Source organism: Megalops cyprinoides, chromosome 3 (genome assembly GCF_013368585.1).
Source record: "Megalops cyprinoides isolate fMegCyp1 chromosome 3, fMegCyp1.pri, whole genome shotgun sequence".
Taxonomy (NCBI): domain Eukaryota; kingdom Metazoa; phylum Chordata; class Actinopteri; order Elopiformes; family Megalopidae; genus Megalops; species Megalops cyprinoides.
This window is the reverse complement of record NC_050585.1, coordinates 23,842,924-23,903,871: the sequence shown is the minus strand read 5'-3', so window position 1 is coordinate 23,903,871 and position 60,948 is coordinate 23,842,924. Positions and strand designations below refer to the sequence as shown.

Sequence of the window (60,948 nt, the reverse complement as noted above, 5' to 3'; positions counted from 1 at the left end):
AACTACAGATAAAATGACAATGAGTTGGCAAATCTCCAATGAAAGTGTACGAATGTAGCTGGGTCTCTGTTCCAAACCATGGCTTGAATAATATTATGCCCACACGCACTGGTTGGGGAATTTGTTAACCTGGTCTGACACTGTTGCCCATTCATGAGCTCAGAAAATGACCAATGTTTGTGTTGTGCTGCTAATTTACATGCTAGAAGAAAATGACATATACTGCATTGCTTGCTGATGAAGCAGCTGCATCTTTACTCTGACTTTGAGCTTAAACCGCCCCAGCCACCCTCAGTGTACTCATGGTATTGTTTGGATACTACAGGATGAAGAGAGCAGTTTCAATGGGAATACCACGTAATTTCCTCTCTGTCTCCCCATTTGCCCTTGACCCTCACCAGCCATAATAAAGACACTGAGTTTTGTGTGCATGTTCACCTGTTCGCCTGACCACCACATTTTCATACGCCTGTTGGTGTCTGAGGAGACAGGCACCAGACACAATGAAACACAGGGTTCAGGCGCAGGAGTTGTTTGTGTGGTACCACAGTCTTCCAATCAGAGTTCAAGAGAGTTCTCTTTGCTCTCGCCGAATTCGGGACATACCATGTGTAATCTGATTTTCTAAATTCACTTAGTGAGTGAAAAGAGTCTCAAAGTAGAGCCTGCCTTGTTCTCAATTTTAGCCACATTCTCAACATTAAGCAGGTTTATTGGTATATTACTCTAAAAATGTGAACGTAGACGGTGTTCTCATACACCCTCTTCCTTCTTGTGAAATGACTACATTTACTGTTGTGGCATTAGGGATCAGCATTAGAGAGGCGTTGACCTTAATCACTTTTAACTTGTCCTCCTACCCAAGTCATACGGGTCCAAATTAAAACTTTTTATCCAATTAGTGCCACCAGCCCTACAGCTTAGGCCCTGCACTGTCTGTACATACTCGACTGGGCATCCATTGCACCAGGGAATAATTGCTTTTTGCTTCCTTCTTCCACTCATACACTGAGTACTAACAGCAGCAGCCCTCCCAGACACAGTGGAATTTTTCATGAGGACAGGAGAGGGTGGGGGAATTCAGATATATCCCAGTCAAGTGTGGTTTATTGAAGAGAGTAAAGGCTGATCATGATGTAGAAGTGCATTACGTGCTGTAAGGCAGGGTAAGTACCAAGAAATGTTACAGAGTAACTGTATTTATGCTTCACAGGACCCACCATGATGGACCAACCACAAAGAAAAAGGCAGATAAACCTAACATCAAACCTAACAAGTGTGGTGATAACCATGTTAATACATGGACCAACTGGCCGCCTTTAGACTGAACCTGCAGGCAGGTATATCAGCCTTCCTGAGACAGCAGGCTCCATTGTCTACCAAATTGTAAACCAATTTAAACCTACAAGAACATTTAAGGAGACTCTGCAAATCATATGGATAATATCTGTTACAACACAAATACACCCCTCCCTACAGCGACCACGCGTGCGCCCACACACGCACATGTACATGCGCGCGCACACACACACTTAATCAAAATGACCATACCATATCCAGCTGACAAACTGAAACCAAAAGTCCAGAGACCCTGTCCAGTTTTTGAATGTTGAGTTACAGCGACACCTGCAGTGTGTGACAGGAACTTTTTTTTATTATGGCTCTCAAATGAGGTAATGTGTAAAGAAATATAATTTTATGTGATATACTGACAGGAGATATTGCACAGTATGTGATCAAATTTCGCATTGGGTAAAACTTAGCCTTTTTGGTTAATTGCTTGTTATTTCAGACACCAGATTCATGCTGAATATTAGAATTATTTTGAAATCCTTTTGAAGACTGCTACCTTTGAAAAAGTCTTTCAAGTAGTATCATTAAAATTTCATCTACATAACTCCTAGATTAAGATCAGGGGTCTCTAACTACTTTTTTATGATTGACTTTTAAATGTAAGTGTAATTAAGTATATAAAATAATGAAGTATATACAAGCAAAATATTTCATTCCTATTGATAAAACAATGTATGAATAGGGAGTATGTAAATATATTTCAACAATGTAGACATTTAAAAAATATGTACAGATAGTATTGTGTTCAGAGTAAAGCATCATCTCACTTTATATTTTTTCTACTTTGTACTAAATACTGAAAAAAAATATATATTTCAGCTTCACAATAAATAACTAAAATGAACAGGAGCACATATTTACAAGACAAGAATGGGTGATGGCATTACTTGTGGCAAAGTCTTGGAGATGTAGAATAACATTATGTTAGAATTATAACTAATCACAATTTTTGATGCATATTAATACATTATTTTTTGTTTGTTTTCCATGATTGAAAGCCATTTTTGGCCTCTGGTATGTTAATTATATTGTCTTTATGTAGAACAACATGTGGAAAAACTATTCACTCTGTTGCTTGTTGCAGTTCATTCCACCACTCTGGAGCAAGAGAAGAATAGGACCATATTTTAGCAAAGAAATAATGATGTGATGAAAAGTAGTCTACTACCAGTAAATGATGATCCCTGGGGGCTAGGGATGTACGAAGCAAGAATGATATAATTCACAGTAAATTGAATAAATGGCTTTTCAGGAAAATGAAGTAGTTATACAGAAGCAGTGGAGGGATCCTTGCAATGCTGGTGCATGAAGAGGTGATGTGGAGGGAATACAGCCCATGCAGCAAAGCAGAAGAGCAGCCCAGAGACAAACTGAAACCTAGGTGAGAAAATAAAAAATCCTGTATGTGGAATGTGTTATTACAAATTAACAGCAATCTGAGAGGTAGTATCTTGAAAGAACATCTGTGGGTTTCCAGCAGCATTGGTCAGTTTTGGAAATGTCAATTTTAAAATGACGGGAATGTACTGATATTACAAAAATCTGAAAGGACACTTACGAATCAGGTGGGAATAACATTGTCAATTTAGAAGTAAGAATTTGCACAATCAGAAGAAATTAAATCATGTCCCATCTCCTTTGCCACAAAGACTGTACATGAATTCTCACCTCAGACGTGCAGAAAAGCTGATATCTGTGTTGTGATCCCATGGTCTGTGTTGCGTGCTATGGCTGTCTTCCCTGCTGTGACGGCATCTGTCAATGCAGCAGAGATTGGTGCTTTCTTAGCCAAAGCCCCTTCAATCCCACTTTGACACTCACCCAATTAACAGTTGATCAGATGACCTGAAGGTCAATCCATCCAACTTCTCCAGCCCCTAATGAGAACAGTGAGGCTCAGGCTTTTTGAGGCTCAGTTAACAAGCAGACAGGTTGTTATGCCATCATGTCTATGATGTAACCTCTGAGGGACAGAGACTTTGAGCCATCATTCCTGCTGGACAGCCACAAGAGCAGTAACATGTCCCCTCTCCCTAATGCCATGGGGAATAGCCTGGAGGGACACAGGCAATGTGGCAGGCATCTGGTTTAGGTTTTTCCCTACATAAATAGATCAGAGGGGTCCCATGGCCCACTCCCGGGGAGTTCTATACAGGACAGACAGGCACTGGAGGTGATTGGTGAGGGGAATATAGGGGTGGACTAGTCAACTCTGCATTAAATAGAAGCACTGGACCTGCAGGAGTGCCATGTGACAGAAGATGAGAACAGCTTGTAGGTGCTTGCAAGATATTGTGCACTCAGAACAGAACATAAAGAAACATATATTAACAACAAAAAAACAAAATGAATAATAATAGGCTAATAATATTCAGGAACAGTTGACTAGTATAAAACACTGCAAATCAAGTGTTTTCTATTATTCTGTTGTTCAGTAATCTGTGCAGTGAGGTGATCACATTTGGTTTGGGCCACTTCACTGCCTTCACTGCATAGCTGCCTGGACTATATCTCACAAATTACACAATAATACTATGAATGGGACTGTTCACTTTTGTAAAGCTCTGAACTACTGCAAGGATTGTTGAGTTCCTCCCTCTTTTTTCACAGGATTGGCAGTATGTAAAGTACTTCAGTCTGGCCCCGGTGCAGATTATCCCATTTAATTCTGGACAGGGTAATTCTCTCATTTACATTCACTGCATAATTTACAGTTCAGTAGAATGGTAGATGGTCTGTTCTTCGTGTTGAGTAGTAAGAAGTTGGTGCATTGTATTCTAGTCACATTTCTGAACTGTTCTGTTGGTGTTCTTGCAGGATTGTCAGAACATAGGAAAATATTAGGTGCCCACTGAAGTTTCCCCGATGCTGGATAACCCAAGCGACAGAGGCAGAGGTGGCCTGTCACATGCTTCTCAGCCACCTGGACCAGAGTGCATATACACACACACATATATATATATATATATATATATATATATATATATATATATATATACCTACGCTACTATAACAGGCCTCTCAGCTGGGCTGAGTGCCAGAGCACTTCCCTACCTCCTTCTGTTTAAGTGCATACAGACAAAAAGAATCATGGTTTTGAGCTGATGACAAATGGGAAAGTTGGATTCAAAGTCTGGGCAGCACAGTGCTGCAGTACTTTCCCGATGATTATTCCTTGAAAATAGTAAAAGGCTATTTTGCAACTGTCTTAGTTTAAGAGAAATATTCTCTTGAGATATTTTTGTAAATTCTGGCTTGAATGAGACCAGTGACTAACTGATAAGATATTGCTCTAGCTATGACAACTAGGGTGGAAAAGATTCCTTCATATGGGATCATAATTAAACCCGCTTTCAAAATTAGTTTTAATAAAAAGTAAGCATCTAATCATAGATGAATTGTATAAGCCAATCAGAGGTTTGCCACAGCATCTGCTGATATGATATGGAGTAAACTGTGATACTAGGGCAGCTATGTGGCATGGTACTATGGTGCAGAAGTCATACCCCAAAACTTGCTGGTTCCATTCCCAGGTGGGCCACTGCTGTTGTGCTTACACTGAATTGCTTGAATAAAATTTCAGTTGTAGAAGTGTAAATTATGTAAATTTCTCTGAATTAGACTGTCTTCAAAGTAAATGTGACTAGTTATGGAATTAAAGATCAGATTTTGGCAAATAATGTTAGGATGGCACTGATCATACTGTTATGATCTCTTTTGTATTGGCCAGCATACACAAACCCCTATGTGTATTGACCAAAGTAGCTTAAGACATGCAAACAGTGAAGTCCTGAAAAACTCTGGATACACAAATCCTTTGGTATGTAAGCACTAGAATAAACTGCATTTTTTCTTAAAATATTTTACATGACAGTTACTATGGTAATTAATACCAGACAGTAGCATTCACATTCCAGATTCTTAATATCTCTTCACTTGGTTTTTATTAAAGTTTTAAGTTGCTTTAGTATAGGAATGATTCTTTTCCAGTGTTTTAGATTACAATATACAATTATTATATCAGTAATTTGTAAACATGAAATACATTGTACCCTAAACCTAACATCTGGCCATGTCAAGCAGGTAGAGAAGGTATTCTTGATCGTAAAATTCAAGGTAGTGGGTTATTTTCATACATGTCATCAGATGAAACACCAAGATTTTTTTTTTGTCTCCACCATGGCATTAAAACCAAGGATTTGTGTGCACATGCTAAATGATCTGTTTAATGTCTGATGCATTCTTATTCACTGTTCAAAGTGCCTTTGTGAAGCACTGGAGTGTGTACTATGTGTCTCAGATACCTCTCCAACTGTTTTACACTGTCCCACAGCCACCAGTCAGACATATTACATATTACATATTACATGCTTGTTTAAAAATGCAATTTGGCTGGTCCACTTTTTCAAGAGGAACATTTGCACAGATGAACGCATCTCTCAAAACATGCACGTCATCCCGCCCACGGTCTAGGCTTTTTTCCCCCTATTTTGACTAGGGATTCCCTGTTGTCAATCTCAGACTTTTGTTTTGTGATTTTAAATACTGGTCTATTGCTATCGTTTGTATGCGGTATAATGAAGTTATACAAGGCAATTCGTATCTGTCAAAATGTGCCCTGTCAGGCAGACATTACAGCGCTCTCTCAGTCAGTGAAACGCTCCTTGATGTTGTTTATGTGTCCATCTTTCATGTCCTGCTGCTTTACCTGTAAACGAGTCCATTTTATTTCCTTTTGTCACTAAAATTTGACTGATGTATGTGATATGACATTTTATCGATACTATGGTATACATTTCTTATTTAAAAATATTACAATATCTACTTCTAACATAAAAAACTTAAAAATTCACTTTTCAAAAATAATCCAGTTGGCACACCTCTCAAAAACATACAGTCCTTACCAGAAGTTCCATTATTATTAATATATGTTAAAAGTCTCAAAAATTACAAATTGAGTTTGACAGAGTTAGTAATTTTATGTTTTGAGTGTTTTTGCCTGAATATCTTTCTTTTTCTGGAGGATGGCTGCATTGCTGTGGTCAAGAGAAAAAATTCCGTAGGAGTTCAACAGGTTACGGTATAGTACAGATGTCTGGGTAGTCCATGCCATTCCTCCGAGTGTGACTTGGTCCTGTGTTTATGTTTGGTTCCAGCAGAATTGAGGTGCAGCATACCAAGCCTTGTCTCATGTTCCAGCCTTTGTCATATTTCACTATAGGTCTTATATCCCTCTGCTAAGCTGCTCTCGATCCTATCCCATCTGCATCTTTGTTGCTGTTCTTGTCCCATACTCATCATACTCTTACTGTCAAAAAGTATACCTGTAAAGCATGTGGTCTAGAATGAAATTGCTCAAGATGTAAGGAGATGGAAACTTGCCTTAGTGAAGTTCTTCCTCCTCTTTTTTGTGTTATAACACCCTCTAGTGGAAGCTGTAAAAACTGTCAGTACAGGCAGTCTCTCCTTTAACATGCCTAAAGCAGTTGTTGTGAATGGAATCATTTTGCCCTAAGACAGACTGGAAATTGAATCTTTTCCAAAAAATATTTAGATGTATATGACATTATGTAAAAAATAACACTGTATTTTAACACTGTATAAAATTTCAAATGTAAATATACTTCCACACATACAGTTCAGTACAGTATATATATTCAGAATTATGACACACACTGAGTGAGGCCCGGGGGAATAGAAAGGACACAGAGGACAGCAGGACACAATCATGCAACATATAATTCCAACTACAAATTTCAGATTGTGACAGCCAGTCTAGAAAGTTGATTTTGTCACTTAACTATTTCTTTGCATCTTTGGGCTGGAAAGTTCATTTTTGATAATTGTTGAACTTCTTGGCAAATAAAACCCAGCATTTCACCAACATATCCATGTTTGGGGGTGAATCTTTCCTTGACTCTAACAAGGGCATTTCGTCTATATTTCAGAGATGGTGACATTCTGCTTAACACAAGCATGTTTTTGGTGCCTAGCATGCTACTAATAAGCATGTCTGTAAATAACATACATTTAATGATGAGAATGGGTGATTCAGCACAGCAAGGCTGTCTACAGTGTAACAGTTCTCAAACTGGGGTCCCCAGTCTGTGGAAAATTTTAGAAATGTCTATCTGTTCAAGTGGATAACACCCATTTAGAGTATGTAATTCACCATTTGGTACATACATATGTGCATACGGGCACACAAGGCCTCTCCTGGCTTGTGCCTTCCATGTCAATCAATAAAATTTAGTCAATCATAAATGTGAATGTTTTGTTCTGCAAACACCATGCAAAGAACAACTAATCACTGCTTCAAAACTGTTGTGGTAGTCTGACACAAATGTTCAAGATTTACAACAAAACATGGAAACTTTTACACAGGTTAAGAGGTCTGCAGCTAAAAACTAATGATCTTGTGTACCTAGGATGGTGTCAAACCTGGTTGTGAACACCATAAGAGTCTCTGCTTCCACTTTGTATTCCGGTATGTTATTCCATGAATTTGTAACAATAAATACATCTTACTATCAGTGACATTTACCTTTAATCCACTTCTATATCCTCTTGTTCTGCTGACAGAATTTATCTGAAAATAGCATCTGTAGTCCATTGTGTCTTTTAAATATTTAAATGCCTCTGTCAGACTGCTTTTTGTTGGCACTAAAAAGATTATTTTGACATAACATTTTATAAAATACAGTATTTGTGTTTAATCTTTTCGTACACAAGTTAATCAGTTCATCAAGGGCATGGATTGAAATGGAAAATGTACTTCAAAAGAAACAGAAAGCAAGACCTAGAGCAGTTTTAACAGCTCAGTTGATGATAAACCACTGACTGTACAAGCCATTTTGAGTGCTTGAAGGAACTGTAAATACCTTTATTCCATTAACTATAAATTCAAAGTGGATATTTTGTTATTATGCTAGATGTTATTATGTTAGAGGAAGACAATGTTTTCATTCTTGAGAGTAGGTATAGGCACCTCAGCAAATTATCACGTTCGTTTTAAGGTGCATGGACTGTATGTATGTGAATCACATCCGATGGAGTGTGAATTGAATACTACCGAGTACTTTTTATTACTGCAAGGATTATTATTTTTTTTTAAGCTAACAACAGTTAACATAAAAACCCATGAAAGACCTCATGAGTATCTGCGATTTTGATTGTGTCTGTGTCTTCCTAAACGTCAAATGTAGACGCTACGTCACAAAAAGTAAATTTAACCCGCAAATGCATTGTGTAAAACGCTTTCGCCGAAGACGAAACCAAAGTGCCAAGGAGCGAGCGATCTCGAGTCTACGTAATACCCTTGCTTGATTGTAGGATGCCATGCAATTCCGTTACAAAAAAAAAAAATCTACTGTGCAGCTAGCAAGAGAACGAAAGTTGTAGCGAATTTTATAATAGGCGCACATTCACGACTGATGTACAACAGTGTCAGCCCGCGATTAATATTGCGCAACATTAGAACTATTTAATCTATTGTGTATTATCTGATTCAGAAGCCTGCGTTGATCTGTCTCGACATACGACCAACCAATTATCCTACCGGCTTGGTACATCTGGAAAGCAAACTGAGAGAAACAGTTAAGGAAAATCATATTCGTGCCATTCCTTTTACTCCGTCCATAGTATGTGCGCTTACATCTTCAAGTTCATCACACGATCTAACGAGAGCAAATGTGTAGTTTGAAAAACTGACGGCGTCACCTGGGTTTCAACTAAAATACCTATTGAGCGTGCCTTAAAGTACAATATTATAGCTACAAATAATCTGCAATTGTATAAACTTAAATTACACCTACGCGTCAGTGTCTGGGCTCGGGGTGGCATGCTCCCAATTTGAAGTCTAGGGTATGCGAATATCAAGCTAGCTAGATTAATTTATTTTGACATGTAAAACCTGTCCGGAAATCAGTTATACGAGTCAATACGACCATCTAGTACTAAACGGATGCCTTGCTTGCACAGATCAAACGCGACACTCCAAGCATCGATATCGCGCACTCCCCGATCTACTACCATCTTGGCGCACCTAGCTAGCTGAAGAGGGTCCTGCGGCTTGAGTCTATTGAGATACCTTGCTAACATTGAAATCTGCTGGAGCCTTTCACTCGAGTGACGTAGGACAGACAGAGTTCTGCGGCGGAGGAGGCCGCGCGCTCTGTCTCCCCCACTCCCCCCCTCCCCCCCCCGCGCCCTCAACGAGCCGCCTGATTGGTCCGGGCCTGGAAAAGAGTTCAGAATCCAGAATGTGCAGGCCTTGGTGTCTGCACCGTGGGAAAAATATCAAAACAGCGCAACTCAAATCGAATACGATTATTTAAAAATCCTTCGCCAGACAGAAAACGGGGATCCGGAAAGCAGGTAAAACGATTCGTTTCGGTGGGATACGTTTATCGATATGCAGTTTGCCGAAGTACGGCCCTGTTTTAGAGGCCTGGGCCTGATTAAGCCTGCGAGAAAAACAACACGACAAAGAGAATACTGGCCTCAGTGTGAAAGCGTATTTTTAAATATTTCAACGCTAATTGCTGTTCCCATTTGGGTTGTGCCGGTTGCATACTGCATATTTGAAATGCCGAGTACGATGTGTTAAATTAAATGACGACAAATTAATAATAATTAAAACGTGTTTTTAAAAAAGCTCGTAAAATGGCGGAAAACAAGATGTCGGCCCGTTGTCGCAGAGCGTTGTAAAGTCTGTTTCAAGGCTACGTACCCGAGCTGTTGAAACATCGCAAAGCGTTACGGCATTCTGTGTGCATAAAGGTGTTTGCAAATGACTTGGTTGAGCGTCCGGAGCGGTGCGCCGTGTAGTTGACGCGCTCTGTCGTTGCACGTGATGTATACAGTGTTAACTTGCGAGTCTGTCTGCAGACATAGTTAAAAGGAAAGCGGCCATGTTTATACAGTCTGCAGCTGGGAGCTTTGGGTAGGAGATTGACAGGAGAGAGTAGAGAGGGCAGAGTGGAAGCGATGGAAGTAAATATTGCAGCTGTTGTAGCGTCATTAATATGGATGTCATTCACAGCGTTGAAATTATTGGATTTTTAAATTAGATATGAGCGACGAAATAAAAAATACACCCCTTGCACGAAACACCCCACTGATATAAAGTAGTTAACGCTATTACAGTAAGAAGGTTGGCAGATGGGTAGGAACAATTACATTGAGTATCTGCGACACTGAAAATTGGACATTTTTCTTTCTTTTCCTGTATTCAGGCTAGTGTCATAACATAATGAACCAAACAATTTGTATGTGCGTTTACCTTCTAAGATGAGGTCATTAATGTTATATATTGGCGTAATTGCTGGCTAACTAGCTACAGTTAACGAACATTTCTCGAGGTTATTTGGGTGTTGCCAGTTTTGCATTGCATTGCGGATATTTCTTTGGAATAGCTAGTTAGTCGATGCATCAACTTGATCATAGCCAGCAATTGAGTGGAGCTACTTCCTTGTCGTTCCGCTTCATGTTTTGGCGGCAGACAGATGTCTCTAACATGCAGCACATCTCACGCAAGCTGCAGGTATATGGCAAAACCGACATTGAACTTACAAGTTCATGTTGTACGGTGCAGCTAGATTACTGACTCTTTTTTTAATAGTGAAAAGTAATGACAGAGCTTGCTGTCGTGGTGCAGACAATTTCAAGGGCTGAAATACACACGCAATTCGCAATCCCAACCGAATATCGTAATGCGGGCTAGTAAAGCAGCAATGATCACTTTCACAGATTTGTAACTTCTGTAACTAATGGTTGTTTTTTTTTTCCATTACAGTACCTGAAAACATTTGTTTTCAGCAGTCCCTCATGCTGATCATATCCTAAGCCTCAGAATGTATTGTGTATTTTGACCCACCTCAGCTTTCTTTGGCAAAATACTGTATATCAATTATGGCGTATTCTTTGTAGTGGTTAGACCAATACACTTGAAACTATATTGACACCGTTAATAAGACACGAAGGTGTATAGTTCCATCCAGGTTGTTGAAGGCAAACACATCAAGCACAGCAGTTATTTTTTTACTATCAAGAGAATGATGTTCATGAAGTTTTGTGGTTTTATTCTTTAAAAACATCTATTTATATTATAACCAGTTTTGCCTAAGTGAGGGGTAGGACCCCTCTTGTCACTTTCCGGTTGTGAAATCTTGTGTTGGTCATCTCTGTACAGTGTCTTGTTGTCCAGTCACAAACTATGTATGACAGTGCAATGCAAAATCCTCTGCCATGACAACTAGTCCGTTTTAGTCTGAGAGGTAGCTAGCTACCCTTTACCGTGCCTGTCACATGGCATATTTTGATAGCTCTGCTATCAGTTTAAAAATATGGAAACACATTTGGGACACCATCCTCTTCATAAGCATAAACGAGAGGAGGAGCAACATGATAAGAATGGCAAACAAACTTTATCAGGTTCAGAAATTTTTGCATAAATAAAAAAATGATCATGTCATACTGTATTAGTCAAACAATCCTTTAAAGCACAAGATGCTCAGATATGCACCCCTTTCAGTCTGGTTCCTATAGGTGTTTTTTTTTTTACTGTAAGCTAACTCGGTGGCAGGACCCCTCTGTCATTTCCTAGTTGTGAACTCACATTGGTTATCTCTGTACAGTCCCTGGTTGTCCAATCACAAGCTATATATGACAACATGATGCAGATTCTTCCACCATGGGAAAATGTGGCTCAGTCTTGCAACTAACCTCTTAGTTTTAGTCTGAGAGGTGATTAATTACTCCTTACTGTGAGGCGCTGTATGGTACATAATTCAAACTTCACCTTGCACACACCTGTATAAAATGCTCATGTACATACATGACAGTCTTGCACACTGACATGAAACACTCACACATTCATAAGAAATGTGTTTCACGGGTGTGTGTTTGCGAACCTTTCAGATGAGTGTGTGTGAGCCTTTCACATGAGTGTGTACAAGCTTTTCATGTTATGAGTGAATAAAATTGTCCCTAATTCTCTTCTGTGCCACCACGCCCTAATCCCACCCCTACTTTCTTACTGGTGCAAGAAGATGTGAAGATTTCATAACAGTATGCAGGAGTTTTGAATGTGTGTGTGTGCAAGGTTTCATTTGGGTATGTGCAAGTTGTGTGCAAGGTAAAGTTTGAATTTCGCACCACATGCCACCATATACTTGACCATGTCTCTCACACTGCATATTTGATAGCTGGCTCTCCTGTCAATTTAAAATACACAGACTCATTCTGGGCATCAAGTGAGTGTAAACCTGACGAGGAGCAAAATGACAAAGACAGCAAATGAAGAGAGCAGCGTAGGTTTCTTGAGAAGTGTACTTAGTGCCTGAGAAGTACACAGATGTCTTGTCTGGCTAGCTAACCAATTAACCAAGCTAATAGTAGTAAACATTGCTATGGTTTACTGTGCTGACAATAAGGAGATAGCTATTAAATTAACTAGGCGAATTGTTACATCTATCTTCAGTCTCAAAAGTGAGTCCTGTGACGCAATACTAAACTTTACTGCTGTTCGTTCTCTTGATGAAAACTTTTAATCGCAGCAGTATTTTCTCATGACTCAGCAGAGAAACTGCTGCGGTCTACTTTGGGCTGAGACCCACTGGTTGAGGAGCATAGGGGATCTTGTGGCTAGGAGGAAGAGGGAAGTTAGCCCTGTGGTGAAAGCTGTGCAGGGCAGTCTGACTCTTGGCAGTCTAGTTTGTCCGCTGCCACTGTCACAGGTAGCTAATTATTGATCAAGAGCTAATGCATGAGTGGCCACAAGACCCAACATAGCCTGCTTGCTTCCTTTTATATGACCAAAGGTATGTATTGTATTTGTCAAATGCATGGTGGCACTGAGTAGTATTTGTCCTGGTTTGTGAATTAACGTAGTGGTGTCTTTTCAGGTAACTTCCCTTTTGGACAGAAGAAAAGAAATTCATTTACCTGATTTGTAAGAGAACACTGCAGCAAATGTGAAGGTAGGCGTGCCATAAATTACACGTGTGTGATTGTCTGCTCCCTCCATCTCATACAAAAAAAAATTATGTATCATCACAAAATTTCTAAAATACAACTCAGCCTCCCATGAACCCTTTGAACTCGTTTTTGCTGAAATGAAATAACTGTCCACATAGGCCATAGATCATTTTGTTCAGAGCCAATTTAGCTAATGGATAATGCAATCCAAAGCCCTGACTGTGACATGAGGAATTTTATATATCCTTTTATATGAGGTAAAGTAAATTACTCTTCTTGAGAAAATGTGTTTACTTTAATGCCCTTCCAAAAGCAAATGTGTCAGCTCAGTTTTCTCTCTCAGGTTGTCTGGACTGTATTTTTATAAAAATCTTGCCAAAGAGACATACCATTCCTTTGAAAAAAAATATTAGTTAAGTGTCAGTTGGTGATATTCTCAGAAATTTGGAAGCTGGGTAAAAGAGTTGTCTTTTATATATTTATTATGACACTGCAAATGAAAAACTGCTGTTTACATAAATGGTGATATAAAATAAATTCATAACTGTAGATCACAACAATAAAAAATGATGGAATGGAATGGAATAAAAAGTATTTGCATAAACAGAAAAATTCCATATAAAACAACAGTACATAAATATAAACATTTTAAGTCATTTGCAGTCAAATAGATGTAACAAACATGGAGTGATTTATTATTATATTACCGATTAAAAAGGAAAGCAGCCATCGGTAGTCATTGAATTTGATCTTGTCTGTGTGGTCCGCTGAACTGAGAGAGGAGCTTATCTAAATGCACTGCAGCTACACCATATGGACAAAAGTATTCGGACGCCTGACCATTACATTGTAATGACATTGTATTCAAATACATATACTTTAATATGGAGTTGGTCCCATATTGGAAGGCTTTCCACAAGATTTTGGAGTGTTTCTCTGGAAATTTGTGCCCATTCATTCTATAGAGCATTTATGAGGTCAGGCACTGATGTTGGACGAGAAGGCCTGGCTCGCAATCTCTGTTCCAGTTCATCCCAAAGGTGCTTGATGGGGTTGAGGTCAGGGCTCTGTGCGAGCCAGTCAAGTTCTTCCACACCGAACTCATCAAACCATGTCTTTATAGTCCTTGCTTTGTACACTGGGGCACAGTCATGTTGGAATAGAAAAGGGCCTTCCCCAAACTGTTGCCACAAAGTTGGAAGCATAGCATTGTCCAAAATGTCTTGGTATGCTGAAGCATTAAGATTGCCCTTCACTGGAGATAAGGGGCCTAGCCCAAACCCTGAAAAACAGGTGTGGCCAAATACTTTTGTCCATATAGTGTATCAAAAGGCAGAGATTGCATCTTCATTGTATGTTTTGTTCACTGACATCTGATTGAAGACCCAGTCTAGCACGTATGGAAAAAATAAAATGTTTCTACATTTTAAAATAGAAATTGAACTGGAATTCTCCATGATGTAAAAAGAGTGATGCAAAAACATAGCACTGCTCTTGCGGAGCCAGTTTTATGTTTTGTATGTATTGGCAGACCTTGCATTGCTACTGCAGAGCCGATTTTACATTTTCTGATTAGATATTCATCACATTGAAAGTGACAAGCCTTCTGTACACAGCATAACACACAGGAGAAATGACTAAGTTATTCAGCAGAGAATGAGGATCTTTTGGCCACAGTTTGCGGCTTTCAGGTTCAAGGGAGAAGTTAGGCAGTTTAACATGGACAGAAAATAGGATTGACAATAGAAAGTCATATGAAGTCCTCCTCTTTAAATTCTTTACTTTTGTGTATTTTTTGTTATGGGGATTTTGAATGTTTATGAATACAACTGTATGATCTCAAGTAACTGTGTTTCACATTTCGTTGTGATGTTGATAATGCAGTGCAGTTAAACATGGGTACAGTACGCAAATATGTATGTTGGTTATTTCTTATTAGCTTTTTGGAAGAAACGGATAATGGACCAAGGTGGAGGGGTCTTGGAGCTTCAGCTGCAGGACTCAAAAATGCCCCACACGATGATAATGCAAGACTTTGGTAGGTACATGTGGCAACTGAAATGAGTCTGTCCATTTTTTCCACCTGTGTACCAGGATCAGCTGTAAGGATGGCTGTGAGGCCGCCAGATTGTACTGTGTGTCTAGCTCTGTGACACTCATCGCTTATTTTTTGGCAATAAAACAAAAGAATATTAAGTTACATCAATTAAATGGCCATTATGAGTCAATTCAACACTGTTCTTGTGTTATTTAGTTTATTTTCCTGCATCAGCTGTTACCTTCTTTGTTAATTATCCACAGTTGCCTGTGCTATGCTGTAATTTGTGTAATTATAGTACCATCATATGAATTGTTCCTTTAGACCAATATATAGGTATATATACAAGTACCTACACCAGTTCACTTTTGTTTTATTGTTGTTATTATTATGCATTCCATCATCACTGTTATTCAGGCTCATAATCATTTTTATTATATAAACAATATAATATGGTAAGAAGACAGTTACAGTTAATTATGTTCGGCAAGATAATATCCAGCTGCTGCAGCCCCTCAGTCAGGGTTGACCAAGGGTATGTCCAGACTTCTAGTGTCTGGGCTGTAGGGATCACTCTGCTCCGTACAAATGTGTTCACTGACTGAGCCACTTGAGAGCCCTATTTATTCACATTTTAACACTATTCCAAGCCTATTTATTGTTTCTTCTTAATTTCTGTTACAAACTAACAGTGGCGTTGTTTCCACAGTGGCGGGCATGGGGGGCATGGCCCACATTGACGGCGATCACATCGTGGTGTCGGTACCGGAGGCGGTGCTGGTGTCGGACGTGGTTACCGACGAGGGTATCACGCTGGAGCACGGCCTGGAGGAGGAGGTGGTGGAAGGGCCAGACATCGGCTCCGACGACATGGTGACGGCGGAGGGCATGATCGTGTCGGAGTCCGTGCTCGGGACGGAGGTCGCCATCGAGGAGGCGCTGGACTCCAATCACCATGTCCTGACCACTGACCTCATCGAAGAGTCAGTGCGTGTCCCTGACCAGGTCTTTGAGATGGTGTCTGAGGAGGTCATGGTCTCTAACTGTGACGCGGAGGCAGTCATCCAGGCGCATGAGGGCATGCCAGCTTCCACTGTCACCATCAAGACGGAGGATGATGAGGATGGTAAAAGCACCTCAGAGGACTACCTGATGATATCTTGTAAGTTAAATATAGATTACCCAGACAAATTCCATACAGTATGTAATATATTCTTAGATTACATTGTGCTAATAAAGTGACAAAATGTTGATTTACAGAACGTCTTATTCATATGCAGATTTTCTGCTCATTCATTATTTTGATGTACACCATGCACTCCACTTCTAAGCATTATTTGCATAAGAATCAGTGCAGGGCTCGTAACCAGAAGGTTGCCAGTTTGATTCCCTGTGGAGGCACTGCTGTTGTACCCTTGGGCAATGTACTTAACCAACAGTTACCTTATTAAATATCTAGCTGTATAAATGGATAAAATCTGTTTAATTCGCTTTGAATAAGAGCATCTGCTAAATGACAGTAATGTAAATGAGTCAACTGTATGTAGTTAACAAAAACACTGGGACAGAATCATTCTTATACAGATGCTGTTTAAATACCCCACTTGTAAAAATCTAATGCTCTACTTACAAGAATCATTTTGGGCTCATTCAGTATGATACTGAATCGAGTAACTGACGGACACTGCTATTTCAAGAGTTGCTCAGCTGTAACCGAAAATACAATTGAACTGTGTCCTGGTTGGGGGTAGGTATTTACAGAGCAGGAATGGATGTTTTGTCTTGTGCTGTATTCCCACAGTGGATGAGGTTGGGGAGAAGCTGGACATCGGGAACACTCCCCTGAAGATAAGTACCGAGGTTACACAGGATGACTGTTCCAAGGAGGGTGGTTATGGCTCTGAGGTCATTAAGGTCTACATATTCAAGGCAGAAGCAGACGAAGATGTAGAAATAGGTAAGATATTCCTTTCATGCTGAAGGAGACTTGAAAGTATTTTTCTCTCTCCTCTTATCCCTGTTCATTCACCTACCATAGTTTATTAATTTATTTAACCCCCAAAACTGCCTACAGTTACCTTAAAGCTTGCTGTGGCATATTGAGAGGCACAGCATTGCATGTCAGTACTTCTTTCTACTCTAGGTTGTTACTGTAGTTACAGGCTTGCTTAAATACCTGATATTTTTATTCTCATTTTTTATGATAGGTTGTTGAAATCCTCTGACTCACTGGTTGGTGTGGCAGAAGGCTGGGTTTCTGTATGACCTCTGTTTTTTTTTTTTCTCTCTCAGGTGGGACAGAGGTTGTGACAGAGAGTGACTTCCACAATGGCCACGCTGTGCTAGAGCCAGGTGGCATTGGCAGGTCATCCCGGGAGAAGATGGTCTACATGGCAGTGAAGGACTCCTCTCAGGAAGACGAGGACATCAGTGAGTCCTCCCCCCTCCCGCTACATCCAGTCACCCCATTGATGTGGTGTTTTTCTCAGCAAAAACTCACAGCTTTCGCTGGTGTCCAACACAGGTTGAAGTGAGTAGAGAAGTAACATGCTCAGCTCCTGTAATGCTTTAAAACCTGCAGTTTTTTTTTTAGTCTGAACGCCTTTTTACAGTTACTGCATATTTATGGATTCTTGTAGAAGAGGGCTTGCAGCCAGAGGTCTGCAGAACAGTCAGAAAAATAGGCAAAATCGATTCAAATGTTTTTGCCTGGTCCACCTGTAAATTAGGCCTATTGTTGTATGATACCAAAGATTTTTTTGCTGGTCTGTGTTGTGCTTGCGCATAAGCTTAGACACATTTTGAGATTGCATCAACCTCTCTGTTAATGCAAAATTTGACAATTAAAACATAGTATAGATCCACAGTTGTGTAGTAAGCTTTGTTTCATCCCAAAATTGGCAAGAATATCCAACAAATCCTCTAATTTCTTCAGTAATTTATATTTCTGGTAGGAGTTTTATGCAACTGCCAGTAATATTCTTACAGATTGAGAGATTTTGGGCATACATAACCTGTGAGGATGTGCAAAACAATAACAAAATGGCAAGCTTTGTGTGATATGTTGCTCATACTTTCTTTTTGTAAGTCGAGCTGTGTTGTGTGTCTGGAAGGAGGTCCCTGTTCTCACTGTCATGTCTTGAGTTTCCACAGTGATAGTTTGCTAAAAGCCTGTGTTATTTCTTGAGTATTTGTCCCCTCTGAGACGTCTTTGTGTGTGTCTGTGCCAGACTGCTCAGAGATTGCGGATGAGGTTTACATGGAGGTGATCGTGGGTGAGGAAGAGGCCCCTGCCATCCAGGAATCTCTGGCTGACTCCCCTGTCAACAAAACCTTTGTCCCAGTGGCCTGGGCTGCTGCCTATGGTAAATTCTGTCACAGGCAACAATATGCTTAACACAGGCAGTCCACAAGCATTCCAATAACTGTGTCCTGGCTTTGAAGGTGAAATGCAGTCATGAATAGGTGAATAGGTGGTACTCCAAATGCTCACACCCAAATTAATTACCTGCTTACCGTTGACTAACTTGTCCACCAAACTTAAACTGGTGAACAGGAAATTGAGCAGGTAATTCCCTAATATTCTTGGTACTCATAACATGAAAAAGCATTTTTATTGTTTGTTCTTTTTGTGCTCACCTTACTCAGAAGCATTTCTGAGGGATGCGTAATGTTGTCTGATGTTCAGTGGAGACTCTGGTTCCCATGCAGGTAACAGTCTGGACAGCAGAATGGAAAACAAGAACGGTGCAGCCACCCAGTACTTGCAAATCAGTGACAGCCTCAACACCAGCAGGGTCCTCAAACAGAAGGCCAAGAAGAAGAAGAAGGGGGAGACGCGGCAGTGCCAGACTGGTATATTGGCTTCACTTCATTTGATGTTTGAATGTTGTCTGAGGCATTTCGACTGTCACCAGTGTTAAAATAGAGGAGGGCATTTCTCTTTGAATTAGGGTTGTGGGATCATTTCTTCCATTGTCAAGCCAAAGGAAGATCTGCCAGTGCCAGTTTGCAAGCAACGTTGTAATTTCAGGCCTAGAATCATGAACATAAGAGTAACAAGGGTTTCTGTCCCCCCTCTATTTGCCCTCTCAGCTGTGATCATTGGTCCGGATGGGCAGCCTTTAACGGTGTACCCCTGTCACATTTGTGGTAAGAAGTTCAAGTCCCGGGGCTTTCTGAAAAGGCACATGAAGAATCACCCAGACCACATGTTCAAAAAGAAATACCAGTGCACAGACTGTGACTTCACTACCAACAAGAAGGCCAGCTTCCACAACCACCTGGAGGGCCACAAGCTCATCATCAAGAGCGAGAAGGTGCCCGAGTTCACGGAGTACACGCGGCGCTACCGCGAGGCCAGCCCGCTCAGCTCCAACAAGCTCATCCTGCGCGACAAGGAGCCCAAGCTGCACAAGTGCAAGTACTGCGACTACGAGACGGCCGAGCAGGGCCTGCTCAACCGCCACCTGCTGGCCGTGCACAGCAAGAACTTTGCCCACGTGTGCGTGGAGTGCGCCAAGGGCTTCCGGCACCCGTCGGAGCTCAAGAAGCACATGCGCACGCACACCGGCGAGAAGCCCTACCAGTGCCAGCACTGCGAGTTCCGCTGCGCCGACCAGTCCAACCTAAAGACTCACATTAAGAGCAAGCACGGCACCGAGCTGCCCTACAAGTGCGGACACTGCCCGCAGGCCTTCGCCGACGACAAGGAGCTGCAGAAGCACATGGAGATCTTCCAGGGCCACAAGGCGCACCAGTGCCCGCACTGCGACCACAAGAGCACCAACTCCAGCGACCTCAAGCGTCACATCATCTCCGTGCACACCAAGGACTTCCCGCACAAGTGCGAGGTGTGCGAGAAGGGGTTCCACCGGCCCTCCGAGCTCAAGAAGCACTCAGAGACTCACAAGGGCAACAAAGTGCACCAGTGCCGGCACTGTGACTTCAAGATCTCCGACCCCTTCACGCTCAGCCGCCACATCCTGTCTGTCCACACCAAGGACCTGCCCTTCAAGTGCAAGCGCTGCAAGCGGGGCTTCCGGCAGCAGAATGAACTGAAGAAGCACATGAAGACGCACAGCGGCCGGAAAGTGTATCAGTGCCAATACTGCGAGTACAACACTACGGACGCCTCAGGTTTCAAGCGGCACGTCATTTCCATTCACACCAAGGACTACCCCCACCGCTGTGATTACTGTAAGAAGGGCTTCCGCAGGCCCTCGGAAAAGAACCAGCATATAATGCGGCACCACAAAGATGTGTTAATGTAATGTTATGCACCCCCTTCCTAATCCTAAAGGGTCCTTTTTAAAGCCTAGGCAAACTATGGGTGGAGGGGGATTTATATAGTAAATATCTATAACAAAATGAACTGTTCTTTCAGTACTGACTCGCACCTTTTCCAGGAATGATAAATTAGGTCTTAAAAAACCCCACAAACCAGTATTAGGAGTCAGTGAAGGGATAGGAGTATAAAAGGTAGAGAGATGGAAATGAGCAGGGATGTGGTTCACTGTTCAATGTTTTTACTCTCTTTTACTTGATTTGATGCAAAATAATCACTTGTAAAACATTCAGGGGCTCAAATGTCATTTTGTTTACTGATTTTGGTAGGATGATACATACCAGTAATATGTTGTCTCTGTTGGGAGTGGTGCTTTAATGTCTCTTTGTATCAGCTGATGAAAAAGTATTGCTTGTTGTCCTCACATTGTTTTAGGGTGTGCTGCTTTTTCATCTTCTGTTCATATACTGGAAGGCATTAAAATGCAACACTATTTTTTTTAGAATACTTGCATAACATCTTTGGATAATTTTATTTGCCTTGGCTGTACATGTGTGCAATATTTCAAGGTGGTTTCATGGGGTCCATATTTCTTCACATACATACATATTCAATATCATGTGTCCTCCATTAGTATCCACTAACGTGTGTACATCAGTGGGCATAGCTGTCATAAAGACCTAGATTTGCCTCAACAGGTTCACATCCCTCTCTTCCAAAAGAGCTGTGTAATGTACAATCAGTGTCCCATGTGTTCAGAACGTTCCAGGCTGAGTCAGTTTGCACACAGTACATTTGTAAGCATAAAAGTCACCTGGCACCTCCAGCACATCTGATCTGTCTATGCCTCAGTTAGTCATGGCATCTTGGTTTGTACGTTCAGAAGAATGGTTTTATTCAGTGTTTCATACTCATGGGCAGCAGTGTCACATGATGTTCAGCTTTTTCATGTGTCCCACTAAAGGACTACATCAATGTAAAGAATGTTCCCAGTGATCACGTGACAGGTGGGTCGCATGGACTTAATGAAATGCTGTCAGTATTAAGCAGTGCTTGCTTTGAAGTATATAACTGAAAGTTAGATCCTGTATATAAAGGCTGCATTTCTGTACCTCTTGGTGCGTGTCGGCGTGCGTGCGTGCGTGCGTGTGTGTGTGTGTACACAGGGAGAAAGTTAGAGAGAGTATGTATGTATATATTTTCCAGCCAGCAAGTCTTCATTGGCTTTTGCATAACATTTCCTTTTTGTCAGTCTTGATGGCTGTTTACTGTTATTAGTGGCCAGTTGGTGGTGTGTATAGTATCAGCTGCTGGGGAAAATGTTAAAATATATTCCATGAGGCAATTTAGCTAACGTGAAGAACCCAGTACCGGTCCGGGTTCCAGTCTTCCCTGAATTTCCCAGTCGTCAAATCTCATGTGGTGGGTTGTCCAGGTTTCCTGAATAGCCTGCGACACTCCCACACTTTATAGATACCTTTGGATTCAAAATGTTTAATATTCTTTAGTCTGCACAAATATAACCCTATGAATGCTGTTGTACCACATGATAGTGAGTGAGTGAGTGTGTGTGTGTGTGTGTGTGTGTGTGTGTGTGTGTGTGTGTTAAATAATGTCCTTGACTGAAGCTCATGAATAACTAAATATATCCAACTATTTGGGAATTAAGTTCACTACCATGCCTTATATGTTCTGTATTTGCACAGTATTCAGTAAATTATGGCCAAGTTATTACAACATCTCCATCATGATGTGCAAGCAATTTTAACATTTTCATTTTAGTGTGTGACTAGCAAGGTCAAATCAATTTTTGATAACAGATGTGGGAAATGCAAAATGGGTTAGATGTCTTTCACTTTCTCAGCCATTGAGTGATCCATGAAAAAGCAAGACAGTATTTATGTTTACTGCCTCTTTTATTTTTCTGCAGCTTAATTACTTATGATGATCTATATTAGAGCACTTCCAGTCTGTGAAACAGTTTTTATGGGGGAGGGGGGTGGTGCACTGACCTTGCCGTTGTTCCATCTTCAGTCACACGTGCAGTGTCCAGAAGACAAGCTAGAGGGGAGGGCTCAGCATGTGGACAAGTTAAATGTTTTGTTGCCTTCTTTCTGAGAAATTGTAAATGCCTTCTGTCAATCTTTGTTGTGCCAGTCATCATTTTTACCACCCACCAGCTAAAATTTCTGTATCTCCTGTTCTTGTCTTAGTGTCATAGTATGTGTAATGAGAATGAGCCTAAAGGAAGTTTCTTGAACCTCATACACGCATCAAAAAATCCTGCCCCTGTTTGTCAGATAAGTCTATATCAACTGATCTCAGTCGCTGATCACATAATGAATCCCAGAGTTGTGGTCGGTGAACAAAATGGTGTTTTTTGCTTTTTTCACCTTTTTTTTCATAACTGGATTTTTCAAAATATAAATTGCCATACAGCAACACATTTTGCCATCTTATGACTTATTCAGAACTGCTGCAGGTAGGTAGTCAAAAGGAATTTTTGTTGACATTTCTTGTACAGAGGAACCAAAATAAATGTACATTTTTATAAGAACATTTCCGGATCCTGTTAATGGTCGTAAGACTGGACTGGAATCATCACTTTAGCACACTGGGTTGCAAGTTAGCTGAATCCTTATAAACAGACCTACGTCAAACTGTTAAGAGAGGAAAGTAATATGCAGAAAACAATAATGCAGAATTTCAGCAGGAACATACGGTTTGAAATTTAGCTGTTAAGAATTCCTTCAGGGTTTTCTATGTTTTTCTATAACTACCCTTTAAACAATTTATTCCATAAGATGTATTTCACAAGTTGTGTTCTATATGGTAGCTTAACTGGGTAAACTTGTCACTGGATTTAAGGCCAAGAATAATTGAAATTGGAATTAACTAAATATTCACTAAACCACAGATTTAAAGCAGTGTGTGTAAGTCCACTAAAAAGAGAAATGCATGTTCTTGTCAACCTTAACTTTGAGTCTTTAAGATACAGGTTTTAAATAAAATTCACCAAAAGCTGTAAATTGTACTTCACTTGGAAGAATCCTACCACTAATAGAAATTGATGTGCTATTAGTACTAGCAAGGATCAATGTTTCAGTTTGATGCAGGCCATATTTTTCAATGAAGAACTCAGACACTGGTGTATAGAGGAAATGTTCTATAATTAACATTAATGTGAATAATTTAAGGACAAGAACCAATAAGTTAGCAGATTCACTTTGATTTGAAACAATAAATCATGGAAAAATAAAGTTATGGTCACTGATTAGCAGACCTTAAATTTCTGCTGGGCTCAAAAGCAGCTCCATCTGAAAGCTGTGAGAAGTATCCTGGGTGTATCTGAACCCACTATGCAACCATTATCAGGTGTACCCACTCTCCCGTCATTAATGTGACATAGTGTGTTTGTGTCAATGATGCTTAATAGTGCAGATTTAGTACTAAAGCACCTCGGACCATGAAAATGTCTGATGAAATCTTGAATGTGGGCTGTTGAGGGTCTGAATGAAAGTAATGGCTTGACTTGCCTGCATCCATAATGGTTACTGATTATCATTTAAGTTGGTTCTATGGACAGAGGGGGTGTGAAAACCAGTCAGCAGGGAACTTTGATCCTTTGATCCTTTGGTATGTTCCTTTTACCGTTGTCCAGTGAGGCCAGCCTTCTGGAATATTCTGCTGACATGTTTGTGATCTCTGTTTAGATGTACCCACTGCAGAGTTTTTAGGTCCCATTAATGTAGATGTTCTGAACAGCTCCCGCCTCTCACACTTAGCAGTTTTGTGGGTGCTATTGAAAAATTACTGCTGAAGGTCAGAGAGTGAGGGCAGCAAAAAGGTAGTGCACAGCTCTCCATCTAAGCTATGACAGCCAGCTTCCAAAGGTGCTGCCGATGTTCAGTCCCTTCTAGGAGCCCCTTTCCCTCAATATGGTCGTGTCACCTGAGCCCGAGGAAACAGCGGCCTGGAACTGTTGTAGTCTGGGGTGCCATAGGGTGGTGCAGCCAGACTTGGTTGGGAAAATCCAGACATGCCACCTCTCTGGAAAGTAAGGGCAACAAACCTCACATCAGAGGATGCAGACAGCTCTGTAGCCTGTTGCTCCAGCTCATCAGAAGACAAGTGTCCCCTGTTATCCATTTGAGCTGACCTTTGTTCAGTGAGGCCAGCCTTCTGGAACACATTTTGCTGACATGTTTGTCTTAACTGAGTTTTTGAATTAATCAATGATTAACTTGTGTCCTTGGTCATGAGGTGTGTGTGTGTGTGTGATATCATTTTTTTTAGTTTTGAAATACTGCACTTTGGATGGCAATAAAAAGTGTGTGCGTAATAAAATATCTAAAATATGACCCGATGTTCAGGATGTTACACAGGTTTGTGATCACGCATCATTCTTTGTTAACAGTACCCTAGTTAAAGGTGTCTAAGCATGTTTTGCATAATATTAGTCCTCTATTACAATGGCAGTGATTTTATACAAGTTTGCAGTAATATTCACATCTGTCACCTGAGAAGTAAGAGAATGGCTTTTTAGTCTAACATCTACCAGTTTCAATGTTTTTTTTCAAACCTAACATTTCAAGTTACATTTTTTAATACCTAACATTTATCAATCTCAGAATGGAATTAAAATGGTGTGTTTGATTCCACAGGCACTGAAAGAAGGCAGGAAGAATAACAAGAATGTCACTCCAGTAATGGACACAAAGGGCAAATTGCAATACTTACTGGCACTTTTTAACAGCCAATGAATATACTGACTAAATGCGGTCTGCAGTCGCTCACCGTCATGCCATTTGTCATGTTGGGGGAGTCTGTGGGTCTCCTGTAATCATCATATCTGTTTTGTGGCTCATATGGGTTCCTGGTGGGCTGGGGCTCGGCATAGGGGTTATAGGATGCATTATTCCTTGAGGGCTGGCCAGGGACATAGCTATGTAAAAGCAACACAGGCAACACAGACAGGACACAGAGAACACGCTGATGCCACATTTGCAATTTCAAAGCCTTGACATCATGACAGCAATGGGACAAAACAGAATATACTAAATGAGAAATTAAAAACACATTATTTTTTTCATAACGTAGACACCGACGTCAGACACACTGCGCTGAGAAACAGGCTGTTGTTTACATCAGCTGCATAGCTTACCGTTGTGGTTTGCTTGGCTGGGTCGCCATGGGGAATGTCTCTTGAGACTGCCTTGCACTGGCTGGCGGAAGCCTAGGGCCTCCCTTCAAAGCAGAGGGGAAAGTCACAGAGAGTTTGTGTAAGGACAGGACCTGCTAACCATACCAACTATTTTATGTTACTTGTTTCCCTGTCTTTACTTTTTTGTTTCATTTAACAATTTCTTTAGCAGGTAGCATCAGTTAAGAAGCAATTCTCATTTACAATGACAACCTTTCTCACTCCTTTTTGCCCTCTTTGTCTTGTCTCCTTGAAGTACTCAAGTACTTGTGCACATCCTTCTTAAGAATCTGTATTTACTGTCATGAATATGTCCACAAACCACATTAAGACAGGGAAAAGGCACAAAGCCCTATGTGTTCTGTCTGTGGAAGCACGATGATGAACATTGGATACGTTGGGTTCTTTTTACTTCATTTTAAGACTTAATCTGTTTTATTACAATATAGTTTGGAGTTCTGTTTATCTGATGTGGACGTGGCCCTTTTTATAACACATTTATCAGTCCAATTTTAATTTCATAAGTCCTGATTAAACTCTCCTGGACTGTTATTGCTCTGTAGGAGGCATTTTCCTGCTTCTCTGCTTGCATTAGATATCATCACTTTGATTGCATGTCTATGATAGTAGCCATGTTGATATTTTTAGTTTTTATCATTTTAAGAATTTAATCTGGGTGTGTTAAGCAATAAACACACTGACCTTTGCTTGAAAACTCCTGTTGATAGTCATGAGGTGGTAATTAAAATTGACACTACCCTGTTCAAGGATGACTTCAGAATTTGTGGGATCAAAGGTAAAACCCACCCCAGTAGGAGGAGAGAGAGAGGTCTGAGTCATATAACCTCAAAAATAATGAGTGAGGAAAAAAAGAATTCTAAAAACTAATTAATGCACTAAATTGAATAGTACAAGAAACCTACAAATGCGGAAAAAAAAGGCATTAAATAGCTTGGACCCCTGTTGGCTGGCCCTTGGTTGTGCTGTGATTGGTGTCTCTTACCTGCATGTCAGAGGTGAACATTGGATTTTGGTATGCAATTGGAGAGCTGGGTCTGCTTTCACTAACAGATGCTTGTGGCATTGCCTTTTCTTTCTTGGGACTAAAACCAGGAGAGATATGTGATTAAAAGCTCCAAACGAACACTCTGCGTCATGAAAGCATGCAAGGATACAAGGATGCAGGGTTATATTTTGTGTGTGTGCTATCTCTCCAAACACATTTCAAACTGTTGGGAATGAGATGTGTTTCTAGTAGCGTATTTCTTACCTGTTCATCTTGTCTTTGAGCCCTTTTTTCTTCTGATGGTGAACACAATGAATAGTCACACCCACTATTATTGCCAGTCCCAACCCTGGCAAGGAGGCCACCAAAGCAAAGGTAGCTGTGGTCCAGTGCTGTTCACAGTTTTCACCTGTGTACCAAAAGTCTTTGCCATTGTTACATCTGTGGGGATGTGAAGGTTACAAAAGCACATGGTTATATTATAATTTGACAGGGAAAGCTGATGAGAACTGACACATTAGTTCTGACAATGATAGTGCCATTTCAATGTGGTAACCATTCTTTCAGAGCGTGAAATGAGCTAAGAGCTCAAATTTACTCAAATTTAAATCGGACATGCGTCTTTCTCTATGTAGTGTTTATATTAAGGTAATTATATGTACTTGTGCTTTCCCATTTAAATAATGCCTAAAGTATTTATCTTTGTTAATTGGTACCCAAAGAATGATGAGTCTGAATGGCTACATTGCAGTGAAATATTGAAAAATACATAATAATTAAATTAATTGTACATACAGTAATACATAGTGTATTTGAATGTGCTGTTTTTTTCTTTTACACGTGTGTATCCATGTAATAGCAATTAACCATATTTGCAGTACTAGTGTTTTAAATGAACTTTCCTCTATGAGTTGCCATATGAAGATTGTAGACTCACTGAACATCCCTTTGTGGAATGTTCACTAATTTGGTTGTATGGTACATGAGGTTAATAAGGAGGTTGCAAGTTTTTACATGCAAGTTGTTGCACAGTCGTAAAATTATAGCGCCTCTCATCTACCAATACGAGGACACCTTTGGTTGCTAAATGTAAGAAAATGACTAATACATTTTAGGTCAGCTGGTCAGCCCCAAAGAAAACAAACAAATGAGGAATACTGTACCTGCAAAAAGGTTTGCCATTTTCACAGTAGCACTTGGAATTTTCTGGGCAATCATCATTTATACCGGTATTACAAGGTCCATAATTTCCAACTCCTTTACATTGTGCTGGAAAACAAAATCAAAGTCAATGACATATCAATGGAAAAAACTCATATAAATACTTTTGAAACTTGTGTTTCTTGACATCTAGTAACACATACTGAAATTTGTTAGCAAAACGTTACACTACTTTTAACTTTTGAGTTCAATGGTGGCAAAGGATGGAAAATCATGAAATTACCTCTACATTAAGCTCTTCATATGAACTGCAAAGGCTCAGGCTGTGGTTTGTGGCATCAGCATTAAATGCTTTTTGTTGATACATTTTAGATGTTTCTACCTATACAGTGATTTGATCTTAATACAAGAAAAGCAGGCCTACAACAAGGTCAAACCTGTTTAATATAAGAGAGTTTAGAGTTTAGAGTTTTGTATAACTAGTTCTATGAAATTTGCAAACTTACTGGCTTGAACCAATTGTTGTACGATGTATCAGGTACTGCCACTATTTTCAGAAATTACATGTATACTAGTCTGAACAGAGTACAGACAGAGTACACTACCTGTGCTTGTATTAGCAGGGGAAGTTGGAAATAAGAAAAATTCTTGCAGCAGCGAGTCAAACAAAACCACTATGCATGATACATGGACTAGAATGAACAATGTCTGGTAACTTCCAATAAAGACTGTAGCAAATACAGGCCACACACTGAAATAATATACATTTAAGGTGAGCCAATGACCTCTCAATAGGGAGGGTGATACATGAAAAGAAATGACTGCTGAGAGCCTTAAAACGTATGTGAAACTACTGCATATGGAGCAGTCATAAAAACATTGATTGCTATTGTCATGAATATAGTAGCTAGTTTGCTAAATGTGCATGTAGTGGACTTTGGCAATGTATTTTTGGGACTGATTCTGGGGTTTCATTTATTTGGGTGTGGTTGCATGTTCACTGATACTGCTGTTAAATCAATATCAGATGGTAATCACAGTTACAATTAAATTGTGCCTTCTTAATCCAGATGCTTAATCCTTAACCAGATTTTTACCAAGGTAATTAAGATTAATATGTGGTTCAATTAATTGGATGTTATAGGTCTGTAATAATTAAACTAAGCAAGCTGCATCAATTAAGACCACTACCCATATTAAAGGAAAAAAAAAACAATTGTCTTTTTCTCTTCAATGTATTAATTTCCCAACAACACATACAGTACCAGTCAAAAGTTTGGACACACTTTTCCTTCTTTATTTTTACTAGTTTCCGTATTTTAGAATAATAGTAAAGACATCAAAACTATGACCACAAATGGAATTATGCAGTGACAAAAACTATCATATATTTTAGATTCTTCAAAATAGCAAAAAAAAAAAAATTTTTTATAATTTTTAAAATTAAAAATTGAAGCATTTAAGCATAAATCATTAAATCAAAATGCCTTTGAATGCATGTTTCCCATTATTTAATCAGATGTGTCTCAACTTTTGACTACCACTGTATGTCACAGAGATCCTATAGAATATAACTGTTAACACAAACTTCAATTCTGTTTGAATATTCAAACAGTTTGAATATTCAAACAATTCAAACCTTAACAATTAATTTGCAGAAAAGACAGTGGTCCTCAGAACCATGATTGGAAAACACTGACAGTATGAACAGTACATAACAGTATGAAACTGTTCATACATAACAGGGTCAAACCACTGGAAAATTGAACTGAAATAACAGCTCAAACACCAAAAATTTTGTTTGTGACATATGCATTTAAGACCCTCAAACAGGAGACTAACTAACCGATTAAATGAGATTTTTTTCAAAAGACACAAGCACATAGCTACAGTTGTACATTTGATAATTTTACTGGATTATGAGCTTCTCTGAAACAGACATCACTTGCAAAGGGAAGAAAAGCAAACTATTTCTTACGGTCTGGAATAGGGTTATCGGTTTCTGTCCCTTCAGTCGACGGAGCTGGTGCGGTAACCTTACTGCTAGATGTAGCAGTTTCTGTCCCTTCAGTCGGCGGAGCTGGTGCGGTAACCTTACTGCTAGATGTAGCAGTTTCTGTCCCTTCAGTCGGCGGAGCTGGTGTGGTAACCTTACTGCTAGATGTAGCAGTTTCTGTCCCTTCAGTCGGCAGAGTTGGTGCGGTAACCTTACTGCTAGATGTAGCAGTTTCTGTCCCTTTAGTTGTTGGAGCTGGTGTAGTAGTCTCACTGGTAGTTGGAGTTGATGGAGATTCTGCAATAATCTCAGTGGTGTTGAGCAGCAGTGTAAGCCCTAGTAGAAACCACAATTTCATCTCCATGTCTTCTCATGAATGATGTCTGGTCACCTATTCTAGAAAAAAACAGGAGCACTCTGGCATTTATTATACACACATACCGTCACACACAGACACCCTCACACACACACACACATGCACGTAAACTCTGAAGCCATCATGTTGGTAATGATTGACTAAAACTAATTGTAGTTACAATTTCAGCATTCAAACATAACCACCATAACATAATGTCTGATTTTGACTCTTCAATTGATTATTTCTATTTTGAATGATAGGGATCAGAAAGAAACCTTGTTCTTTGATAGGAATGCTCAAATTTCATAACATTTTGTTAGAAAAACACAATATCATAGCATCATACCTTCTTGAATTCTGTGACAGTACTTGTGTGTGGAAAATATAAACAAAAGTTTTATTCACTTGGGCATTAAAAGTTTATTCACTTGGGCATCAGTGTGCTTTACTGTATATATTTACACTACTCAATCCCAGCATGAATGGACTACACTTTTTTTAATTATGAAGATCATGACCTCAAGAGAATTTCTGTAACCTAAGTTATTAATTCAGATAAAAACAAACTCCACTGAATTATTTAGAGAACCAAAGGCATACCCCCTCCCCAAGGGAAAAATACAGCATACAAATGCATACATACATGGAGTGATATTTTAATTTTTATGCTAAGAATAAAAATGGATGCATGTCACAATTCATCTTAAGAGTTTGGAGTGGTAACATTTGTTTGTAATGCTGAGTCTTACATGAAAGAATATATGATGCAGGAAATAATTTGGTAAAATGAAAAGATGGCATTCCTGTTAGTAAAAGGAGAGACAGGAATCAATACTGGAGAGGAAAAGGATAGCGAGCAACCAACTTTGGTCTCAAACTATCATCTGGATACAAGAATAAAGCTCTATAGCCTGAGCCAAGAGCAGGTTAGTGCACACGCATATGTGACCACTGTCCACTTTCTCTCATAAGAGACTGCAATTTAGTTATCTATAAATGCCTGCAATAACCATCTGCAGTTTACTGTTGAACAAAGTCCATGTTCTGTCCTCAGGGGGAGTCAGTATTGTGCTTATCAGTGATGTTCAGTAATAAAGATACGCATAAAACAAACTTATGAGGTGTGCTGGGTAGGGATTACTGGAAGTCAGAATCTAGTGATGACGTGAAGTATTTGTGATGTGAGTATGACACCAGATGTGCACTCTGTCTCCAAGGAGGCCTGCACAAAGATGGGCTACCCTTGCAACCACATCGCCCTTCTGAGACTGGCTGAGACATACTGTTTGGTCTTCATAGCCACAATATTGCTGTATGTCACCAGCTCTGTGGTTTCACGCTACTTTGTTCTGGACTGATGATATAAAAGAGGAGATGCTGGACCTGAATGAGGACAGCCCTGTGTAACATAACATAAAACAAGCAGTTACTGAAACTGAATGGCAAAGATGCTTGGTGAAAACTTGAAGAAGTGGTTGAATTAGTGGTAATTTTTGTCAACTATTTAGAAATTAGAGTAAACAACCATGAATTGTTATTCTTGCAGACTGAGTGGACAGATCAGTTGAGACAGAGAAAGTAGACATTAGAAATTTAATCCTAATCCTTTTCCAAACAAATCAGCTGTCCATTGAGTTTTCACCTGTAACCTTGATACAATAGAACTCTGAAGTGCATTTGAAGAACCCTGAAGTGCTAAACAGTTTTAAACAGTAATCTCACTCTGCTATTTGTAGCATCTTGCTATTTACTCAAAACAGCAGATTGTTTCACTGACAGCATTATAAAGTCAACCCTTTGGCCCTCAAGCCAAAGGTTTGAGAAATTGCACGCCTCCAGCATTGAGATCTGTTCCAAATGACGGTGTCAAGACCAGCCTATTAAACAGATCACAGCAAGCTTATTCTTTTTGAACTTGCTGGTCTACCACAATGTATTCAATGAAAATTAAAGTGTCTGCATGAATTAAAATATTATTTAGGGTTCAATTCAATTCAGTTTATTTATATAGCGCTTTTTACAACATGAGTTGTCACAAAGCAGCTTTACATTGATATTCCAGGCCTGTTACCCCATCAGAGCAAGGCAAAAGCGACAGTAGCAAGGAGAAACTCTTTTAGATCCCTAGTTGGAATCCCCAACATTTTTCAGCAGTTCTCCATAAATTTCAGGAGTGTAATAGGGTCAAATCTAATGGCAAAGCCTTGATTTTACGAACTGTGAAGGGAATATCCTGCAATCGAGATGGATGAACTAAAGATGCTTCAATATGTTTGAGGAGGCCAGTGAGTCTGTAGTAAACCAAACATTAAACGCTCATAAAAGAAATGAAAAATAATAAAGCTTAAAATTAGACAAAGCCAGACCTCCACAGTCTCTAGGATGCTGGAGGCAGAGAAAATCATATCCTTATATGCATACCATTCTTAATAAATGTTGATATTACTGAGTCAATTGTTTTGAAATAATAATCGGGTGGAGGCAGTGTTATCAAAGAAAAAGGAAAATGTATACAAGGAAGAAGATTGATTTTAAGTATTGTATTGTATTTATACTTTGTAATATTAATAAAGGCATCAAAACGATGAAATAATACAAAATAGCCATTTTAAATGAAAGAAATAGACATAGACTTCACTTCACTATTTATGTTTTTTTCTAAGAAACAAATTTCAAACTTTTAAGCATAAGTCTTTAGATCAAAATGTATATGAATGCATGATTCCCATAATCAGGTGCGTCTAACCTTTTGACTGTTTTGTACTGTTATTGTAATACACATAATTACAAATAACAATGAATATAAATATTTCAATAGAGTATCATACGCAAAGAATTACAGAGAACATACAGTACATCTGAATATACCGAGGACATTGGTACGTTGAAAAAACTATCAAAATGATAGAATGTTCACTAGATGGCGCTGTTTAACACTGGATCCAACGTGAGAGACAGGATTGCTAGTAATCTATGTCAATTTTGCGCTGCTGTTAAATTAAAATGAAGTGTGAGCACGAAGTCTTTGCCTGCGGTTTTTAAGTTACCGACAAAAAATTCCGAAATACATTCATAAGAATCCACTCAACTTGCATAATAAGCAAACGAGTCAAAAAAAAAATGTAAATCGATTATCCAGATACTGTTTAATTTCAATCTACACATGCACAGTATAGTATGAAAATCTACAAACGATTAGGAAATTATGGCAAATATACAAATATACAAACTGTAGGCTACTGTACGAGATTTTCGGATTGTCCAGTAAAGAATGGCTAATGTTTTTATTATTATTTATTTATCGTGCACTTACAGTATAAATATAGCCTAATTTGATGTGTCTTTGATTTTTTAACTATATAAGCGATAAATATACCAAGGAATTTGAACCTGAGATTGGTATAAACTGTTATGAGACATACATATATACATATATTATATTAGAATATATTATATGGTGCATTTATTCATTATTTTGTCACATTGTGTCTCTCAAAGCTTAACAGACTGCAAGCTATACGCTAACAGCATTGCTACGGTAAGTTTGCAAACATAAGCATAGTGCTGTCCTTGTCTTATTAAAATACTGCGTCTGCTGGAATAATTCACAAGCCAGAAAACTCCAGTAGTTCTATTGTTTACGAAGCAAATATAGCCTACTATTTTCATGTTTGCAAACGCTGATGTTGGTGTGCACTATTCCATCACATTCACGCCTTGTTTGCATGTATAGAGATACACTTAAATCATACTCCATGTCATTATCATTTAAGAAAGGAAATGGAAGAATTTGGAGATTCACTCAGATTCATAAAATGTGTTGTTACTCTCAGGTAGGGTTCACACCGTCACTATTGCTCTGGAACGGTGTCAGCGTCACGTCACCAGAGTGTAGGTGGGGCCATGAAGACAACATAACGCAGTAGCGGAGAAGAAGGAGTGCAGAATAGAGTAATATTGTTAGGGGAGAAACCCGTTACATCTCCCGTGGGAAAATACGTCTTTGAGTGATGCTTTCCTAAAAGTTTATTAATGTTCTTGTTTGAATTCCGATCTAATGGCGAAACGAGTGTTAATATGGATGTTTTTATTCTGAAATTCAAGAACTGTTAACTCCAAATTTACCACAGTCTGTTTTTTCCATCTTTGTGCTGCATTTTAAATTATAATTAAGAAACCGAAAGCTCTTGGATTTACTGTTTGTATCACTGTGTTCGACTACAACCGCGTCGGCACACCGATTATTCTAAAAGGGGGGACTCTATCCGTTAACTGGGAATTTCTTGAAAATTTTCATATGGAGAAGACTACGGATACACTTTGCATGGACTTGATTTGCCTTTAACTGGTCAATGAGTTTCGTGAACGGCTCTGAAGGCGTTGTGCCGTGCGTTTTTTCCAGAGGTGAGGAGTTTTGCTTCAAATTGAAGGCAAATTTAACGCGTCCTATAAGACTATATTTGCCTGAATTGATAGTTTTATCTTGACCCTCCGCTGGCAATGACAGCTCAGCATACTGATATGGTCTTCTGAGCTGAAAATTTAAATATTGAATTAATAGGGAACAGTAAAAAAGGGAGGTTTCCGTAGCACTATGGAGAGAGCAGTCAATCTACTTTAGATACACTAGCAGCCTGTCTAGTCTCACAAATACGTTCTCTTGCACTTGTCTTTGACCATGCTTTGAATTATTTGAGAGATTTTTTTTAAATCTGTGAGCAGGTTCAGAATGGTCAAAGACAATACCTGTTTTACACAGTATCATACCATCTACAGCTCTATGTTCCTCATTGTTTGACAAGTGCAGTTTGAGAGATTGTTAGGGGTGGTGAGAAGTACAGTTGAAGACTGGTCAGCTCAGCAGCACAGAGACTAAGAAAAGGAAGTAGTTTCTGCCTGTGTTCACACCCAGCCATGGCATTGTCTGAGAGCTCCTCCGGTATTCCTGCGGATGAGCTGCCCTTCCCAGAGATAGTGGAGCTGAATGTGGGTGGCCAGGTGTACATAACCCGCTACTCCACGCTTATCAGCATCCCGGACTCCCTCCTGGGAGAGATGTTCACTCGCAAGAGCGCAGAAGGGCTTGCGCGTGACACCAAGGGCCGTTTTTTCGTCGACCGAGATGGTTTCCTTTTCCGTTACATCCTGGACTACATGCGAGACCAGCAGCTAGTGCTCCCAGACCACTTCCCAGAACGCAGGAGGCTGAAACGGGAGGCAGAATTCTTCAACTTGCCTGAGCTGGTCAAAATGCTGGCGCCTAAGATCAGCAGACAGAACTCTCTGGGCGACGATGGCTGCCAGAGTGACCCTGAGGAATCCTCGCCCACCGCTGACACCTCTCATAGCCTTGCCACCCTCGGGGCAGCTGCTGCAGCCTGTGCTAGACTGGCACAAGGGGTAGGGAGCAGGGACGGGGGTGACGGACGACGCTCTGGCTTCATCACCATCGGCTACCGGGGTTCCTACACGCTGGGCCGAGATAGCCACACTGACGCCAAGTTCCGCCGTGTGGCGCGTATCATGGTTTGCGGGAAGACCTTGCTGGCCAAAGAGGTTTTCGGTGATACGCTCAACGAGAGCCGGGATCCGGATCGTCCACCAGAACGCTACACATCCCGATACTACCTCAAGTTCACCTTCCTTGAGCAGGCCTTTGATAAGCTGGCCAATGCTGGTTTCAGCATGGTGGCCTGCAACTCGACGGGGACCTGCGCATTCGCCCACGAGCAGACAGATGATAAGATGTGGACCAGCTATACAGAATATGTGTTTTACCGTGAGTGAGTTCAGCCCATCCTGCCCATGTCCCCTCCAGCCTCCTGCTGTTCTCAAGTGATGTACCTCTAGATGCCTCCAAGTCTGTCCCTCCACTGCTTTCCATCCACTCCTTTGAACAGTGCCCCCGGTGTCCATCATCAGATGCCTTGTGTCCTCCTCAAGTCTCCAACTCCTATTGTCAAGCCAACCCTGCCGTGACCCACCAATAACAACATCTTTCATTGCTGCTGCCAGAGACACTTTGTATTCCCTGTACCTCTTCCCTTTTCCTGTTGGCTATTTTTTTGGAGTATAAGAGTAATTATAATCTCATTCTGACATGCCTGGTGTCAGTCTATCTGTAACTCTGCCACTTAAGCATTTGAAAGTGGAGGATGGGTCCTGAGGGAATCCGCTATGACTCACTTGGAAATATTGTGTGGAAGATGCCTCACCACCCACCTTCACCACAACACCCTCTCTCTTCAGGCCAGCTGACCAGCAAATAATCAGACAAGTAATCAGCCTTGTGAAATATAATCACCACAAAATGTGATACCACAACAACTTACTACAGTTCTTACAGTTTTTAAATAGGGTGACCTCTTGTTGTAAAAATAAGGCAACTAATGGGAGCAAGGAATGATTTGGCGGGGGGACACCAGAATCTGCTCACGTCTCATAATGGTGTCGGAACATGAATAGTGTGCAACTGATGCCAAATGTTCCAAAACTAGGTTGATGCTGTATACCATTCAAATGTACAAGAAGTTGTCATGGTACTTTAATTCAACATTAGTGTGAATTATACATTAATTAGACATAAAAGTCTGAATGGTTGCCACTTTAATATAGGTGCACAAAGAAGATGAATTCATGATGAAGTACCTCGATCAGTTAATGCTTAATAAACTGTCATCACACATAAGTCACTGGTAAAGATGTGAATAATAACTAATGCATTAGTTATGTTTAGTTTTAGCCCAATGTGAGGGTAAAACATATTAGAATATGAAAGTCACATAGGGAATATTTTTAATGTCACTCAAAATATGCCACATTTTTTGAGGAACAACGTAAAAGTTTCAAAAATGTATTGTAAAATTCTTTCATAACATGTGCATAAAGTTGCATGAATTAAAGAGGCAATAGCATATGCTGCATACTAAATAAGTTAAAAAGATATTCCTCATAGTTTTGATATCACAATGTATCATATTTACATTTACAGAACCCTTTTCACAAGGGACTGAAATAAATTTAATGTTCTTTGACATTTTTTCTGTTTTTTGTTACAAGTGTTTTCATAATAAAACAATCATCCCTTATTTCCATTTGACCATTCTGACTAGAAAAGTGGGCCCTGTATCAGCTAAACAGTCACACAATGTTTCAGCATTATAGTGCATGGATAATTTTATATGCTGATAGGGAGGTGATGCCAATGGTTTTAGCACTTTTCAAATCTGCACACAGCAATACTTACCTCAAAGAAACAACTATTAAATTCTCAGTTTCACAAAATTAACTTTCTACCACGGCTAGACTGCTTAAGTTTTAGCAGGCGCAATTAATGTTAAACTTACAAAAACAATATTCCTGCACCACAAAATTCTAAATTAAACGCACTTTATGTATTTTTAAAAGCTCCCATTAATTTTTTTTACCAAAAATGGTGATTGTGGCTGGTTCCAACAGCAAAGTGAATCAAAAAATCAAAGCAGATTATCAAATTTTGGTGACTAATCCGAAGTGAATTTCAGACTTCAGATACCTGCTTTTAAAAACATTAGAAAACAGAATTGTCAAGAAATAGGTGAAGGTCTGTGGGACTTTAGTTTCCTTTGTAAGCATCTGGGTGTAACTACTCAGCAGTTGAGCAAGGAAAGTTTAATCTTTATATCCAGGTAACCTTGTTTTACAGAAATAGTAGAACACAACTATTTTTTTGTAATATATTTTCTTGATTTTGTCCGTTTGTTGGCAGTGATGTTCATTGTCGTGTAACTGTGTGCCTGAAAATGAGCTGGTGAGAAAGGTGCTTAGAAAATTGATGCCATTAGGTTTGATTCTGAAAATAGCTCATGCAGGGCCCCTCTTGATTCCACTATTGAAATTTGCTTTAGCTAACTCATCATCTATAACCCATGGACCAAGGATTTGTCAGCGTGCATCATCAGCATTAATTCGCCATTTTTGCCTTCAGAAGGTATAGAAGGTTACGCACCTTCCAGTTATAGAAGGTGATTTCTATACATCAGTGCTTATCCACAGAAAAGGATGTCCCCATCTGAGTGTTATTTCCTGTCCTGGTGAACAGTAGTACATCATGGCAAAGACTGATTAAGATGCTTTGTCAACAGCTATAGTTCCCTGCTGGCCATCTGCCCAGGTGGATGAAGGTAGCTATTCTTATGCGCTTGTCCCTTCTAAGAAAAGATCCTGTGCAGTGTGAGAACAGTTAACCAACAAATACAGACACATACTTGCACAACATAACATTATTAAGCCTTGGGGTCAGGAAGCAAGAGGGGAGTACATCCTCGGGAATCACAGAACTGAGAAATCAGAGGGGCCGCACAACTAGTCTGTCTATTGCCTTTTTCAGTATGTCAGTGCCCCAGCTCCTGTGGCTTGCAGTTACGTCAAGCACCAGTAGGATGAAAATTAGCTTGGTTAAATGGGTGGGGTAAGGTGGGGAGTGATGGACTGTGGACTTTAAGTAAAATCATTTCTGTATGTCCTGTTGTTAAAATTGCAGCTGAAACATTTAGCATGCATGACTGTGTGCCAAATAAGCAGAGGTGATGGGTACAGAGCAGTATGCCGCTGTGACCAGAAACCCACAATAAAGACGTTTTTGTGATGCACTCTGCTATCCTGGCTCCTGCACCACGTGTGTCAATGTATCGCTACCTTCAACAAAACAGAACATTTTCTGACCAAGAAGGCCTGAAAAAATAATTGATGTCAATATGTGGAAAAATATGAAATCCAAAATCCAATGAGGGCTCCATTTCTCTGTAATTACTACTTCTAAATATATAGCATGTATCAATTACTGCTACTTTTATATTTGCAGTTTTATGTGTACATTATACACATTTCAAAATATGTGTATTTTCCAATGTATACTCAAAAATAAGCATAACACTGCAAAATGCAGTTCTCATAATACATCCAAAACAAAACAAAAATGAAATTATACGTATAGTAAATTGTTCACTATAATTTCCATTGAACTTATTTGTATTTTAAATGAAATGCAAACATAAAGAATATTTTTGTAATATTCTATATATCTTTGTAAATTTAGCAAGGAACACCATGCTGAATATGGCACTTTATTCTTTCATTGCAATGGTGTATCGGGATATTACTTTTTGATAAAGGAACTGACAATAATCACTCCCAGGACAACTAATCTTGCTTCAGGCATGTCTTAATTCTCAGTTGAGCTACAGTATTAATTCTATTATTCTTGCCTTCATTAATTCTACTAAAATTAACAGAAGAAACCCTGATTTGTTGTGATGATTGCCTAATGTTACATTCAGTATTAACAGTAATATACACACACTCACAGTACACTTAATTCCGTGAGTGTCTCCATACCTAATCATACCATAACCTACTTCTCAGCAAATGATCCCTCCAAGTCAGTCCTGACACCAGACATCCTTCCCTCTCACTATCCACCCTTTCTCATACAACTGCTAACTGGATTGGTAATGTCCTCTTCGTACGTGATACAGCACAGGAGACACTATCATGAGCCTCTCTTATCTGTACAGGTAAGGATGTGACGGAAGGCAGCACGGAGAAGGAAATCCTGCCATCCAGTCATACAGGTACATTTTTCTATACTTTCTACCTCATGATACCTTACTATTAGTACTATATTTACTGTTATGCTCACACACACGCCGGTCTGGGAGTGTTGTTAGCCTGTTGTGACACTGTTGCTCATTCCGCTTGAATGGTTACACTTATGTTCTGTTGTGCTGGAAGTCACTCTGGATAAGATTGTCTGCTAAATGAATGTAGTGTGATGCAATTACTTGTAAGTATACAGCATGTATCAATTACTGCTACTTTTATATTTGCAGTTTTATGTGTACATTATACACATTTCTGAATATATGTGTTTTTACCATGTATACTCCAAAATAAGCAGAACACTGCAAAACGCAGTTCTAATAATGCAACCAAAACAATGCAAAAATGAAATTACAATCTATATCTACAGCAAATTATTCAACCATAATTTCCATTGAATTTATTTGTATTTTAAATTAAATCCAAACATAAAGAGTATAATCTTCTATATATTTTTGAAAATTCACCAATGAACATATTCTACAATGATGAATATGGTACTTTATTCTTTCATTGGAATGTTACTGATTCTGATATTACTTTTTGACAAAGGAACTGACAATAATCACTCACAGTGCAATCAGTCTTGCCTGACTTAATTCTCAGTTGTACTACAGTATTGATTCTATTATTCTTGCCTTGCATGATTTGTTGTGATGATTGCCTAATTTTACATTCAGTATTAACAGTACTATACACACACTTACAGTACCATCAGTTCTGTGAGTGTCTTCATACCTAATCACCTATTGTTTTTTCAGTGTCAATCTATGATGCTCATAACACAATCCTTTCCCAGCTCAACTCAGCTGACTTCGCCCTCATTCCCCAAAGTGTGTATCCCACTCTTATAATGTCAACTCATAATGTCCGTCCTGACAACGGACATCCTTCCTTCTTACTAACCACCCCTTAACACTCTCATACATTTGCTGACTGGATTGGTAATGTCCTGTCCTCTCTGCATGTGATACAGCACAGTCGACACGAGCCTCTCTTATCCGTAGAGTTAAGGACGTGTCAGAAGGCAGCACAGCTAGGGGTATCCTGCCATCCTATCATACAGGTACTGTTATCTTCACCTCTTCCCCTTCGGTACACTGTAGACCCTATTCAGTGATCTGACACACCCTTATGAATATATTCTACAGGGCAAGCCATTGTGTGATTGGATCCTATAAAGATCTGATCAAATTCTCCAGTAAATGAACATATTCCAAAAACATTAGCATTACAGAATTAGTTCTGACCCTCTCCAGAACCCCATTAGTGTCCTGCTGAACTGCTCTATTATTTCTGATCTTAAATTACTTGAGTACAGTATTACTGTGAGCAATACTGGATGCCATCACACCTTCCTCCATTTATAATATCACAGAGGTCCTGTCAACCCAAAGTACCTCTATGTGTAAATGATGCTCAAACTAGCAATGCTAATAGCAGAATATTATTTGTAATTTTGCACCTGGTGCACCTAGTTTACTTGTACATTATGTGACATTACAAGTAATGTACTAAAGGTATATTTAACCAGTAGGAATTTTTATGTTTTTTTTTTTTCAATTAGTATGTGATATCATTTACGTGATTTTTTTACCCTCTTATTGTTCTGAAAATCCATTCCATACAGTTAAAGTACGCCGAAAAACCCCAAACCCCATCCTGAAAACTCAGTCTTCGGGAGCTATTGACATCCACTTCCGCTCTCAAGGTTGGTTTCCTGAATATTGACTTTCTTCATAGATTAAGTCACAGTGATAGTCCTTTACTGAGAAAGACTCTCATTTTCATGCTACGGGGCCCTTGCATCTATGAGCACTGCGCATATGCCTTGAAGAGAATGAAGGTAGCCAATTCTAACCGAATTCAGACTCAGCAAGAAAATGTTACTTTTAGTAAAGTAGTTTGACACCTTGTTACCCCAAGGTTATCAAAGGCAGAAGAGTTCTTTGGGAAGTGATAGAGGATGCTGCCAGAATGAACAAAATCCTCATCTACTTTCATCTGTAAAAAACATTATTATGGACTGGAATGAATTAAAGTTTGTCTGATAGACCATCTCTTCAGATACTTAAAGGGAACACTGCTCAGGAAAGACAACTGTGGTGGAAAATGAAAAAGAAAAGCAAAAAAAAAAAGGAGCACCACAAAGAATAAACCAAAGTGCAAGCTGGCATAGGCCCAGAGATGCGCTGTACAAAAGCACCCTGGCAGTTTGGGATGAGGAGCAGGAAACAGATGGTATCAGCATTTGGAAGCAGAGAGAAAGGCTCTGCGGTGTAATGTGACGACAGTGCTGCTAGCTCAGTGTTGAGTTCAAGGCGTGCGCTCTCAGTGTAATCACTGCGGAGTAAGAGCATTGCAATTTTGCATGTCAAAGACAGAGTTGTGGCTTGTGCAGCTACCTCAAGCAAGGTCTGTGCAGACTCTGCGTGAGCACACTCATTATCACCATTATAATGTTTGTTACTTTTAGAGATTGTCATAAATGTCAAAAAAAATTTAAATGATGCATTTTTTATGGCTGTAACTGTAGCATTGTGTGCCTACACCATACCTTGGGGGGCCTACAGACTGGTCCATGAGACTGAATGGAGTTCTTCCTAAACAAAAATTACCAAGTAATAGGACAGAAATCTGGGCAATTGGTTTGTAAGGAAAAGGTTGCATGGCAACAGCTAGAGACACCACCATTGACTATTATGTAATGCAAATTTTTTTCAACCTAGGTTGAACCATCTCTTGGTGTGGAAGAAATGGTACAGTAGGCTAAAAAAACATTGCAGCCTGGTCATTAATTGGTCTTTGGTGGCCACCATATCATACAGTTTTGTCTATAGTAAGTTGAATCAGCATTTTACGAGGGTAACTGAAGGGATGTTCATGTTCACATTATCTCAGGGGTGGTCAATCTGCAGCCATCTGCTTCAGGCGGTGTGACATTTTGACACTGACTAGTAAATTCTAGCTCTTTCGCTGGGTCAGGCTGGCCACCCCTGAGTTATTCTGATCAACAAAGATGAATTGAGGCTAATTACACCACACAGTGTGTCACGTAAAGGGTTGACCAAAGCAGGATCACTGCACAGAGAAAGATCCAAGGTCTATAGGAGAACACTGAAAATAGGTTCTACCCTTATTCCAAAACGGAGTGACATACCTGAAATGCAATAGACACAATAAGGCTCAGCCCACTTGGCTGGCTGATCTGCTGTCTGTTGTCAATGGGGTCTCTCTCTGGCTTTGAGCCTTTACCGCATTGTCAACTGTATTATTAATAGCTGTTAAGGCACAAGACCAGATGGTAGGACAGTATGGGCAGCAATTATTCACAGTTGCTTCCTGTGGCCCCAATAGCTGCCTCTGCAGCATCAGAAAAACTATTTGGCCTGCAGGGAACAGTGGCCTGTTGAGTTTTCCTCATTAAGAAGACAGTGGGACTGCTGGGACAATACCAATGTGACTGTGGAGCTTTACCTCTACCTACTCATTACCTGCTGACAGACACAGGTACAGATTTGACCATCTACTGTCAACAGCAGAGTGACTCCCCAGTCAAGCAGCCAGCTGCTAAAACACAGTAGTATCACAGTTCCGTGCAGTACATCACTCTCAGCATTCTGAGCATTCTGATAATCAGTGGGAAAGGCCGTCAGTGATGAAGCTCCTCTAATGCCACAGAGCTGCAATTCCTCTCTGGACCTCAGAACTTTGATTACGATTCAAACTCAAAGTGATTGAAGAATCTGAGCAACCACTATGTAAAATTGATGATAATTTATGAATTTGTATTATTTTCATATATTTTTCTAATATTTCTTCTTATTGTACTTCCTATTCTTTCTTCTTTTGACATATCAACACATATTCTTTTTCCATAGAGAATATGGAAATGTTGTATTTCTAAACGACTTGTCATGGTCTACTGTTATGGTAATACACACACCTGACCTGGCTGACTGAGGAAAAGGGCTACAGCATAGAAGTAGGATTGCAGACACATTGAAACACTTAAAGATGCCCACTATAAACTAGATCAAAATCTAATCTGCAGTCTCCTGTTTACTGAGATTAATACTGCCGTGCATTAGCCCAGATGATTTAAAGGCAGACAGCTGTGCTGTAGACAGCAGACTGGTGGATAAGTAACAAAGAAGCTGGACAGTACCTTTGTGTTCTTGAGGAACGCAGGAAAACTGTGAAAGTAGATTTTTTTGTACAGGCATCAGATGAGAAATGGAATCCCCCTGGCAGATAATCCTACCGGTTAAACACCTACAACCTGAATATGCCTGCCAGCACCTATAGAGAGGAGGGGTGATGACCCATTTCCACACACAAATGCGTTTGCACACTCTCCCACTAAGATCAATTCAATTTCCTACCAGTGTAGATTCTCCTTGACATGCACATTTAAAGAAATTAATATTACATGCGTCAGTCTAGCTGTATAGTTCAAGCATGCAGGGACACACAGACACACAGGCACAAAAACTCTCTCTCACCACCATAATATACATGAAAACCACATGCACTAGGCTTCACAGAGTATTCTACATCATACAGCCAAATGTCTCTACTGTATGCATGGCAAGTGGCTTTTTTTCAGATAGATGTTTCTTATATAAGCAGGTTACTGCAATGGTGAGCCTTTACGTCAGGAGTGCCTACATTTGAGTGTCTGGGCCGATCAAAACTGGCTCAGCTACTACACTTTTAGACTGACATCTGCAAAAATTAAAAGGAGAAAAAGAAAAATCTCTTCTCAATTCAAAAAAAAAACAGCTTTGACTTTCTGACTGTCTGTCTCTAGGATTACCGACAGTACTCTAGAACACAACTCTGCAACAAAGAAACGTTGGCAAGAAAACAACATGAATCCAATGTTGCAATGAAACATCAGGCGTAACCATAGTGTAAACGGCCTGAATATAGCTTCAACTTCCAGTCCTTTTCTATCTTCCATCCATTTTCCTGCTGTACTTCTCCCTCCCTGTGTCTCCTTATGCCTCTATAGCCCTCCAGCTGTGCATATTCCTCAATCCTCCATAAGTATGTCCTATGGCAAATTCTCCTTTCCAAGCCCCCCACTCCTCCCCACATCTTTCTCATTTAGTCTCTTTCTTTGTCTTTCCAAGTCCCTAGATTTTGCCTGGAAATAACCCAAACTACATCTCAAAGCCTCTGATCCCTCTCTCTGAAGTGTTTTGTGTATATGTGTGCCAGTCATGGCACTGATACACTTTGATGAGAGGCAAAACAAAGGATAATAGCTATCAAATATTCTCTGTGAAATTATGCTGACAAATAAAAACAAGTACATTCTGTAAGGTAGAGGGTGACATGACTGGTGCACATTCATAATCAAGCACATCCATGCAGAGGACAAAACTACTGCAGAGGACAAAAAATAAATATGTCAATTCAACAGAAAGGCAGCATTGACTGTGTCAATCTGCACTTTTAGTGTGTGTGTGTGTGTGTATGTGCATGTGTGTGTGTTTGTGTGTGTGTCCAGGGTATTCTTTGCCTCTACAACTGATTTCACAATAAGCACCGTGTGCTCCTGTCACAGGTTGTGACAGACCAATGAGTCCAACATCAGAGACTGACCCTCAGTGCACCCCGGACAACTTACCAAGGCCAGAACCACGTGACACCAGTGATGGAAACAATACCACAGAAGTTGTTCAGAGAAATGGATCTACCCTGGACCTCCCATCTCCACCTCCTCCGCCATCTCCACCTGACAGCCCTGAACTACCCCCTCCTCCGCCTCCTATCTCCCTGGACCTTCCTCCATCTCCCACCACTCCCCTACCCCCTCCACCCCCACCACCCACCAGCAGCCACTACAGGCCTTCCCTGGCCTTGAAAACCTTGCCTCGTCCAGCCACCGAGGACAGAGGGACTGACCTTGATTCTGGTGAAGAGGAAAAAAGGAAGATGGAGGAGGAGCTTAAAAAGTGCATTGAGGATTTCAAGAACATCCGCATCCCAAAACTTTTCCCTGACCGCAAGAGGCACTGGCAGAAGGACTTGCTCAAGAAATACAATGCCTAGCACATATAACACTAAGACACACAAACAGCCCTGCTGAAGTTCCACGAACGATGTACCAACCTAGAGATGAACTGTGAATAGGCATGCCAATGGCATGTTGATTTCCATAGACAATATTCCTGAATACTAGGAGACAGATTGTTAATTCACAACTTTTTATTTTTGATTTTTAAATCCCCCAGAAACATTGTCCTAAGTATCTTCAGGGAGTATTGCTGTGATGTTCCATAAATGTAGAATTCACAGTCTCAGTAGTCAATATGGGGTACAAATGAATCCTCTCAGACACTTAGACACACTATATTATAGAAGATGAAGGGTTAAACTCTGACAAGTCAGCATCTCTGAACTCAAGTAGTGTGTATATACGCACAAAAGTGATTAACAGATGCTTTGGGAAAGGAGATTTTGCTGTACCATTGCCATACCAAGTTCAATAAAGTAGTTTTATGTGCAATTTATAATTGATAAGGACTTTTTTTCTTTTATGTCTCCTTTCAACAAAACCAAGTTTTAAAAGTGGCAATACTTAATACCTATATTACTGCTGCAAGGAGCCTAAATAACCTTGACCAATCATGGGTGTTATCACTAACATGTCTTTAAAAGGTGAGTAACAATTTATGAATTAGATGAAACCTTAGCAAATCCCTAATAAGTGGTTAGTATCCATGCATTAATGTGTCATTGAGTAGATATTCAGTAGATTAGATTAATCAGCCCTTAATATCTGAACCCTAAAATAAAGTGTTATCATAACATTTGATGGGATACCCTTTAAAAAAGATATGTGCATGACACAATGATTGCCTGTGAAATCCATATTGCTCAAGACACTCTATTGCCTCAATTCAAACTGCAGTTTCAAACAGAAGCGGTGGAGGATTCGTAAAACGATACCTCTTACCCTTTTACAGACAGTATCCGCAAAATGCATTTTTCATGTGCGAAAACCGCTGTTGAAAATGACAGGGCCTCTCTGCTCTCTTATTCATGCAACAGTGAAGTAAAAGCAAGTGGAAATTATAAATAGCAGCAGGTTCCTATGCAACAGCCAATAAAATTTTAACAAGAGCAGCTGTTGTTTATACGACATGCAAAGGCTTCGGGGGGCTCGGTCACCAGAAGATGACGACTCCTGCATCTGGCTGCAGCTGTTTCCCTTTGTCTTTTTGGCTATATATAAACACCTGTCATCTGTTTTTCGGTTGCTTGGCTATGGCGTGGGAAATGGCACAGTTATTTAGCAGGCTTTGCATATGTAAAAGGGTCTTGGAATAAACTGGCAATTTGGTGCGTGCAAAATATCAGCAATGAGCATTCCCGAAAGCTTACTCCTCCTCTTTTCAGCTCCATTCCAGCAGACTGACTAAGCAGCACTCAAATCCTCGAGTCACCACGCAACCCACAGAGCAGCACTCCTGCTGATTGTGCTGTGGTTCTCCGGTCTCCACATCTGCTTGCTGTTCAACCCCCTGTGGATACCATTATCCATTAGTGGACCAGCTGCCACTGTCACTGTTCCCTGCCACTGTAATTGTTGTTGTGATGGTCAGCATGTAATACAGGAAGAATTTGTTTTTAATTATTGTTTGATGATGTGGAATAGATCAGGATACAAGACCATGATGCACACTAATCCAACAGAAGATACATTACTGTAATACCATGGGGGTTAGATAGTTACATAGATGATGTTGGTTAATCTGCGCTACTGCAGCTCATTCCAGAATTAAGCTTTCCTCAGCATCAAAGGTTTGCATGAATGACAAAACCATCTAAAAATCTGACCCTCAAAGCCAGTGTGGACTACAGTTTAGCCTTCACCATTCTCAAGATCAGTCAACTCTAGTGGGCCTCTGCAGTTCAGTTATTCATGGGAGGCTATACTGGTCTCACTCACCAGTCTTTCCCTCCAGCACTCCACATTAAAACCACTGAACTGTACGGTCAAGTAATGGTCATGGTAACATCTTGGTATTGGTAACATCATGGTCATCTCTGCATGTAGCCAAACAGTCTATGAGAAACAGCAATCCATCATGTTGTTGCTGGCAACACAAATCCTCAAACCCCACTTCTCCCAATATTTTCTGCTTCACACCGTCAGTCAATGATGAGCAGAGCAATCAGTACAACTTAAAATACCATCAAATATTTAAAACTGCAAATTAGAAATGAATACTGTTGTTGTTTATTATTGTTACATGCCAGGATTTAAGTTCAATGTACAGTAAGATGTACTGTATGTACAGTATTTAATAATAACTACATATTTTTTATTGAATTTCAGGTGTAATATTTTGAGTTGGATATATCTGAAGACAGCTTATGTCTTTTGAGATCTGTGGTATAATTCTGATCATATGTATAAAAATGTTAATTCAGTGTGTCACATAAAACATAAAGTCACAAAACACAAAAATATAACAGAAATCCAGGGAAGAGAACACTGTTTTAAACTTTATATTCCCCATAAAAGGAAGTTATTTTTGTTCCAGTGCCTCTCATTTGCTGTCACTAACTTAATGTGAAATAAGCAGCCTTCAGATTTGTTGTATGGTGACTGAGAGTGACTTACATTATAACTATACAAGAGCACAATTTCATCGGTGCCATCCATTAATACAGCTGGATTTGTACTGAGGCAACTGTGCGTTAAGTACCTTGCCCAAGGGTACAGCAGCAGTGCCCCAGTGGGGAATTGAACCAACAGCCTTTAGTCCTGCTTTTTACCATTACATCATGCCGCTGCCCTGTGTTAATTTTCACCCATGTCCTGCTGCTTGCTGAACAACAAGGATAAGTTGCATTGTTCTTCTCTCCAGCCTCCCTGATGCTCTGCCTCAAACATGCTGACACCACAAAGAAATGCATCTGAAATAGCCCAAAATTGCTAGCATCACGATCGCCTCTTCAACTTCATTGATCTTGGTCTCAGATCAGTTTTGGCACGCATTATTGTGCTGGACCTGCAGCATTGTCGTCAGCAAAGCCATCAGGAAGAATACCTAATATACAGAGGGCAGGTATAATTAATGCTCCACACCTTCCCTTAGGAGACAGCCACACACCCAGACTCACAATGGAGAAGAGTTTGAAATACCACCACCCATCAATTTGTATTAATGAATGCAGTATCAGTCATCACTGATATCACCCATTTACCACATGAAATTCACACAATTTCTGTAACACCAATTTCATTCCTGCAATGACGTAAATCAACAACTGTCCCTACTATCAAATGTGCCAGGTGACACATCCTATCCAAAAAGAATTGTGCTTATTTCCAAAGAGAGCTATCATACAGTGTTCCCTCATTGACATTAGGATTAGGATTACATTATCTCCTTAATCTATAACTTTCTCCCAAATGCCTAATACTTAAAATTCACTTGCATGGTTTACGCAATGACTAATGCTTCACTGTTTGTGTCCAAATGTTTACAAATTGTTTTCTTTGACATATTTCACTATGCATTTAGAATTGTTGGAGCACAAGAAACAGACTAGGGCGGGAGTTCAGGGTGGAAAATATGTTCACTTCTATTACAAGTATTCATTTTCTACAGAGTCATGCTATTAACGATTAGAATGTGAGTGAGCCGAATGCAAACATCACCTTGTGCAATGACCTCTTACCATCAACACAACAGGATGCTGAATTATTGAGATGCCCCGCATGCTTATCCAAAGCACCCTCTGTTAAAACTGTTTTCACCATAGTAAAAATGGGAGCTACACATTTGGTGTTGATCTTCTTTGATGTCCCTTGTCCCATTTGGTCACCATGGAGTGGCATTTATTTAGTACAAATACAGTATTTACAGTGCTTCTTATGGGTTATGATTGAAAAATTGTATGTTTTGAAAGATTAGCTCATGAAATACTTGTCTACATGTATCATTTATCAGGTCAAGGAGTTGCAGTTCATCAAAAGCATAATACTTGATCATGCACATGTCTGTTTCAAGGATGTATGCATACAGCCAAGCACTCTATAAGACTGTGTTTGTTCCATGCAAAAACCGAAAGCACTTAAAACTACTGTGGATAATGCACACAGTGCATATTTAATTTGAAAGAAGAAAGAATGGGGTAAATCTCTCTGAATGTGTTACATTCCCCCTGCCTCTTAAGGAAAGACAATAAAATCATTATTAGATGCTGTTCCTTGCCTTCAGGACAGTTCCTTTTTCAGCCTTTTGTCTGAAACAAATTGAATAATCCAGAACCAACCCACATCCTCAAAATGTCTGTGGGACTTGGAGACAAAGCTATCATATAATCTGCATAATTTCAATAATCCTTATTTTATCTGGATAATCTGATGTCAATCACAGAACAAGAGCCATCTAGACAATTTAAAGATTACTGATTCTGCAATTTTTTGTCCAGGTGACACCAGCTCATTGAGGATTAGTGTTGGTTCTAGGTTCATGGGTTTATACTAAGACAGGAATTTCTGCTGGACATAACTGGTTCTGGTCAAAATGGCCAGCAGCATTCCAATTTACCAGTTTAATGGACATTTTACCAGCCACATCTAATCCATAGATTGCATATGAAATGTAGATAAATTCTTATACTTTTATGTTTAAAAATACAGCCAATTGTGATTTCAAGTAATGGATGCCTTTTGGAGCCTTAAATGAAATTGGTATGTAGGCCTAACCAGAACTAAAATATTATGGCTAGTTTCAAAAACAAAAGTGACATTGCTGTCATAAGCTTAGATAGGCATTATATATAGGCCTAATGAGAACAATAAAAATGCAGCTGTTTTCAAAAACAAAGGTTACTCCTAGTTCCGAAATCTATTCAAGCTCTGACCTTGGGCTATAAAGTGTGCCTCTATCTTGGAAAAGCATAAAGTTTCAAAATTTTCGGAGCAGCTAATGATTCTTATCAACTTTGTAACTCTCTCCTGTTGGGGGCAGCTTCACGTTGCCATGTCTATTCTGTTTTGGAGAGTGAAACCTCAGCAGACACATGCGATGGTGCAGGCAATACCTACCAGTTTTGACCAGTCAGGGTAAATTGGATGAATTCCCTAGAGAGAGTCTCACAGGCAGTGTGGAACCGCAATCCACCTCACCCATGGACTTGTCTCATGTAGGGTTTTTAAATATGGTTTCGAGTTATGAGTCCTGCTCCTTAACCACTATGCTACTCTGTCAAATATCTAAAAGGCTGTGGTTGCAAATGCTTCAAGAGCAAAGCAGCCTGTATATGCACCAGCAACCACTGGGCTGTGGGGATTGAGGGGATGGTTAAGGATGGGGCCTGTGCTATGACAGGGAAACACAGAGGATTAGTAACATGGGTCCCAGCAGTTGCCCCACATGCAGTTTGGACTCACTGTGTCTTTCACAGACAAGCCCTTGTCGCAAAGAAAAAGGCAACCGTTCTTAAACAGGTGCTCGATGATGTGGTTCACAAGTTCATCATGGTCAGCACTGTTGCAATTAGGTCACACAAAATATTGCAAGAAAACAGGGGCTGTGTCAGTTTTTATATCACACTGGGGTAAACTTGCTTTCTCAGGGTAGGGTGCTCAGCCACTTATTTGAACTCTGTGAGGAAGTACATATTATTCTCATTGAAAACAGTCACCTTTAGCTGAAAACTTTGCAGGGGGAAAATGGCTGCAATATCTCAACAATATTTTTGATCGTCTCAATGTTTTAAATTCAGGTAACATTTTTTGCCCTTAACAAAAAAAAAAAAAAATAGAGAGCTGAATTAACATACTGCATTTATGATGTTCTCATGTCACCAGTAGAAATTTAAAGGCATTTTTGTTGCTTTCTGATTTCTTTGCACAAAAAATTTCAAAGGGCAATTTGATAACAATCATTTGCAACCACCAAATGAGCACAAATGTTTGGATCTGTAATCCATTCTTGGCTGGCACTACAGGGCCATAGCTCACACATTAGGAGCTGCTCATAGACCTCTCACAAGTCACTCAAACCTGCCTTCTCTGAGCAGTCCCTTGCCAGTTTTTTGGATTTCAGTACACTGTTAACACCCTGAATTGCCAAAAGCTGCAATGATAAAGCTTGTCCCATTTGTGTCAACGTACCCGTGGAAAACTGGTTCCTCTGCATTGCCATTACTAATGAATAAGAACAGGTTGCATCTCAGAGTTAAGGACGATCTTAACCTCTTGCTTAGCTCCATTCAACTGTGCATCAGGGAATTGTGTTCGTAAATACAAGCATACCCCTCACGCTAAGCAGGTAGCCCTTTTTGTATGTTTGTTTTGATGAAAAATACATGTTAATTTGCAGTAATAGGGTCTGCTTAACAGGGAATATTGGCATATAGTTAAAGACAATCTTTCAACATTGCAATTAGACCCACTGCCACAGTAAAAAACAGAAACAAAACACACCATAATTAATCACAGAAAGAGAGAAACAGAGAGGGATGAGGATGGTAAAGAGGTCTTCTGCTCCAATAAGCTGAGCTCCTGCACATCTGTCCAATATCACCCTGTGCTCTCCTACTGACTGGACCCACCCTGGGGCTTACGGTTCATGTGCACGCACAGACAAACACATACACCCACACGCATGCACATACACCATACACACAGGCACTCACATACATACCCACAAAATGTTTTTTTTTATATATATATATATTATGGGACACTTTTTTTTCTAAGACTGCAATGCTTTTAGTCAGTGCATGGTTCGTCAGGCGTTAATATTCCATCTGATACCTTTAAAGATTACCAACTGGCCACATGCTGCGGTCAGCATTATTAAGATGAGCTTCAGCCTCTTAATTAAAACAAAATGTTAAGACCAACGTATCTTTATATAGCCGAATATAACTGTTTTCAGCAGTGTGATACTATGGTTGTCTTTTCTACATCTCTAAATCAGAGAAATTATTTTCCCCTTTTTCTCCTTATCACAGCATTTTGACTATACATGGGCTCGGAAATTAAATATAAATGTCCTTATATGGCATCGTCAGGGCATTTGCTTATGGTAATCACAGGTAACATGCACCAATAGTTAATTTGTCATACGTCATACAAACGAAACAATGATATCAGGTAATTTAGAACATTTCATGAATATGCTGTGACTTTTTCACACAAAATTTTCTTAACAAAAAAATACATTTTTTCCACAAACATGAAAGAAGCCCATTGGTGTTTTTCACTTTCAGACTGGTCTCTTCAGCTACATAACAACTTTTTCTTGCCTTCATTTCTCAATGTCCCCATAATGACGACAGCACAGAGGTTTACTAGATTAATCCACTAACGTGGATTCTGCTATTGCACTCCTAAAAAGGTGCTTAACCTGAATTACTTCAGTGAAAGTCCGCATAAACAATTTTAACACAAATCATTGATGTAATGACAAAATGATCTAATGTTTTTTATTATTATTATTTTTTAATTTGATTGAGCGAGATTGCTTTTAATTTTATTTCTTCTCAGCTGCAGATATTACTGGCTTTGTTTTGCAAAGCTGGAATGTGGACATTGATTGTGCTGAGTTACATTGGTGAAATAGATGGAAATGCTATTTTTTATTTTTTACTGTTGTTATCTATCAGATTATTACACAAAACCAATGACCGTGTGACACAAAATGTACCTGTTGTGAAAGTGTTTGACAGCATAAATTAATCATAAATTAGTACATCTATACGTGTGCTTATATATATGGCTCGGAGTTAGACAGGTTCTGAAGAGCGAGCTCAATGGGAAGACAAAGATCAAAGCCATCAATATCTACGCAATACCGGTCATTAGAATCTAGCTGATATAGTGAGCTGGCCAGTGGAGGACATGGAAGGTGCTGATATCAAGACCCGGAAGCTCCTCACAATTCATGGAGGGCTCCACACAAAGTGAAGTACTCAGAGACTGTACACCAACCGGAAAGGAGGGGGTTGGGGCTTAGTAAGTGTCAAGGCCACTGTCCTGGATGAAGCATGAAGCATCCATAGGTACATCAGCAAAACAGCTCCCAAGGATGAACTGCTAAGAGAATATCTCCGGCAGCAGCAGATAGAGCCAGTGGTGGATAAAGCCAAGACAGTGGAAGTGCCGTTGCAAGACAAACCCCACCATGGGATGTACCATTGGCCGATAGTGGTGGTGGCTGACATTCAGAAGTCCTACCAGTGGCTGGAAAAGGGCGCACTGAAGAACAGCACCGAGGCACTGATTATAGCAGCACAAGAGCAGGCACTGAGCACCAGGTCAATAGAAGCAGGGGTGTACCACACCCAGCAGGACCCAAGGTGCAGACTGTGCAAAGAGGCCCCCGAGACGATCCAACACATAGTGGCTGGGTGCAAAATCCAAGCGGGAACAGCATAAACTGAGCAGCACAATGAAGTTGCTGGGATAGTGTACAGAAATATCTGCACTGAGTGCGGACTGGAGCTTCCCAAGTCTAAATGGGAAACACCTCAAAGGGTGGCTGAGAATGACCGGGTCAAGATCCTGTGGGACTTCCAGACGGACAAGCAAGTCCTGGCAAACCAACCAGAAATCATGGTGGTGGATAGGGACCAGAAGACAGCAATGGTGATAGACACAGCAGTCCTGAATGACAGCAACATCAAAAGGAAGGAATACGAGAAGCTGAAGAAATACCAGGAGGAACTAGAGCGGATGTGGAACGTAAGAGCCAAAGTTGTCCCAGTAGTGGTGGGTTCCCTCGGAGCCGTGACACCTAAGTTGGGAGAGTGGCTCCAACAGATCCCAGGAACAACATCGGAGCTCTCAGTCCAGAAGAGTGCAGTTCAAGGAACAGCACAGGCATCTGGTAAAGGACCCGAGATTGAGAAAGAAAAAAAAAAAGTATAATTATATGCTGATTTAATGTGGCAATAACATGCAAAGGTTACACAATTTTACTTACACTCCAACAATCTGTAGGTGTATATGGGCCATTTGTAAGAGCATAAACTGGTTGTCTAATAATACCAGAAAATTTTCAAAAAAATTGTAAATATTGTATTGTTCATGTTTTTTTTTTAATGGGTGTCATGATATCAAAGCAAAGCTTCCTGTGCTGTTTCTGCTCCTTCAGTGGAAAATCCAATGCATTAACATGTGGACTCACACAGAACCCCAGTGCTTCACACCACAAGGCCATAACCCTTTGTGACATCACCAGCGCAAACATAACTCTGATCACATTCCTGTCTGAGCTCGCCTCTCATACCAGAGGATTAGTGGTTGATTCCCGAGTCGGGCTCCAATGTTTATCCATCAGGCACAAGCTGCTCAAAGAGAGCACAGCAATTTCCTGGATATACTGTATCCAGCTTTTAGTTCATTGCAGCAATGATTTTGCATGCCAGATGAACACAAAAGCCCCTTTAATGGTTTAAACCAGACTGAGTAGAGTACATTCCAGATTCTGACACCGTATAATTCCACGGCTCTTACAAGCATAATTTTTGCCAAATATTCAGCAACACCATTGAGTAAAACAGAATAACTGTGTCGGGAAAAGAAAAAGAATGTCAGTGGAAGGACAAAAATCAAAACCTGAAATCCCAGGTAAAGTTAGATTAACACCAATGACTGTACGCAGTCTGGTCCATAAACTGAAAATTATACTTGTTAAAATAAAATGGCAGGTGTAGTGTTGACATGCCATAATGCAATCAGAGGTGGACAGCAATACTGCCACCTTCAACAAACCCAGGGATTACTCCCTTTTTTCCTCTCAGAGAGCAAGGGTGAAGGTTTCAGAGGAAATCCTTGAAAGCCACATGAAAGGGTGGATTATCTCTGCAATCTGTATGACCTACCCTTACTCTCCCACTTTGCTTCAGGGCAGGTTGTGCCAGTCAGGGATGCTTGACAGCACTGCGGCCTTTTCTGCAGAGAGATTAAGGCAAGCTTTATGTAGTCAAACAATGAATGATGATCCCTTCGGCTTACAGCCACACACAAACCTGTAACAGGCTGTAACACTCAGGTTGATACTTTCATAAATCATACGGCAAGGTATTTATTATGATGTAGAATTTTGAATTATTCGGAAATAATATATATTACTTCATTTTAAACTCCTTATTGAAAACGTACTTGTCTGTGTGAACTTCCCACAATAAAGAATGCATTGGTAGATAATGCATAACTTTTACAATGTATGCCCTCTTGTACAACAAGCTTCAATGTGAATTCTAACATCAGCCGTTCTTGTTTTCTTGTTAGATAACTCCTTCCCCAGGGGTTTCACTATTTCCACATTGTTTGTAGTTAACTTAAAAGGTGAATCGTATGTATGTAATGTTATATGGTGACAATATCTTATCAGTTGCAGGTAGTCGTAGACGTTCCATAGTGTTTCAGTACTGACTGTTACCCAGGATGTTTTTATTGGGAGGATGTGTTGCACCGGGGGAATTAGGTCAATGGTGTCTGGTCTATATAAGCAAGGTGTTCTCATTTTGGAGAAATCAGAGAAAGGGAGAGGATACACAGGAGGTTAGATTTTTTTGATTTTGTATAGTGTGGTTTACGTCCACATACTGCAAATTTCCCAAAAGTTCAAAGTTCATTTGAACTCTTTGTTATAAATTTTGCTGTTTTTCCAGCACTTGCTAGTCTTTTATATAGGTGCAGCTGACCTGTTGTACTCGACTTCTGCCAGTCCTCCCCCTAACACTGGCTATGTCAGGCTGGTGATATAGATGCTGGTTAGAGTGTTTTAAGGTTGAATACTTTTTTATGTTTAAGGTAATCTGTAGAAACAAAGGCATTTAAATGTGAATGTTCCTTACAGATACAGTAGCCAAGTGCAATTGTTTGTCTCTTAATGCCAATAAAGTTTATATTCATTTTAGCATTGTGAAATTGTAATTTAAATTGGGAACACACCCTGACTGACAGGCTACTACCTGCTTTGGGGTTAAGGCCACAGAGGCTCTGCCTGTACTCACCACATATGATTGTATCACATGGCATGCAATGGAGTGTTCTGATATACCGCTTGACCACTTGTTGTGATTGATTTGTTGTGATTCTGCAGTGTCTTGGTAATTATTTATTTGTGTTTATGATGTTTTGAGTTTCAGTGTTGTGCACTGACTGTTTGGTGTTTAAGAGCTCTCTGGTTGCCATCTGCTGATCTGATGCAAAAATTAGGGCAGATAAAAAAAACCTAAGGACACAGAATACAGTCATGTCCAATGACATTAGCTAACCAGCGAAATATCAGTTTATTGTGAAAAGCTTTAAAAACATAAGATAGACTACCTTGCCTTTTTGCAGTCTGTGTGGTTTGTGTATTTTACCCCAACCACATCAGTCTCAACAACTTCCCTAAACCACGAAACCCTCCACGTGAAATAGGACGTAGTTGCTGGATACATGGTTGTCCACCTCCTTCCCTAACAAACTCAGGTCTTGCTCAACATGGCTGTCACTCCACAGCAAGTCAAGAGTAAACAAGCAGACTCTTGAATCCATGATAAAGTAATGACGTGTAAGACCAACTTGTGTCATGACATTAAAGGCAGAAATGCATAAATAAATGTAGAAATAAGTAAATAAGTGTAAACATGTCAAAATACATAAACAAATAAATGTAGAAATATAGAAAGGTAGGAATAAATGAGCCAACATTATTTATTTATATAATTATTCATGCATTCACCCATTTGTTCTTTTTTAAGTCAGCTTATGAAAGATAGGGGAACATGTATTTCATGTAAAGTGGAAAAAACAGATTATGGCAATTGACATACATTGGAGTCTTTGGGTCTGTACACTCTACCTAAAATACCACTGTGTGCCAAGACAATATATTTCAGTCACTACTGATGTTGAAAAAAGTGTAATCTATGATACATAATACAATTCTGAATAAAATATGCATTAGGCCTACATTACAATCTGAAGAGGCACTTGAAAGGAATATTGGGTTGCATATTGTCTTGGACATGGATCAAAGGCTTCAAGGTTATACTGATAAATGTGACAACTTCCTCCCACCACAGAAATATGGTTCAGAACAGCTGAAAGGACAGTTGACCAAGCATTCAAAAGGTCAACAAAATAATCCTGAACTGCCATGTAAGGTTGTTAACATGTATAAGAGAAATTTACTTTTACGATAGTTTTCTTTTACACTAAGCTCAACCAATTACAAACAGTCCCCAATTGAAAGTAAGACTGCTATTGTTATGATTATAAATACATTTGTGATGTAATTGAAATGTATCTTAATTTCATGGTTCATATAAAATGTAAACATTTGAATCAATTTAAAGCTGTTTGTGGGAGAATACAGGAGAAATTGTCCTTGAAATAGTTCCAAACTTTCTTCTCTCTCTTTTTTTTTTTGCTTTGGTACAGTTCAAAATTAATCTTCTTATATTGTATACCTGTCAAGGCTTAATATTGCATTACTACTTGCCTCATATTATAAAGTTATCAGAAGCTCATTAGTTAAGCAAGCTGCTGTCCATTTCACTCTTCCTGGGATCACTGTCTGATGTTTAAAAAAACAGCAGCTAATTAGTTTTGTTTGCTTAGCCTGTGTTCCCACTGTGTCTCAATTATTAATGATTTCACACTACCAAACAGACAGCATAAAAAAGACAGGAAACAAGAAGACAGTAGTACAGCATAAGAGAGCACATGGAGAGAGGGGAAGAGAAGATGGAGAACAAGAGAGAAATGCACAGTGTTTAATCCATTCTTGACAAAACTGCTGCCAATTCTAGGCATCACGGCCTTGAAAGAATTGATTCAATATGTCAAAAATTCAAGGTAGAATAATTAGTAAACAGTCACTGTACGTCGTGGTTGAGTGGTTTGGAAGGGGGCCAGGGGGGGTTGTTCACAGCTTCTATCAGCAACTTTCAATATTCTGTGTGGCACTCAAAGCCATGAAAAACAGTCAGTTTCAGTGTACTGAAATTAAATCTCATGGTTCAGTAAAGACAACATCCTGAAATGCTCTTCATTACGTTATTAATAGACTATGTTGCATCTACAGCAGTGTTGTTTCTGGAAGGCCACACTGACTTTGTACACTGACTAGTCTCTCTTACTTGGCACAACCCTTTAGGGACTAACTGCAAATACACACATGAAAAGTATCATCTCTTGTGTTTTTTTTTCCCAGAGGATTCATTCAAATGACTTCTGATCTCACTTACAGCCCACATTATTAAACAGAGACATGTGGAAATATTTTTTCTTATTGGCGGCAAAGGACCTTTAGGTGGCCCTTCTATAGATTTGCTTGATTGGTCCCAAAAAAAGTGACAAACATTTTTTCATAAAATCCCATTCTCATCATCCTTAAAACAGTGCTTATGGTATAAGTTATGCTATGAAGTTCTTAAAGCCTACTGTATAAAAATACACAATTAATTCCACAAAATTTGTTGCTGAACATTCATTCTGCCCATTCTAAGTGAATACATATCAGATGTTCCGCATTTCCAGGAATGAATGCAACAGAGTCTTGTTTTGTGCTTCATGTAAATGTGTGTGTAAGATGGAGATAGAAAGATAAGGCAAGAGAGGAAGTATGCTTCATTTTTATATGAAGATCTGGTAAAATTTTGTGTATGTGTGTTTATATGCAAGCATTCCTATTGATATCAGCTGCACACACTGTGTCCCATCCTTTCTCAGCTGTAGGTGATTCTCAGCACTCTCACCACAGGGCAACATCAATAATTCATCCCACTCCCAGCAGATCCATCCGCCCCTGAGCAGTTACAGCTTGCGGGACATCTCAGCTTTGAACAGAAGGGCAAGACTAGGAGGGTTCCCTCTAACGATGTTAATTTAGATACTACTCTTACCCACCTGAGTAATTCCATCCCCTCCAGGTGGACTGCATTACCCTTCCCTGATCCGCAGTGTCTTTTCTTGGATACTTCCAGAGATCATCCCTTCTTCCCAACCTTTTGCAGCATATCAGTGTCCTTTTTCTTTTTTGGAGGGTAAGGGTGTTGACTGCTGAATGGACATTTATCACAGATGAAAGGCCAAAGAAAATTTCCAGTACATGAGAATTCTCGGAGGATTGTGTGCAATGGCTAGAATAGCAAACCTTTGAAAGAATCAAGTCTGCATCTGAAACAACTGATAAAAAGCCATGGCAATTTCTTTTCAAGATACTTTTCAGACTGTGAAAAGATAATATTAACAATTGCAATATCCTTGCAGCACTAGACTTCACAAATCTGAGCCTGGAGTTCTCTCCCATAACACTGCTCCAAGTGTGGTTAATAAAGTCTGCTTTTTAACCCTGTCTAGACTACTAAGGATATTTGATACTTCATTATATACCAAATTCTGAAAAATCTGAAATTTTATCATTTGATATCAATATGATACATGCAAATTTATTCATATCTATGATTAAATAGGAACAAACATAATATAACAGAAAAAAGTAAAGTAAATAGAAAGTAAGCAAAACTATATTAGACATTTCTTTCTGCTAGACAATATTAAATGACAAATGTTATATTAAAATATAAACATAATACTTAACATTTAATAGCCAGTGTTGGGGCAGCACAAAAGTAGGACATTACATAATATATATATTTTTTGAATAATGAATTAATATAGTGAGTTCTTTAAAAAAAAATTAGTATTATTACAAACAAACATAACTCTCAGAATCATGTCTACATGCATGACATAGGCTACAAAAAAAAACACTGTCTGTTGCACTGTTTCCATTGACATAGAGCCATAATCAGCACACTGTGTACTGTGTACACCCCCGACATCCCACCTGACATTTTCATCATAAAAATATTCCCATTGAAAAAATAAGAGAAATATTGTTGTCAAATACAAATTATATAAAGGCAACAAACAAC

At 39.6% G+C, this 60,948-nt stretch overlaps 3 protein-coding genes across 3 annotated transcripts; 2 read left to right on the top strand and 1 right to left on the bottom strand.

Moving 5' to 3' along the window:
* Positions 1-9,186: 9,186 nt before the first annotated feature.
* On the top strand, positions 9,187-24,937 carry LOC118775039 (zinc finger protein 711-like). Its single transcript, XM_036524724.1, has 10 exons — positions 9,187-9,729; positions 13,260-13,334; positions 15,272-15,370; positions 16,080-16,532; positions 17,172-17,327; positions 17,663-17,800; positions 18,601-18,735; positions 19,082-19,225; positions 19,466-22,261; positions 24,921-24,937. Exons 3-9 carry the CDS (start codon positions 15,292-15,294, stop codon positions 20,641-20,643), a joined length of 2,283 nt encoding a protein of 760 aa, XP_036380617.1. The 5' UTR covers positions 9,187-9,729; positions 13,260-13,334; positions 15,272-15,291; the 3' UTR covers positions 20,644-22,261; positions 24,921-24,937.
* On the bottom strand, positions 24,591-27,177 carry LOC118774433 (protein transport protein sec31-like). The gene is made up of 5 exons (XM_036523780.1): positions 27,131-27,177; positions 26,864-26,963; positions 25,822-25,904; positions 25,455-25,602; positions 24,591-24,707 (listed from the first exon to the last, which is right to left on the bottom strand). The coding sequence occupies exons 1-5, from the start codon at positions 27,136-27,138 to the stop codon at positions 24,591-24,593; spliced, it is 456 nt and encodes a 151-aa protein (XP_036379673.1). The 5' UTR covers positions 27,139-27,177.
* A 7,257-nt stretch (positions 27,178-34,434) lies between these two features.
* On the top strand, positions 34,435-36,792 carry LOC118774886 (BTB/POZ domain-containing protein KCTD8-like). The gene has a single exon (XM_036524459.1). The coding sequence runs from the start codon at positions 35,296-35,298 to the stop codon at positions 36,166-36,168; it is 873 nt and encodes a 290-aa protein (XP_036380352.1). The 5' UTR covers positions 34,435-35,295; the 3' UTR covers positions 36,169-36,792.
* The last annotated feature ends 24,156 nt before the right edge of the window (positions 36,793-60,948 follow it).

Coding starts and splice junctions, on each gene's coding strand:
- LOC118775039 (XM_036524724.1), top strand. CDS start 15,292: ATGGACCAAGGTGGAGGGGTCTTGGAGCTTCAGCTGCAGGACTCAAAA. Junction 15,371..16,079: donor GATGATAATGCAAGACTTTG/GTAGGTACATGT, acceptor TTGTTTCCACAG/TGGCGGGCATGGGGGGCATG. Junction 17,328..17,662: donor AGACGAAGATGTAGAAATAG/GTAAGATATTCC, acceptor TTTCTCTCTCAG/GTGGGACAGAGGTTGTGACA.
- LOC118774433 (XM_036523780.1), bottom strand. Junction 25,603..25,821: donor CAGCCAAGCAAACCACAACG/GTAAGCTATGCA, acceptor GCTTTTACATAG/CTATGTCCCTGGCCAGCCCT. Junction 24,708..25,454: donor ACATGACAAATGGCATGACG/GTGAGCGACTGC, acceptor CTTACTTTCCAG/AGAGGTGGCATGTCTGGATT.
- LOC118774886 (XM_036524459.1), top strand. CDS start 35,296: ATGGCATTGTCTGAGAGCTCCTCCGGTATTCCTGCGGATGAGCTGCCC.